The following is a 71058-nucleotide window of genomic DNA, read 5'->3' on the forward strand; positions in this document are numbered from 1 at the left end:
TATTTATATATACCGGTAATATCCAAATATACCCAATATTTTTTGTATCTGAACGTGCATTTCTGACTTGTATAACTTAAAGTACCGCTTTTATTATTTATTTTTTACTTTCCGCACGTGTAGTCACAACTATTAAATTCATTCGCCAAATTATATTACTTAACAAGCGTGTGCTTTTATCAGCTTTAAATATTTAACTGTAGGTTTACTCCAAAGTGTTGAAATCTTTTGTTTGGTTTTGATTTTGTTTTTTTTCACTTAAAGTGCGTTAAAGGCTTTGATTTGCAAAATACAAATGTATTCATAGGTTTCTTTGTAGGATAAGCTCGTTGACCTGTCAGTAATATTAAATTGTTGTTAATTTTTAACAAGTAAAGATTTTAAAGTGATACATTTCTGTTTTCATTACATAAAAGGGGCAACGCACTAATAGTTAAGTTGATGGAGCTTATATTTACTAGCTTGCTATGTCACTGCTCAAATTGTACGTTCTTACAGTTTTGAGCCCCTATTAATGTTTTAACTATTAAACAAAACATCGCGTGTAATAGTTGTGCTCATATACCCTTATCAAATAAAACACATGAACATTTTCGTCAACAACAGAATTAAATTCAAATTTGTGACATACTTTTTAAAACTTACTTTTCACGTATTTTTATGCTCCCCCAAATTCTTTTTGGGGGAGCATATAGTCGCCGCTTCATCTGTCCGTCCGTCCGTGCACAATTTTTGTCCGGGCTATTTCTCAGCAATGAATGACCGGAATTTAGTTAAACTTTATGGGAAGCTTCACTACCAAGAGGAGATGTGCATATTATCAGCCGGTTCTGGTCGGATGATTTGTCACAGAGTTATGGCCCTTTGAAATTTTCCATTAACTGTACATATAGTGCAATTCTTGTCCCCCCAACTTCTAGACGTTTCCTTTTATCTGAATATATAGTGCAATATTGTGACAAAAAAACAACCTTTGGGGAGCATCACCCGTCTCCGACGGTGTCTTGTTTTAATTTGTGGTTTCATTTTATTAAGAATAAGCTTTATCTGCGCTTTATTTTCAATTTGTTGATGATGTTGTTTCATTTCCGTAGCATGGATATACTAGTTACAATAGAAATGATACGAATGGTATATAGTATGCTATAGTTATGGGTCCGAGAAGTAACGTTACCAATCTATTTGGTCCGCTTGAGTCTCAACAAGTGTATGCCACATAAAGTTAACGCAGACTGCATTTTTAAAGACAGTCTATCTATGGTTTCTATCCATTTTGATGGATGGTTCTACAGCTGAGCCGAGATATTTGATGACTGACACGTCGTTTATTGATTGAATTAACATTAATTATCGCACATTCTATGTATGCAATACAAAGACAACTAAAAACAAGTTTGTTTATTTAATGTGAACTATAAATCTATATAAAAGGACGCTTGTGAACAGTTCATAATTGTAACAATAATAATAACAACAACACAAAGTGATAATAATATTGCTTCACAAAATATTAACAAATATTTATTAACAACTGAAAATTAATAGTTAAAATAAATAAATATAAACAACTTAAATATAAATCATGTGAGAAAATGAAAAAAACATCATATGTCGTTTACAAAACAAGATGGTCAAGATGGTCAGAAATCGCTCACCTGTGTAATGTTTGTGTGAACATTTTATCAAAATTACGTTTTCTTAAATATTTTATACGCCATGCACCTCCTGGTTTAGATCATTTTTACCCCCCCCCCCCGGAGGCATTATTTAGACAGACGGTATATGCCTAATACATAACCTATGGGCTTTATAGTTTCACAGAACAGATTTGGCACATTTATTCGCAATTTCAATTATGAATTAACAATGCGACCCAAGGGCGTTGCCATTTGTTCCCGAATGACATCAACAGAACCATAGAAACTGATACAACAAAATAATATTATGTAAAGCATGTGATTCCAGTGGCATTACTTAAACAAACTTGGTCGGCATCCACTTTACAATTTTACATATAATACACTATATTGCTGGAACTTGACGTTAACGTTTTTTTTACAGTATTTTGTTGATAAAGTGAATATTACAATCGGGACTTTGGACCGTTTTGGACGTGGCGAGTCTTGGCCTCGTGGTCACGATTTTAACCCATTTATGCCTTTTGGACTCTCCCATCCTTCTTAATTGGATCAATTTATTTCCAAAATTAGAAATGTCTAGTATATTTATTTCGATCGTTAGAATATGTTTTACAGAAATTCATTTAAGCAAACAGCGCAGACCCTGATGAGACGCCGCATCATGCGGCGTCTCATCTGGGTCTACGCTGTTTGACAAGGCCGTTTTTCTAGACGCTAGGCATACATGGGTTAACAAAAGGTGTTTCGATACACTTTACGGTGACACATGCCACACATTAAACTTGTGGTTTAAGAGGAGATTTTAGGAGTGTCAAAATCAAACTCTGAGGACCAAATAGAGAGGAAAGAGGACCATTTAAGATGACCACCCAATACTCATTCCTATCCAGTGTCGTTACAATATGCACAGTTGTAAAAGAGGTGAGGTTGTTCGAAGCAAATTGTTTACGAAGGACTTCGCACGACACAGAAGACAGTAAAGCCACATACCACAGTTACTCATCTTGAATCTTGATCTCTTTGTGCTCTTATGGGCTCAAACATAAAAACGGACTTTTTGAAATATTACAACAAACAATAAAACACAAGGGAAATAAACATAATTTCCAAACAACTTGTTCAGTATTGCATAGACTAAGACGCATGTTTTGCATATACATGTACATCTTAGGTTTGGCAAACATATATTTACACAGTAAAAAACACAATTTTCATAGAGGTGTTATGTTCAATGAAAGTCACGGAAATGGTCAGGCCAGTACGGACGTTACTGACCATGGGACAGTCTAGAAAACAAAACAATTCACATACCAAATACATAGCTTCTTGGCCTTTGCAGTTTCATCGAACAACAAAAAACATATTATTTTACTTGTATAAGACATTATTATTAATGTGACCACAAGGCATTTAAAGTTTAAGCCGAGTGATATCATATGAACAAACTTAAACATGACCATATACGATGTTTCATACCAACTACCAAAGATTGTGAACTTTCGCTTTAAGAGACACAGTGGTTTGGAGTTATTTTGCAACATATTATATATATATTCATCATTTGACCCCATGGGACATGATTTGAACCAACTTTATATAGAGCAATTATACAACGTTTCATCTCATAAATTACTCTGCTGGTATGTGTTGTTTTACATATGTTTTTAATTTAATTTATTAATGAAGTTTTCACGAAAATGATATCTTTGACACGTTTTGAAACCAGACATATTATTTGAACCAACTTTGTACAGGACCAAGATATGATACAAATTAGATACATACCTTACATAAAAACTCTTGAACAATGGTTTCAAAAAAGATTTTTCAAGTTTTTTGCTGTTTAGTGCATGTAAATCAAGGGACCCCTAAGCGTGGTCAATTTTGAACTCATGATCATGATATGAACAAACGATGTTGAGGACCAGTATATGACGAAACACGCCAAATATAAAACTTCCAAACCTTGCTGTTTCAGAGAAGATTTTTCAAGCTTCATTATTAACCTCGAATGACCTTCATACTGAGCGGAACGGATTGATTAGAACAAGTTATTCAGAGGGTCACCCACGAACAATGCCTGTTAAATTTCATTAAAAGATGCACAGTTGTAATGGAGGCGAGGTCGTTCGAAGCACATTGTTAACGACGGACACCGCAAGACACAGGACTCCGGAAAGGCACATAACATTATAAATCACGTTGAGTATTTTGCGCTCAAATTAGCTCAAACATTGAAATAATGTTCATGTTTATATATATATATATGATTTTTCAAAAAAAGTTTCTAGTATTGCATAACATACAGGCTTTGTTTTCCTTAAGGATATGCATAGAACTTATAGTTTTGGCATACATTCAGATATATGAAGGTACAAAGATAAAAAAGCAACAAATAGGAGCGTTTATGTTCAATGGAAGCCGCGGAAACGGTCAGGTCAGTACGGTCCTCATTGAACATGGAACGGTCTAGAAAACAAAACAAAAGACATTAACGTCGTTTGTAAAAACATATCCGCGCATATTATAATAATATACATTTAGTCTGAAACGATTATATAAGCAAAACGTGCATAAAACACACAGGGTGTCGAAATGAGCGACATTTGATCATTATTGTATATTTTTGAAGAATGCAGTTGTTTCTTCTTCATATGGGTAGTCATTGTATAAATACAGACAGCCATAAAAAGTCTTTAATACAGAAATGGTTACGTATATAAAACGTGGCTCAGAAAAACCGAAGTTTTAGTTCAGAAAAAAATAATCGCATTTGTATTCCTCACTTACCTAGGATTCTATTTACCACACCACTCAATCGGTGTCTCTGGTCTAATTTTAAAGACAAACACCAGAAATTGACAGTAAACTTATAAACTCGATAGTTTCAGTTTCGTATTGAAGTGAAATTATGTTGACTCGGAGGTTTATTCCGACGCCGCATGCTTGATAAGGGGATAATTTGCGCCTAAGATTATGCATACTTACTCGAGGTCAATGTGACAAGACGCTCTGACCACAAGAGAGAACGCTTTCTCTTCACCGGCGCCGTCTGTATGTAGTAAGGCATTGTATCTTCCAGGGGGAAGAAGGAAAGTCATCTCGGCACTAGAGCCTGGTGTGTCGAAGGGTTATGGTGTACAAAACAGTCTTATTGAAACAAGGAATACACATCTTATGTTTAAATGCTAATTTATAACACTCCAATGTTTGTGCATATATGTTTGAAAGATATAAAACGGAACTTGATTTTATAAGTTTTTTTAATTTAAACTATAGAATCTATACCATAATTATGTACTTGTACTCTGTGAACTAGGCTTATATAAAATTGATACAAAATGCCTGATAACGTTGACCAGACCGATTGCCAATACAGAGACGTAGCTGTCAATATTGCGGTGAATGAAGGCGCAGTTCAAATATAAGCCAATGTAGAAAATAAAAGATACAACATTAAGCAAAACAAACACTTATAACCAAATTGTTCGTACCCATGACAAAAACACCATCCTCCCCATTCATTGACGTCATGCAGTTTTCGTATTTGGAGTAAAGGTATTCCAAGTGTGATTCGTCCTCAGATAGTATGTAACCAGTCTCAATCTAAAAGAAAATGGACTCGGATGTAATTGAGTATGTCTAAACGAAACAAATATACAATAATACCCGGTGTTGTTTTATACACAAGAAGCCACTTCATACGCATGGAGCAAAGCGATTGTATAAGCAGTTTACGTCGAATAACCAATATGCTATCACTTAAGTAGGATTATCTATGAGATATATAGCCCCGGCGTTCTTTACAAACGTGTAATTAATGAAAGTGCGCGTAGAGCCTGATGAATATCAGATTATTTTGATTTTGATATTCAAATTTTAAAAATATTATAAAGTTAAATTTCTGTCAATGAAGAAAGTTTATACGACATGCTGCAATTATTTCATTAGCAATTATTCAGCTAAATATAGGTGAAATGTGAAGATGAGGTTTAATGCATTTGTGTAAAGCGTCGTCTCATATTAGCATGTGCAGTCTGCACAGGCTAATCAGGGACAACACTTTCCGCCTAAACTGAATTTTTTCTTAGAATATACTTTCTTTAAACAATTTTTTTATAAACGCGGAAAGCGCGTCCCTGTATTTACTGGTATGTATGTAAAGCTATTTATAACACTTAACAAATTCGAACCCAAATGTTTACTGGGGAGCATTATCTGACACAACCCACATTTTGAATGCTAACTAACAAATACATGATAACGAGCTATGGCTCCTGTTTAACTCTCTATGGTAACGGTGTCGCTAGCCTACCGGAAACACTCTCATCCCTATAGCCAGCTGTTCTCCTCCGTGTTCCTGCATCAGAGTCAGGTCCACAAGCATCTCTGGAAAAACAGCAACAACAACAACAAGAGGGGATTAATAGAATGTAATCGCAACAGTTTGTATTACCATATATAACGATAACCCGTTTTAATGACTGTGGTTAATTCAACACAGGTTTAAGCTTAACATTTTACATGTAGATTGTATATAAACATAACATGACATTTAACCTGAACAATCACGATGAACAATAATACAATGCAAATTAAGATGAAGTTGTATAAGTATATAAAGATACATACGTATGTATTACACGCCACTGAAAAGCTTGTTATTGCTGTCGAGTGAGTGGTTATGTCGTTAATGACAAATTGCTGTTTTTGTTCTCTTTAAAAAGAGATTTGAATGACACATTTCACTTTTTTTCATCAAAGCTGCTTTATTATTGTTAAAAATATTAAGTTTAAGACTCTACATACAATACATCACTATAGAGCGGAATATTGTAAATACATGCAAGTTTAAGACGGCAGAACGGAATATTGTGATTGAAAGCAACAGACTCGGACTCAAAAATACAGATAATCGCTGCAGCATAAGTCGGTTGGATATTCAACAAACACTACGTACTTTTACCCCCTCTGTTAGGAACAGTGAAGACGACCTGGGGATTGGAGGCAAAAGTATCCCTGTTGGACACCTGGCCACCGGCGTTGTAGCCCGTCCGCCAGGAACCGAATATCGTCTCCGTAAAGGCTGTAATATACGAACAAGCACGTAACATGAGCATACTTCCGATGTAAAAAGTACACAACGTGGCGAATGTATAAAGAAAAGTTCACAGTGGTGTAAATGAAACGAGCCGTGTCGTGCAAAAATAGGTTTTATGCAATCTGCAACCAGTGTACCTTCACACCAGCATGCGCATGCGCTTTAAAATCATGCATTTTTTCTTTGACTCGAGAGCGGACGTGGTAGTGTAATGTTGTTATTATATAACAAAAATTTGCTAATTGTGTTGTGGAACTGCCAACAATTTTGCAAATATTCACTTTTTATCGCTTAATTGGTGTGTGTTAGTCTATACGAATATAAATTACATGAATTATATTAAAAACTATTACACACTTATAGTGTATTCTGATCAAAATGATATTTGAACAGATTGTTAGATAAGATACAAACAAATCAGGATTACTAATTGCGCGACTTTCTAGAATTGGCCTGTTACCAAGGAAATATATGATGAAATGTATTATATAGTTATGCTTACTTATTTTATGGTCTACTCCGTTGGGTACTTCAAACTGTTTGGATTCCATCATTGCGTATTCTCGACCAAGTTCTCTAATAATAATAATAATAATAATAATAATAATAATAATAATAATAATAAATAATAATAATAATAATAATAATAATAATAATAATAATAATAATAATAATAGCAAGTAAAGAAGAACAATAAGAAGAGGGAGAGGAATATGAATTTTATAAAAATGCCAATAATAGTAATATATGTATTACAGAGTATCCTCTTGATAATCATCGTCATCCTTAACAAATTCTGCAATATACATGTAATTTGTTTCTGTTATTTGACGGGTGTCTTCGGTGGAATGGGAGATAAATTGTAGGCTGAGTATACTTGCCATCTGCAACTGTTACCGTTTATGACATAAACGTTTCAGAGCTTCTGAGAATACCTGATTTCTCGCAGTGGACTGGGGGTGTACACCCGAACTATGAATTCTTTTTCTTTCCCCGCGTCTATAGTGGAAGGCACGATAGCGTAGTAGCCGGGTTCGATCCTATTAGTCGAGAGACAATATAGTTAGCCTGACTTTCTACTAAATGACGCGAATAAGGGGTACATAGTTAGCCTCATTTTCTACAAGAGGACGCGAATCAGGAGTCATACCTGGTAAGCCTAACTTTTCACTATAGGACAACACCGTTAGCCTGACTTTTCACTATAGGACAACACCGTTTGCATGATGTTCTACTATAGAACAACATAACTAGTCTGACTTTTTACTATAAGACAGCTGAGTTAGCCTGACTTTTCACTATAGGACAACACCGTTAGCATGATGTTCTACTATAGGACAACACCATTAGCATGACTTTCTTCTATAGAACAACATAGTTAGCCTGACTTTTCACTATAGGACAACATAGTTAGCCTGACTTTTCACTATAAGACAACACCGTATAAAATTACTTTCTACAATAGGACAACATAGTTAGCCTGACTTAAATTTGATTTAAATATTTTGAACATACTGTGTTATATGCAAAATATATTATGTTTATGATGGAAATAAAAAAATTGGAATAACAAAAAAGTAAATGTCTACCTACTTGTGTCTTACGCTCATCTGCTTCTCCATCTTGTAGACGTTTGTCACGTCCCCGAGTAACTCCATGACGGCTTGAGGCTTGCCGTCGTGGGTCTCTCCCAACACCTAGGAAACATACACAGGAAATTGTACGATGTATAGTTTTATTGTTACTAGATTAACCATTTCTCGCTTTAACAGTTTAAGCTATACAACGAAAGTGAAATTATTGACAACTCCGATAAGTGATTATTAAGTAAAACATTTATGATACGCGTTACTAATTAGAAACATGTTCTTTAGATGTCGATACGTTAAAATTGTAGATCTGAACCAGTTCGGAGTAAAACTGCGAAAAAAGATGTAACACCAATGGAACAATTGAGTGTGCATTATTTATATGCTATAACTATAGATATATGTGGCAAAATTTCTCTACACCGGAATGTGTGGAAGGCAGCAAGAAAGCATACGCAACCGAGAACTACATACCGAATAATGCGGGTCTTACTTTGTAAAGATCTACTCTGATAGACGCTTTATTTTTCTTTCTGTGTTTAAGTTTCTGCGCGATTTGAAGAACAATAGGAACGTGGCCGTCAGAATCCATGCCTGGAATAAGTTAACGCCATTAAAAGCCCATATACAAGTTTATAAGCCGCGCTCTTTGAACACCGGACGTAATGTACCGGTATGCACGTGTACAGGCTTATCAGGGGCGACACTTTGCGCGTTTATGGAAATTACGTTCAATGGAAAACTCTTCTAACAATAACACCAAGTCTAGGCGGAAGGTGTCGTCAGAGAATAGCCTGTGCGTACTGCACAGACTTATATTGGACAACACTTAACGCACATGCATTAAGCCCGGATTTCACAGAGCGCGACTCATCTGTAGACAACGCAAAAGGTAAGCGTTTGATTATTAATCGGAAGAAATTCGCCAAGAAACTTTTTGGTTCCACCATAATCTATGCCTCTACGAACATTTGAAACACTTAAGTGCCATTTAACTGGTTATATCAACACATCTAATGTGTTCAGCAATTTGATTATATAAGTCGTGTTCTGAGAAGACATACATTTAGCCCCGTTTTCTCAGAACGCGTCTCATATTTATCTGTGTTCACTTCCCGAGTTCCAGTGCTTCGTGTGCATTGGACTGTTATTCGCACTTATAGCACGTTTAGTGCTTTTATTATTACCTTCGTCCGAAACATGGAAGAGGTAACGTGGATTACCGATCCTGTTCTCAAACCCAGCTGCCGTCTCCCCAAACCAGTCGCCAAACAATGTGGTGCAGAAATCTGGAAATTTTAGGAGATCGGTTATTTCATTTAGCAAGAGACTTAAAACCGGTTTGAAGGCTGGCTAAACCTCACACTTAATTCAGAATTTATCACAAACCAAGTCTTTAAGGATCTCATTCAAGTGTACCTTTTCAGACCGATGATGAAAACATAAATGTCACAAATTTGTTATGTATTAAATCATTTCTTGTTTTTAACTACATATTTAACGTTTTAATCAATATGAAACTGTCATATACAACGATATGTATCGATATGTATAGGCATTGTTCGGTGTACAGAACGCTAACAAGATCTGCAAAGAGAAAAGACAGAGAGGTAAAAATAGAAAGAAAAATAAACGGAAGAAACTTTAATAGGAATGGCATTTTAACAACAATGGACTATTCTATCAATAGCTATTTGCCTCTAGTAATGTAATACTGATTAAAAGCTTTTAATATTTAGAAAACTACTAAAGTTATTTCTACGAGTACATGCGAGAACGAGAACAGGCTTTTTTAAGAAGAAGCGGTTCTATTAAAAGCAAGTCTTGTCTGAACCGTATAATACTGATATTTTGTTCGTTATATTTTGTATAGACAGGTTAGTTTAACTACTAATTAAATTTGCTAAGCATAATTGCACGTTTGATTTATGCTACATTTGCTTATAACACAAAACAATATAGACACAAAGCTTAAAAGTTTGTAAAGTAAGTCAGGATCCACACACATAATTTCATTCAATAAAAATTGAGTAACAATTTAAGATTTTTTAACATCGCAACCAATCAAAATTCCGTTGTCGAATTATTCACTATTATTCTAAAAGAAATTTTTTTGTACACTGCTTCAAGAATTGTAAGCATAAAGTTTTGCACAAATGACATATCGGTTTACTCTCAATAGATATATATAAGTGACAATTAACACATGTGGATATTGAATGAATACCATATTTTCAGAACGCCGTTTCCTCATTTTTATTACGATTATCTTTATATGAATCGCACCATAACCACATTTTTTTTACGATATCTCAATCCGTTTCCTAGTTATGGAATTTGATGGCAACCATACACATCGCATGCAATTCAAAACGACGAGTTGATATACGGTATCTTTATATGAAGATTAATTGAAATACATGTATTGATTCGTTTTCTATTGCCCAGAAACCTATGTTTTACATCGCTCGCCTGCCAGATCAATACCGTTCCAGAAACACAAAATATAATTATAAAAAGAAATAGTGAACTCATAAAGTAAAGTATATAGTCACCTTGGTGGAACATACTAATGCAAGTAAACAACGAAAATTTACAAGCAATACAAGACTATGCAAACAGTCATTTATGATTGTATTATACAGTTGAACATTTCTGGTAGTTTTAATGTCTAAATAGTTCATCTATACCTAAATCACTAGCAGAAAGGGTTCCTTTTTGGTTGCTATGCTACTAGTTAAAGCGAGTTGACACGATTTTAATAAACGAGATAACACTAACTTAATTTCTAACAATACTTCATAACAGTTAATCATATATGGTATATATTTGTTTCTAAATACATGTGGTACATGTATATGTAATTCTATAACAGAAAGATGTTCCTTTTGGGTGGCTGATGCTACTAGTTAAAGCGAGTTGACACGATAAATATTTCAAAATGTTTCAAGCTTACGCCGATACAAACGTATTAACTCCTTTTTGTTAATGAACCTAACGTTGCGTCCAAGTTTCGATCTGAAATTCAGATAAGTGGGGATTTCTCAACAGCGGACACGCTTTTAAAACGAGCTTATTTGATTGTTTTAATAAACAGATCAGACTTTGTTTAAAAAACACACACACACAAACAAACGTTTATATTGTAAAAAGTAGTAGTGGTGACAAATCAAACAAATTAAAATCAAAATTAAAAACAATTACAAATATGTTTCTGTTGTACAATAAAAAATTCATTCATGTACCAAAGACGTGTACACTGTTGGTTAGTCCGCACCTATCTTTTCAGAATCGTTCATAACACTACGTTAATTATATTTCCCAATAGCTAGATACTCATGTTTTGTGTACCCCTTGTTCATATTCATTTCATGAGTATGGAAATAAAACATTAAAAACTTATGAACTCATTCAAATCGTTTAAACTCGCTTTAACACTAGCGCGTAGGGAATACGAAACGCGCTTATTATACTTACTGAGTGCTAATAATAAACACGAATAAAACACAAACAATTTGAAAACAAAGCCTTTAAAGTATATAGTAAATATTTGATTCAAACATGGTTCCACGTGCTCTTTAATGTGTATGTTTTCCTTAAGTTTCATCGTCAGGAATGGCAAAATAAAATATGCGGTTCTTTGATAAGAACATATAATCATCCGCAACATGACCATCGCAAACAATCCATACATTCAATACAAAAACACCCACTTTTATTTTTCAATTTTATTCAGAAGCAACTTCCCTGAAGTAAGGTCATTGCATATTAACATTTAATGCTGTAAAGGGATTTAATAGCATATTTTGTGAATCGTAAAAATTCCAACCCTTTTGCAAAATATTTAAGAAAATAAGGATAAAATAAAATATCCGGACCGACATATACAAATCCTGAAAAAAACGAGTTTTTGTATGAGTTACCTATTAGAAATTTAATCAGCACCTTCATTGCACTACGTATCGGCTGTATATGATAAAAGAAAAATATGCAAAAAAATGCACATACATGTATATCCTGATCATTTTAATACAAATTGCGCATTTGCAAAATCTCAGCGTTATCTGCAATAAACTTCAAAACTTGCACATTTATGAAACACCGTTGTATGTTGTATACATGTTTAAAAAAACGGCTCCAATATTGATTTAAATAAAAAAAAAAAATAAAAACCCACCATATATATAATGTTCAGCAAAATCTAAAATCGTTAATATATGCTTCACGCCTTGAGACATTTATCATGTTCCTGGGCTAATGAGCTACCTGAATACCATTGCGATATACCATGATGCATATCTTATGAGCCTCGCTCTGGGAAAACTTGAGTTAAGGCATGCGCTAAAAGTGTCATCCCAGATTAGCCTGTGCAGTCCACACAGGCTTATCATGGTTGGCATTTTCCGCCTACACTGGATTTTTGTTAAGACCTCATTTTAACCAAAATCCAATATCAGCGGAAAGTGTTAGCCTGTGCGGACTGCACTGACCAATCTGGGACGACTCTTTCTGTACATGGAGTAAACCCCTTTTCACAAAGCGACCTTTATATATGAACACTCACTTAGACTGTCTGGACGACCGTCCATATCAAAATCGGGAATCAGCGAGCATACGGTGATCCCGGAGAAGTAAGTGATAAAGTCTTTCAATGACATCCAGAATTCCCCGTCGTCGATGCTTGCCATCTGGACCGCGCCCTCAGGGATCGTGCTCCATTCCCGGGAACTGTGTGTACACATCGGTATTCATAACAGTTGATATAACGTTTGATATCCAAGGGCGGCTTATTCATGTAGTTGACAATTTGGTTAAATGTGTCGTAGTGAACAGTAATGTTTTAAACCATACCTAGGCGATAGTGTACGATTGAGAAACGCTTATACCAACAAAAGAGTGTTTGAGGTTTAAAATGATGAAACAGATCAAACGTGATTAACAGTTTCAGTTCGATATGCCGCGACGAATCAGAACGTTTAGATCTTAGATCTAAAGGAAATATTTTGTTTTAGTTACATCATAAAAACACTGTTTGTTTCAGGATTATTTCACCCACCTCATATGAAATGTAGTCAATTATACATATTGAAATTTGGATACGATTCCTCTAGCCATCCCTGATAAACTACTGAAAAACTTGACCCTGCCTTTATAGCACATATGTAAATTTCTAAGTGTAAAATTAGCCAATATTTGGACAAATTTCATACTAAAGTCATCACACTTGGCATATCGGGTATTTTTAATAGTGGGAATACATGTTGCTAATATATATTAAATTCCACAAACTATTTCTAAGAAACTAGTTTAAACTGCCTAATATAGAACATGTATACAATTCTAAGTGTGAATAAGCACATAAAATTGACAATCTAAATTTACAAAACTGTACCTATGGGGTATGTTCATATACATACATTTTATGCGAATAGTTCAACTGAAATATTGAATGACATTACCTAAAATTGAAGTTCAAAGTAAATTTGAAAATAAATAAACACAAAAATCTTGTTCAGTTTCTAACCCGTCACACCAAGGCCCCGTCCATTCCGTATTGCCCCATGGATTGCGTATTCGTACCAGATACACGTCTTGTCCAGAGCGGTTCTGCACCGTGCGAGCGTCTGTGAGTGAGTAAGCGTGACCGCCGACCAACCCGCGCTGCTTGTCATGCTTTTGCTAAACGGAATATCAGGAACGTAAACATTGCCTCTTTTGTGTAAAACGACCTTAACGATTCTTGTCAGTAATTTTGTTTAACAGTTTGCTCGTTTTAAGTGGCTAGATTTTAATTTATTGACCAAAGATGAGCAGCGCAAATAAGTGGACATTTATCATCGGGCATTTCGAAGGTCAGTATACTGCATACTGTTGGATCGGAACGTTTTTAAACACAGACCAAGAGATCACCGTGCGTACGTACAGGTACTTCCGTTGTAAGCATGCACTCGCCATGCAGACATGCGTTCCTCAGTCGCTCGTGCACTGCACGCGCCTTCGCCATGGCGGAACTAGCAGCGTCTGCCTCCAACGCCTCGTCAAAGTCGATGTACTCTGAGCAACCGCCGGTTAGGGCGAGAAACGCGTCGCCGGATTGGCCGCCATACACCGCGTTGTAGTTGCCGTGGAACCTGGTAATTAAAATTTCCTTTTGAAAGCGAAAATGCTAAAGAACTACATATTAAACAAACTGATTGACTTCTTTAGCTTGAACCAATTTTAAACGTTTAGGTGAACATATTGTTTTAAACGAAAGCGCTACAAAACGACATAATACAAATTTGACGATTTGGCGTGGCACTAACACGCCATGATTTTAATATTGAGCTTTAAGAACACGAAAATATAGTTTCAAAAGATTTAATGCTTATATGTCAAGACATTTTAACCATAAAACACTTCATCGGTACTTTAATTTGAATCAATTAACAGAACGTCTCGTCGATAGCGTACCTCGCGAACGCCTTCTCTAGCAGGGCGGGCCAGATCTCGTTCTCGTCCAACGACTTGGCGCCCCAGAACTGGTCCCCGTGAACGGTGGGTAGGACGTCGTCAATGTACACCTCTTCCCACTCGCCAAACCTACGGGCGATTAAACATATGAGTGTTGTCCAGGATTAGCCTTGCAGTCCACACACGCCAATAAGGGTCGACACGTTCCGCTTTCATGGTATTTTCTGTTTAAAGGTTTACTTTTTTGACGATAATATAGTAAAGGATGAAAGTGCTGTCCCTGATTAGACTGTGCGGACTGCAAGTGTCGTCCCTGATTAGACTGTGCGGACTGCGAAGTGTCGTTCCTGATTAGACAGTGCGGACTGCGAAGTGTCGTCCCTGATTAGACAGTGCGGACTGCGAGGTGTCGTCCCTGATAAGACTGTGCGGACTGCGAGTGTCGTCCCTGATTTGACAGTGCGGACTGCGAGTGTCGTCCCTGATTAGACTGTGCGGACTGCGAAGTGTCGTTCCTGATTAGACTGTGCGGACTGCAAAGTGTCTTCCCTGATTAGACTGTGCGGACTGCGAGTATCGTCCCTGATTAGACTGTGCGGACTGCGAGTGTCGTCCCTGATTAGACTATGAAAGTGTCGTCCCTGATTAGACTGTGAAAGCGTCGTCCCTGATTAGACTGTGCGGACTGCGAAGTGTCGTCCCTGTTAAGACTGTGCGGACTGCGAAGTGTCTTCCCTGATTAGACTGTGCGGACTGCGAGTGTCGTCCCTGATTAGACTGTGCGGACTGCGAGTGTCGTCCCTGTTTAGACTGTGCGGACTGCGGGTGTCGTCCCTGATTAGACTGTGAGGACTGCGACGTGTCGTCCCTGATTAGACTGCGGACTACGAAGTGTCTTCCCTGATTAGACTGTGCGGACTGCGAAGTGTCTTCCCTGATTAGACTGTGCGGACTGCGAAGTGTCTTCCCTGATTAGACTGTGCGGACTGCGAAGTGTTGTCCCTGATTAGACTGTGCGGACTGCGAAGTGTTGTCCCTGATTAGACTGTGCGGACTGCGAAGTGTCGGCCCTGATTAGACTGTGAAAGTGTCGTCCCTGATTAGACTGTGCGGACTGCGAGTGTCGTCCCTGATTAGACTGTGCGGACTGCGAAGTGTCGTCCCTGATTAGACTGTGCGGACTGCGAGTGTCGTCCCTGATTAGACTGTGCGGACTGCGAGTGTCGTCCCTGATTAGACTGTGCAGACTGCTAATCAGGAACGACACTTAACGCACATTTTCTCTGTGCGCGATTCATATAAAGCGCATGAAACTGACTGGGACCAAACTAACGGTTGATCTAGAATGACACACAAAAACACATGTTTTCCCTTTTCTTACCAATATAACAGCATTTTGGTTAGTTATGGTCAGCCCAGAGTTTTAATATACTCATTGTAAAATAAAAATGACAAGGGTAATATGTAAAATTATCCTTATCCTAAATTATGCACCGCTCTTTGATTTACTAGAATTATTGAATGGCACGTTAAGGCTAAATGATACCTGTAGAAATAACACCGGAAAAAGCCGCCTTCCTGATCCCATGCGTCCAAAGGTACAACCTGCCGAACAAAAAACAAAGTTGTACGTTTATTTTCTAGAATGGTTGTATGCGAACAAATATCAATTATCTACATTATATAAATATGTCTTGCTAATGATTAACTGTAGTAAATGGCATTAATATATATATATATATATATATATATATATATATATATATATATATATATATATATATATATATATATATATATATATATTTATTTATTTATACATATGTTTCTAGGTTCTTGAGGTAAATCTAGAGAAATTCTTGCAAGTTTAAATAAATGTTTCCTATTTTATGTCGAAAACTCAAAATAGGAAAATAACAGCCATTTTTTTAAACAATGCACTTGTACACCGCATCATATACTAGTACGTTGGTGTAAAAATGTCCACTTAATTCCACTTAATTCAAGCCAAAAAACGTACTGGGATTTAAGAGGGGCACATCAACGATATTACCCACTAAATACAAACTAAAACGCGTATAATTAATGCATATGCCCTCTTTTAAAGCATAAATTTATTGAGTAGCAATTATCAGTGTAATCCATTCTTACATTTATTGATAGTTTGAAAACGATAGAAACTGTTATGAGGAATATACTTGTAAGTAAAAGTGTTTTAAGAAAACATGGTTTGAATTACTTGATGATATAATTCGTGCGAAAGGCGAATATGACAAATTGTCTCTAATAAAAAAATGAAGACGGACACAATTACATACACGGTGGAACAGTTCCTTCCTCTCCGCCAACATGGCGATGATGGAGAGGAACCAGCAGGTGCCCGCTGACCCTTGACCTATGTCGTAGCGTGTCGTGCCTTCAGAAAACAGCACAGGGTGCGCGCGCACTTCCTGTACACGGAAAAAAGAAAAGACGACCATTCATTTTCAGATTATGTATGCCTCTTTCGTGAAAATGTAAACAAGCATTTTTATACAAAATGTTGTACGTGTATTCTTGAACATCATTTATCTTTTCAATCGTCTGGAGGTTGGGAGTATGTATATACTTAAATGTTCAGAAACGATAACAGTATATATGGTAAACATTTTTGATTATGCCCATATACCACATGTGCATGTCATATTAAGAATTAAGTGTTCGACTTACCCCCGGTCGCTTCCACTCAACACTTTCACCTTGAATAGCGACAGACGGCCCGAAGTCGTAGTCTGTGAACGGAAGCTCGCGGGGCGGGTCTGAGAATATCCGGTCCAGTTCATCAACGTGCTGCCGGAATTCGTACGGTTCGCATTCAAATATACCAAACTCAGTTTTTCTGTAATTCTCAACATTCTTCGCGGAGGCGGAGCCTTGTCGTTCTTTCTGTTCCACCGCTTTAGTGGGCGGAATCGGAACACTCGGAATGGGCGGTGTTGGATCACTCGGGGGAGGCGGTGTTGGATCGCTCGGAGGAGGCGGTGTCCACTCACTCTGGGGCGGAGTTGGATTTCTCGGGGGTGGAGTCGGCTCTCTATGTTCCCGAGGAGGAGGTGACGGTTTACGAGGGGGTGGTGTTGGATCCCGTGGTGGCGGAGGCGTTGGGTCCCGTGGTGGGGGAGGGGTAGGTACACGTGGGGGTAGTACGGGATTTATAATACGCGGTGGTGAAGTGTCGCGCACCGGCTGTGTTTTCTTTCCGGTGTAATCTGCGTTATTCGTGCGGCGATCATCGTTAGGCGGCGGACCGGTTTCAGTGGAAGCTCCGCATCCCATTTCGAGTATTTACTGTATTTGCCCTGTACACACAGAAGACCATTGGCAAGTTTGGTAGTTGTGTTTTGTTTCTCTCTGGCTAAAACTTCAGTGTCTACAAAACCCAAATCCGCATAAACGTTACTTAAAGAGTACAAGCAAGAGTGCGCTCTATATGTGCGATTATCATAATCAATCTATTTTTACTGCAACGACTGTGTTTTCATGAGTCTATTTTCACATTAAATCGCAAAATTACTCCGAAACAAATAATTATATATTAACTATACACACTACATTCACGAAGAGAACACTATCGTAACAAATAATACAAACACAATAATAATCATTGTAGGTATACAGGTCTGGCATAATTTATTTACTTTGGTATTTAATATTTTGCAATGCAGGTGTAGCAACGGATAACTTAATCAAAACAAAGCATTTTTGTACTGAATAAATGTTTGAACGTATACCAGAAAATAGAAAACTCGTTTTTATTATTGTGAGATATTGAATTTTGACATTCGTTTCTTTATAAAACAAACAGAAACATTTCAAAGTAAGTATTTGCAGTTCATATCAATTTCATTCATATGTATCAGGTGTAAGTACCTGTGGGATTACTGCATTTATACCACGTCATCAGACAACCCTCTCTTACTTAGTCTACAACTCTTAAGACATGGTAAGTAAGATGGCAAAAATGTGTTTCGATAACCCACTTTTAAATGTACACACGCTGTTTTCAACTGTAAATACAAGGGATGTTCAAGGAAACACATTACTTTTTAATACATATATTTCTTTTAAAGTGTAAGTTAATTTGCGAATATGATCACACGATGCAATACTGATCGGAAACTCGACTTGGAATGTCCAACAACGAAATTGAGTAAGGATAACAATAATGGTCAGTCATGTTTATTAAAACAAGCAACTTTTTAAGGTCTTATAGAAAAACTTGAGAATTAGATTGTATAAAATGAATACTGCAATATGCTTACGAATGACAGTATAACATTTGATAATGAATGTATTAAACTAATACTGTAATATGTAAACGAATTGCAGTACATATATAACATTTTATAATAAAAACGATTTTTGTCTTGCTTAGTATGTATGACTATTTTTCATTATACGATTATTTGGAATCTTACTTATTTAACGTGTAAAAGATTGTTGTCTCAACAAGCACCATGTATAATACAAGTTAACGTGCACCTTTAATGCTTATATGATAGGACATAACCGCAATGTGGTATTTCATTATTGAAACAGACTTTGTATCTAATTACTGAAACAGACACATACCAATTCGTATTCGTTTTCGCATGAACGCGATCGACGTTACTATTGGAGTTATAACAACATATTTCGTACACACACTTTTCGTACACACACTTTTCGTCCACACACTCTTTAAGCTCTTAATGCTCATTTACTTTATACTTGAGTGCTATTCGGATAAATAACAGTTCACAATTGTTAACTGATACATAAAATTCACCAAACACGGGCATAGAAAATAAGCACGTGCATAAACGCTATTATCATATTTCGTTTTAAATAATATAATGTCATTTAAAGGAATTTATAGTGTACACCCCTTAAAGACGGTTTCAAGAATGTAACTTATAACAATTTCTTTTACACTCAACCATGATTTTCTTAACATGTATTCGTCCCATTTACATCGAAACATTCATATCATTATCCGCTAATAAATTGTTTAATATGCGGGTAAAACGAATCGAAGCTTACGCATATAACATAATAACTACATCTACTGTTAAATACTAAATGTAAAAGTACTCTGACTTTTTTATTTCACCACTAAAAACCAATATGCAAATGACATGTACATGTGTTCAGTTTCAATTTTCACTATTAAACTCTTAGGCTTTAGTTATATTTATCTGATTTCTCTTCTCGTTTTCTACTGATGGTCCATAACGTGCGTAACAATTCGCGTCGCGATTTAAATTCATAGCAAACACGCATACTTACGAGGTATTGATATTATCACATACTGTCCCAATTAATAATTCAAATGATGAAACCGCGAGCAAAATATAATCCTTTGGAATGTCTTTGAGCGTCACTATTTTCAGTTCGCCAAGCAACACGTAAACAAATAGTTATCAATAAACCGTAGCCGATCAGAACAAAACACTGGACATGCGATATTGATTTTAGGAAGAACAACTCTATGTTACTTATTATGTACGTTTATGCGTGAATAGTCTCCCATTTAATATTGATATTTCTTTTCCGCTACGGTATAGGTTATATTACACTAATTCCGATTCCCATAGGGTCCCATTATAAAACTGACAACTTTCACAGCATTTTTCTTGCCTTTCCGACGTATCAATTTTTCCGAACCTGGTATCATTTTAAAGATGGATCTGTCATCTTCCAATAATTGCAATCAAAAACATACCGTCTCGCAACTTCTAAGAAAGTAAATCGCTGTCGAATGAACCCACCGTAGAAAAACGCGTTTCGGAATCCTAATTTCGACAAAAGCCCCACACAATAGAAAACACACCCTCAAAAGTTCATCTTTTAAGTTAGCTTCCAATCCAAGGCATCAAAGTACTCCAGACACATACAGGATATTACAAATAACCACAAAAGACATGTCTCACATTGTTAAATGGCTTATATTCAAGAAGAGAAAAGGAACTCTTTAGAAATAGGCACTACTTTCGAATGGACCACGGGGGGATACACAATGGTTTAGTGTAATGTAACCTATAGTTTGGTCGAAATGTAGTACAGGGCATACCTGTATTACTCTTAAGACGAGTGTAATAATATTACAATAAACTTATTGATTGAAACAAACACAAAACATGTATCCACAATTTAATATACCGATAGGTTTGTACGATTTTTAAGTGGCCTTTTCACAGATTTTTGCAAGTTTTGAAATTTGTCGTTAAATGGTTTATATTGATAAGTGTAAACATTGGATTTAAAAAGCTCCAGTAAAAATCAAGAATAAATTAAAAAAAATAAACAAAAGGTAACCCCCAGCAGGACTCGAACCACTGACCTCTGGAGTTCTGGAGTAAAAGTCTACGCATTAGACCACTCGGCCATTCTTCCTTATACAGATGTATTTTATACTTCATATAAGCGATCCTCGTTGTTTCACAAAATATAACGACAACAACAGAACTCTTAAAATTATTCAATCGTTTCGCGTTGCAACGCTTTATAATTTTCAGGTTTTAAAATCTTCAAAAGATGCATTTAAAGGCTATTTTAGAGTATGGTAAATGTTCATTATTACGGTTTCCTCACAAATATCATAACTTACACGAACATTTGCGAATAAGAAACAACTTTTTTTCAATTTTGTCAATTTACCAAAACGTGAAAAGGCCCCTATAATGTAAACATTAATCTCGCGGTTTATTGTACCTTTGTGTTGCGTATTCACTAATAACGAGACTAACGAGACCAGACGAGAAGTGTAAGCTGTTCACAATCCTGAATTCTATTTCATGTATCGATGAACAGAAAAGAGAATGTCATTCAATGTTTTGAGGATGCTTAAGCAATTTATGGTCCTTACATTTTTTATGTTTAAATACAAGTTTATCATTAAATTATACTATTGCAAACAAAGCTAAACATACTCAATCGCATTCGTTATTAAAAGACTATTTATTGGTTTTAACAATTGATAACAATCGAAAATCACCTCGTGCTTAAGCGATGTATTTAATAATGTCTATTAATAATTTAAAGAATAATGGCAAAAAGAATGATTGAAACTTTTAGTCATCTTAAATAGTTTTGTAGATGTAACAAAAAGCGGCCTGGTTTATAATGTTTTCCATATAAAACAGTAACATAATTACTATTTTTAGCCATCAAGTTAATTGTGTCTTCATAATACGTGACAATAATTTACCAGGTAGATCGATATTGATACGTTTACAGAATTAAGTTTATAGATTGAACGGGTACATCGAAGCTTTTTACCTAAAATATCAACACCTGCAAAATAATGAATACACTCTCTTTTAAAGTGTGAACTTATTCAGTACAAATACTGTTTATGGAAAACATGAAGAAATATGAGTTTTTTATATGGAAAACATGAAGAAACCATATTTACTGTAAACTACAAAAAAAGATTGCGTTATCCGCCCTCTGTGAGATTGAATCTCAATTCTACAAAAAAAACTTTAATCACTTAGAATTGTACAACAGGTGTGATCCATGATAATATATACATATATTATATATGTATATGTGTATTCGATTATGTTTGAAATAATAATTTATATAATTCCGCCTGAGCCGTCGATATGCCGCTTCAAACAATTACAAATTATCATGGTTGATCAAGTACTTTGTATTGTCTGTAGATTCACAATAGACATACGAAGAAGCTTTTTTTATAATTTTGAGATCGACTATACGTATTTTTAATGAATATAAATTTAATATTCAATTGCAGCCATAATATTTTACCGTTTAATTATTGGTATTTCACTTATACGCTCTTGCGACAGAATTTGTATACGCGTACGTTTTGGTAGGTCGGTATAAAGTACAACTTAAGTATATTATACTTTACATTTAAGGAAAAATAATAAAATGTAAACGAGCTTATAATTATATTTGATCCAAGAGCATTGGGATATGAATACTACGTCCGATGTTACTAATAAACCTTGTACTAAATACACTGAAACAGATATGGCGGTAGCGGTTCTCTGGAGTATTTGACATTCTGGAAATTTGGCACACTTGTTTGACTTGAAGTGCCAAGCATGTCTAAAGTGCCTCCGACACTCCCAGCGACGTCATTATTGTTAAAAATTACGTCTACGTTGAACCATACGACGTTAACGGCACGGCCATATGACGCCCTATAACGGACAGACTGACGTCATTCGACGGTCCTCGATGAGCTCTATAAACGTGCCACGTCACCGACCCTCTATGCGACGTAATTGACGTATAAATTACGTCAAAATGACACCATATGATGTCACCGGCACGGCCATATGGCATCATAGAACTACCGGACTGATGCCATATAACGACCTGACTGACATCATTCGACGGGTCTAGGTGAGATTTTTCTATTTATTTATTTTTAAGCAGTCACATAAACAACAAAGCTATGTAATATGGATCTTTTACACCCAGTATTGCTGCTTCTTCCTGTATTTGCTCGATGGTGATTTGAAATATTAACTATATGATGCTATATTCTTAAATCTTTTTGTAAAAAAAGAACAGATCTATGTAGTTGACACGTGTTCGTAATTTAATTTCATCGTTCCTCAGAAATTTGTTTATCTGTTGCTCTGGTCTCCTTCCATCCATTGCGTAATTAAATGGAAGTTAAATTGAAAGCGTTTAAATTCCCTTTCATTATTGTTTAATTTGAGTTTCCATGCTATGGGGTTACATTATTTACACTTATATGTATCATGAATATTGCTGGGCCAAGTGTGAGGTTGTCGCCGACCCTTAAAGTGACGTTACTGACATTTGCGTAACTTCAAAGTGGAAACATTATTACGTCAGTGACACGTCTAAATGACGTCATATCACGGCCGGTCTCGGTGAGCTCTACAAACGTGCCACGTCACCAACCATTTAAAGATCGTCATTGACGTTAACAATTACGTCAACGTGGCACCTTGTGACGCCACTGGCACGGTCATACAATGTCCTAACTGACTTAATTCGACGGGTCCCGGTCAGCTATACAAACGTGCCATGTCGCCGACCTTTTCAGTGACGTCATTGTTGTATGACTTATCCAGCACTGTAATCTGACGTCATTTATATAACGGCAAAACTGATGGCTTAAGTTCGTTTCTAGAAAGCTCTACGCACGTGCCATTTCACGACTTTATTCAAAGGCGTTTGCGAATGGCGCCTGTTTAAGGCATACTTGTGAACGTCCAAGCCAATTTCTAATAATGGCAGTGGTTATGTCTTTGCTGGAGGCGAGGTATTTGGTCGAGATTAATGAAACTGCGCACACTTGTTCTGCTATTTTTTTTCGTTTTAAAACAATAAATCAAAAGATGCGCTTATCACCATGACACGTAACACGAAGATAAAAAAATGTTTTTTGAACGTTGTGCCACTTTTCAACGATTAATCTACAAAAGCATGTACAACTTATATTATTTGATTATATAACCTGCCTCATCTAATCTAAATGAAATACGACTATCACGAATTTTCTTGCCATAAACATGTTTGATACAACATTTTGAGTGTTTTCAGTGGCTAACGTTTCTTTCAATGACCAATGGCGGGACCAACTTGTTTATATTTGATGGTGTCAAAGGACAACGCGGTCATGTCAGTATTTTTTTGTTTATTTAGCAGCATGTTTTCGCAGAATTGAGTTTGTGTTGTGTATTTGGAAGTCCTGGAAAGTGTATTTAATTGCCCCACACCTTTTGGAAAATGACTCCTGTCTTAGATAAAGGATTGCTCTAGATAATTCTACTTTTTGAATATTTTCACTTTGTTTATTTGAAGTTTTAACATCTTAAATGGCTCTGCAAACACGTTTAAAAGCTTAGTTTGCTTGATTTTTTTCCCAGAACTCGTATCGTATGAATTGAAAAAAAACAGCTTGTGCCAGAGCTATTCTTTATCTTGTGTAATGAATATAAAGCAAACTTTTCCTGACAAATTGTTATACACATCAACACTGTTATTTCGAAGTCGTCGGGACCGTTAGAAAACTTCGGATTAACGATAATTCGAAATAAACATTTGACAGAAGACTTCTTTGATTCTGTAAAAGTGGAAGTCGCATGGTTCGGTTACACGCTTACTGAAAAGCGTAAACTAGTCAGATAGCAATAGATTTCCACTTGTAACAAACGGAGGAATAAAACGATTATTTTTCTTGTTTTTATTTTTGTCTTATTACAGAACATATAAAATATAATGAATAGCACAAATGATCAGACATACATACATATTCATACATTTTCGGAAATTAATTAACATTTTTGTAACTAATACGCGATGTCTCTCTCAACACCGGCGTTCTCGCAGACGACAAAGGTGTAATTATCGGCTTTTGACTAGCCACGACAAAGGTGTGAAATTATGCTCAGCATTTTGCAGTTTTGACTTCGGATTAAAGATTATTAATAAGGTGCGAATTATAGTTATGGGACCGACTGAATCACTTCGAATTAACGATTTCTTCGGTTTAACGAAGTTCGGATTAACAATGAAATTTTACATTAAACAAAGGAGAACCAATATCGGGACCCGAAAAATACTTCGAAATAACGGTGACTTCGGATTATCGGTGTTCGAAATAACGGTGTTGAAGTGTAGTTATTTCGAAAAAATAAACTTTTTTAAATACATGACATGAATTTTGTTAATTTTATGCTATTAATGTACTGATATTAGTAATATGTTGAATGAAAACGTCATGCGATTCTTTATTTAATAAAGTGTTTTACGATAAAATATAGTTGCAACTTACCAGAATAAGATTTCCTTTCATGCACGTTTTGTGAACAACGTACTTCCCGTATGACTCTTATGTTACGGTGTTTATTTAACCCATTTATGCCTAGCGTCTAGAAAAAATGACTTGGCAAACAGCGTAGACCCAGATGAGACGCCGCATGATGCGGCGTCTCATCAGGGTCTGCGCTGTTTGCTTAAAGGACTGTCTGTAAGAAATAAGTATAGAAATAAATATACTAGACATCCCTAATTTTGGAAATAAATTGATCCAATTTAGAAGGATGGGAGAGTCCACTAGGCATAAATGGGTTAAAATGTCAATCAATGCATGCATATTAAAATATAGTTTTCAAGTTCGACTATGGTCAAAGGCGTTTTGTCGATGTTCCAATAAAAACTTGAATTATTTTTGTTTATCAGTTGTATCCGTTTAAAAATCATTTCAGTCGAGCAAAACGTGCCAATATGCTAACTTGGCACTCCAACGTTTAGAGCTTTTTCACGAGATACTTCAAGATGGATTATTACACAATCAACTCTCGATCATATTCAACACAACAAACACATTAATACCAAGCTGTTATTTATTTTAAACACAAAAAGCAACACAACAGATAACTAAATATTCAAAATAACATATCAATATACATAACACGTTCTCATTACGTTATGATTAACACGTCGAACGTAATAAACCATACTAATTCCCGCTAAAAATACGGCGTCATAGTTAATATATTTCATTATTTCTTTAAAACAAATTCGTATGTATAGGTACGAATCACAGAAAAAAAAACGGATACTGCCCGTCTTTGCGTAATATTTCACGAAATGAATCATCGCCGTTATTTTATTTTAAGACTCTCTAGATATGTTACACAATGATAGGGCATAGAGTTTTATAATATCAGTACATTAATTGCAAAAAGTTAATTGTTTTGTGAAAAGAAAGGGTTTGTTGTGTCGGCGGATATATTTATATATGCGTTATAGGTAGTTGTGTTTTTTTTAATAGACATTTGTTACCCATTGCGACAAAGCTATATTTTTGATAAAAGTAATATGAGGACAGTAATTGAATAATGAACATCAGCAAAAAGAAATGGAAGTAATTTTTCCATAAATTGTTGTCCAGCTTTGAGCGAAAGGGATAAGCATCTCAGCATCTTTGGATGTTATAGGAGATGACTAGTTACAACTTGTTTTTGCAAGAACAGCTTAAGATACTGACTGTATTTCTTCTTCTTCTTCTTCGTTTATTGTACTATATCTCTCTCTGGGGCATTGTCGTACAAGAAAAATGGTTTAAAAGATCGCGGTGTGGCGCAGTTAAAATAATTTTTAAAACTATTTACAGATTTATTATGGCTTATTTTGGTGCCATCAGTTCCTTGAACGCTTCTAGACTGGGAGCCGTCACAAGGTGGTTAGGCAGATGGTTCCACAGTCTTGTTGCTGACAAAGAAGGAGTGTCGGAGGTAGTCAGTTCTGCAGTATGGTACGATGTATCTAATACTGCTGCCTCTTGTGGATGATATAGCAGGGCGGAGGAAGGGGTCGGACGGAATATCAATAAGGTTATTGATTATGCGGTACATCATGGTAACCTTAGATGTTTGGCGTCTCACTTGAAGGGGCTGCCATCCAATGTCTGCTATCATCTGTGAACTACTGCTTGTGGTTTGGTAATCCCCTTTCACAAAGCGAGCAGCGCGTCTCTGGACTTCTTCAAGTTGGTCAATACATGTTTGGGTGTGAGGATCCCATGCGGTAGCAGCATACTCCAGTATTGGACGCACTAAGGTGGAGTATGTACGTTCTTTGACACTGGGTGGGCAGCTGGACAGGTTGCGCCTCCGGAAGCCTAGACCTAGCTACATGTGGTTTCCAGGACAAGTTCTCTGAGAAAGTCACGCCAAGGTATTTGCCTTCCTTTAAAGGTGCGAGCTTCTGACCATGAATATGGTACTCTGACTTTATGGGGTGCCTTTTTTTTTTGAGATGTGTATGACTTCACACTTTGAAGGGTTGAAGGAAATCTGCTAGTCTTTTTCCCATCTCTGTAAGGAATCCAGATCAGACTGGAGTGTTACTGCGTATTGTGCTGTCTTGATCCTTCTGCATAGGAGAGTGTCATCAGCAAAGAGCCCTGTTTTTGAGGTTTCATTGCCTGGGAGGTCATTGATGTATACCAGAAAGAGCAGAGGTCCAAGGACAGAGCCCTGGGAGACGCCTGATGTGACGTTGTCTGTGTTGGAGAACAGTCCTTCAACTAGTACCCGTTGGCTTCGACCAGATAGAAAACTTTCTATCCAGGTCAGGACTGAGCCTCTGATTCCGTAATGAATCAGTTTCACGAGGAGTCGTTGATGCGGAACAACATCGAAGGCTTTCGAGAAGTCGAGTAGAATCGCATCGATCTGTTCGCCAGCGTCGAGGGATGCAGCAAGGTCCTGTAGGGTGAGGATAAGTTGCGATTCGTAAATGCGTCTTCGCCGAAAGCCATGTTGTTGGTCAGCCAAGATGTTGTGTTTGTCTAGGTGAGACATGGCTTGGCTGTGGATGATGTGTTCCATAAGTTTGCAGCATACAGATGTCAGAGAGATTGGGCGATAGTTAGCCGGATTGCTTCTGTACCCTTTCTTGAAAATTGGGATTACATGTGCCGACTTCCATTCAGCTGGGGCGCGTCCTTGGTGTAGGAAAGCAGCAAAGACAACCCTAAGCGCTAGGGCAATTTCAGCTGCAATCTCTCTCAGGAACCGTGTTGGTATCGCGTCAGGTCCAGTGGCTTTGTGGGGGTCAAGTGTCTCTAAGAGCCGTTTAACTCCCTCAAGTCCAATAGAGACGTTGTGGATTGTTGGAGATGGGTCACCAATCAGTGTTGGGCGGTAGCTGTGGTCCTGAGTGGTGAACACACTACTAAACTGCTGGTTTAGTATGGTGGCCTTTATTTTGGGGTCACTGTGCGCTACGCCATCTCTCTTCAGTGAGGAGACACCAGAACTGTCACTGCGCTTGCTATTTATGAATGAGTATAGTTTCTTGCCGTGATCGTCAGTTGTTAAGTTGTTTACATATGAGTTGTAAGCTCGCTTGCACTCGTACTTGGAGCTTTTACGCAGCTGTTTGAAGTACTCTTTGTCTTTGGTTCATTGGATTTACAGGCTCCATATATTGAGTGTTCATTAAATAGTTTTTGCATAATCAAATACAATATGTTAAATTGTTATCATATATCAAAGTCGGTTGTAAAGAAGTAAATGAGTATGTGAATATGTACTAGAAATTAAACATTACTTTTCTTTTTTGATACAAAACATCACTTGATCTTTCTTATAGTTACAAATGTGTGCACATATAGAAGTAAACATACACGAGACATTAGGAAATTTATCGTAGCAAAATAACTTTCAAACTATTTGCAATTTAAATGCACAACAATCTGTAGCATAAACACATGTTTTTTTTGCAAAAACAACTGCCAAAACAACTCTTTTTGTTAACCAAACAGATTGTTGTGCTTCTTAAAAGATGTGATAAATTGTTGATTTTTTACTACCAAATTGTTCAAATTTTTGACATGGTGTGTTGAAACAACTGTAATAATTTTTAGACTCACCTTGCAATGATATTTGCAATTGAATCGATTGAACCTGTTAAAATCACAAATCTTTTATAATCACGCACAAACTAAAATGACTGACTGCAAACTTTAGGCCTAAAACGTTTCATCAAGTTGTAATATATCTTAAAAATGGTGTCCAACTGACATCAAGACAAAGGTCTTTGATGGTAATGTCCAGTTAATTGGGGCCAATTTCCAGGGAGTGTTACACATTAAGAAGGCATCATTCAACACTATTGTACTGAAACAATGCACAGGTAAAAATGAGTTTTATAGAGATGAGGATAAGTGAATGAAAGGTCAAATAATATTAATATGTAACAATTTATGATGTTTTATTTGTTTTAACACTATGTTGAATTTCTGCCTGACGTAATGGCAATAATAAATTTGGGTAATGCAATAATTATAATCATCATCATCATCATCATCATCATCATCATCATCATCATCTATATATATCACTACCATCATCATCATCATCATCATCATCATCATCATCATCATCATCATCATCATCATCATCATCATCATCATCATCATCATCATAATCATCATCATCATCATCATCATCATCATCATCATCATCATCATCATCATCATCATCATCATCATCATCATCATTCTGAACCAACATCCGCATTACAACTAGAGTGTTAACATGTTTTTAATATAGTCATATAAGGAAAACTGCCGCTCCCCTGGCGGCCAGTTCAACGAACTGTAACCATTTTCAAACTCAGCCGAGCTATCATTAGAACGAAACTTCGGACCAAGTTCCATGAAGATTTAACTATTAATGTCACTTCTAGAGTATTAACAAGGTTTTACCATAGCCATATAAGGAAAACTGTCCCGACCAATGGGGTCCATTTTTTGCAATGGACCGGAACTATTTTCAAACTCAGCCTAACTATCAATAAGAACAAATGTTCTGACCAACTTTCATGAAGATTTGACTATAAAAGTGACTTTTAGAGTGTTAACAAGGTTTTACTATAGCCATATAAGGAAAACTGCCCCGCAACCTGACGGCCATGTATTTCAACAGACTGGAACCATTTAACAACTCAGCCGAGATATGATTAGAACTTATGTTCTGACCAAGTTTCATGAAGATTGGACTAAAAATAAGACTTCTAGCGTGTTAACAAGGTTTTTCAGCTACCTGTAGCTATCACAAGAACAAATGTTTTGACCAAGTTCCATGATGATTTGACAATAAATGTGACTCCTAGAGTGTCAACAAGGTTTTACTATAGCCATTTAAGCTAAACTGCCCCGCCCCTTCGCGGCCATGTTTTTCAACGGACTGGAACCATTGTATAACTCAGCCGAGATATAATAACAAATGTTCTGACCAAGTTTCATGAAGATTGGACTTATAATAAGACTTCTAGAGTGTTAACAAGGTTTTACTATAGCCATATAAGAAAAACTGCCCCGCCCCCTGGCGGCCATGTTTTTCAACTGACCGCAACCATTTTCGAACTCAGCTGAGATATTATTGAGACAAATGTTCTGACAAAATTTCCTGAAAATTGGAAATTAAAGGTGACTTCTAGAGTGTTAACAAGCTTTTTCTTTAATTTGACCTAGTTACCTAGTTTTTGACCTCAAATGTTCCAGTTTCGAACTCGACCATAATATCATTGGGACATATCTTCTGACCAAGTTTCATGAAGATCAGACAATAAATGTGGCCTCTATAGTGTTAACAATGCAAAATGTTGACGACGGACGACAGTCGACGCACGACGGACATAAGGCGATCACAAAAGCTCACCATGAGCACGTTGTGCTCAGGTGAGCTCAAATGTGCGTCATCAGGTGTTTTTCTTTATGAGAAACATGTAGCCGATTGCAAAACATTGTGACCCAAACAAATATACTAAACAATATTTACAAATACAAAACACACATTTTATTCTACGAAACCATGCAGCTTAGTTGAAAACACACACACACAAAAACAACAATTTGTTAACTGGCACGATGTCATTCAACGTTGACGACATTAAATATGATCAAAGACAGAAACCTTCGTGCGATTGTCTAAAAAAAAGGAGAAAAGTTAGCCAATTAAAACACGCACAATAGTGCTTTAAACATGTTTAATATAAAACTTATGTGTAGTGGTTATATTTCACTGAGATGAGGTAAATCATATGATGTAATCATATATTAGTTGTATCTGCAGTGATAGATGAATCGCTGACCTAAACGTTGAAAAGTGTGATATCGTTCAACAAATGTTACTTCATCTTTGTGCAACATCCTCTGATTAATTGTTTAAAGCGAAAACAATTGAGATCAAAATAAAGGAGTATTCAGTTATGCAAGTATATTTTTATGTAGTGTTACCTTATAATAAACACGTTGATTATATATATGCTTTACTTTTTAAAGTATCTGTAGATAGTGTGTGATTTAAAGGTTGTTTTACAAGCACTTTCTTTCTGCGTGATAAATTAAACATAAATCACCTGTGGCTTTGCGGATTACGTATATTATTTTGAAGAGAATAATCTATTTGTAGAAATAATTAGAACGAAAGTTACGTGTTCAGCCTACAGGTGACGTCATATTGACGTTACGATATTTAAAATGCCGTCGACTCGGTGGATTCGTTTCATTTCCGTGATTACGTGGGCCGTTGTTGTGGCATGTGTCGTGACAGCAGCCTTTTGTTTGGCTACAAGAAAGTTCGTTTGGGGAATACTTCTCTCAATCAACGTCGGACTGGTGTGTATGGTCATTATTGATGTTGTTGACTTTTTAATAACATTTCCATTTTATTTCTCGACAAATATTTTTCATTCACTTCTACATTCATAAACTTACAATAATTTCTAGATATGGACAAGAACATTGCGTTTCGTTTTTATTGTAAGGGGGAGGGGGGAGTTTGAGCGTATAGAAAGGCAATGGCAATAACGTTTTTACAAAATACAGCCATCGGTGTTTAAATCAAATTATCATATTAAACTTGGTTAATTTTACTTCTCAAATCACATTGTTTTAAACGCATCTATAGTAAATTATCCAATCCCAAATGGACGGTTATTTGTTACTTAGCAAGCACGTTTGACCATATCTTCTTACAGGCTCTGCTGAGTCTACTTTATAGCCATTGTTGGTGTATTGCGAAGAATAGAGATACCTTCAGATGCGAGGTGAGTTATATCACAATGCAGAGGTGCATTTAAAGACAATATAAGTCGACTAAGGATCGGATAGTCAAACCCGTTTATTTAAATCATTAAAGGAAATCGATGTAGTTAAAAGTGTCTATGTATTTAGGTCTATAAATATCTGTATATATAGAGTGAGTAGTTTTTGTTATAGATTTATTAATGGTTTTTGTTCCTGATAAATTAGTATTATGCGAAAGGTTTATCCTGGCCCACATGAAAATTCTCTTGAAATCAGTTGATTACAAATGCATCTATCTGTTTCTAAACTTGGATAATAACTACTGTTCAAGATTGATGCGGATATTTGTATACATCCATAAGTTATCCTTTCGATATTTTTGTGGTAGCACTAGAAAGCTATAAACGTGCCTAGTTCACGACCAAAATAGTTTAATCTGATTTGGAAATTACGAATGATGTCTTCCGCAAAAGTATGCGTCAAATTCGCGATGACTCATTCTTTGCATAATATAACCGTTACTGCTTGCAGAGTATGTACACTGAGACCTGTAATGAATGCAAATGAACTATTGAATTAATTTAATTGCTTGCATACACACTACCTTAATAAAAATTAAATCAAATTATTAAAAACAAATCAAACTTATGACTTATTAATTTCAGGTAATTTATAAAAACAATTACCAAGAGATGCACACACATGTTTTAGAAAATACAGATTATAAAAAAGCTGGGACGAACCAGCTACGTTCGGTGTACGATAAATACGAGGATCCACTGTAACATTACAATCCGAAGTTTCAGACGTTTCCGCAATTTAAATTTATCGCACAGTCGGAAGAAAATGTTTTCGTTCTTATTCTTGAATGTCGTCGTTTTTCCTTAGGGACAATTATGAGCGGAAATTAATTAGGGCCAGTTTTTACCCTATCACATAATACATGCTGTTTACATTATCTGTGTGTTTTAGACAGGAAAGTTCTTCCTCCACATCTTGAACTTCTTTTCCATGCTGGCCTATACGGGGAATATGTACTACGCTGGATACAGGGTTTATGATAACGACTACTTTTCAAAAGACTCGGAAAAAAGCACCCAATTGTTCATGGCTGCGCTTTGTGCGAGTTCAAGCTTCGTGCTCTGCATTGTCAACGCCTACTCGAGCTGCGTTCTATATAAGTACGGTTGTTGCCTTGGATACGGCAATGGCATTGCGCCCAATGATTACCAGCGGTTACCGATTCTTCCTCGAGAAAACACGGGTCCAGAAGTTGTACCACAGGTAAATGTGTATGTTAATCAGGGTAGAAAATGTATAATCCCATTTTATTATGCAGTCCACCCGAAAACTTGCTCTCGATCTTTATAATTGAATAATTGCTGTTAAGTATTGTTAAAAGACCATGTCGGCTGACGTTTACAAATGTCAATCACAGGTGCACGACATAAACAGGTTAGATTAAAACGTTTATATTACAAACACGGTTAAATTATACAGTATCAAGTATATCAAAAGATACTGATAACAACAGTTTATCATATCAACGCATACAATTATATTTACACTTCCTGAACGTTAGTAAAAGCTGCGCGATGTATTATAATTGCATAGACATATTTCAACGGAGGCACATGTGCGACATGTGCATTTTATATAGATTTATTAAATCTAAGGAACGAGATACTACGTCGTGGACATAACATGCAATAAAACAATGGCACCGAATATTTCTTATATGGCACTATGAAATATACATGTGTTATATGTAGCCCCCCTCTTACGATGTACATGATCGCCAAGAGTTACAACACCAACGAGAGCATCAGCGCTTTCATCAGCAGCCGCTGCAGCAACAACAACAACAACAACAACAATTATACCAACAGCAGACTTTCTAGTTGTGGCGGAAGAAACAAGAAATAATTATATTTCTGTTCTAGGTGAATAGTTACTTCATTTTAATGACCAATACATATATAAATGTCTAAAGTCTCTATACTGCATAGAATGACAATTAACATGTTTTGGAGAGTGGCTGGGTTGGTGTCTGGCATCCAATTATTTACAAAATGTGTTATTTCTTCTAGTCATCTTGTTTCATACGTCAATGACACGTTATATTCACTTACCCGACTCACGGGTATATTTATTCTTTTATTTCGGTTTTGTTTGTTAATTATGTAAACTACCATGTAATAAAGCACGACCAATTCATTTGACAAACATCCTATATGCTAATTATGATTTTTGTTCGATTCGCACAATCATGATGTTCTTCCAGCTACATAATCGAAAGTAAGCTCGCGCTCAAATAAACACGTATGAGCCATCCACTGTAAATATATTTATAATAATGTTCATGGAATTGTTATCAATTAAACAACATTCGGATGTTATGGTTGCAAGAATTGCGTTTCTCGGTAGAATGTGCTGGATTCTCGGCCTTTAAAAGTGTGTATAATTCAACTGGGTTTACTCAAGCAAACGCACAAGTTAGTAACATTCAATACTTTTAATGGAAAAATAGTTCATGGAAATAAGTCCAGAAGATACATACATACATGAAGACGTACAGACAGAAAATACATAAACACGTGACTTCGATTACAAATTGGTGATATTGGTCGTTTCCAAATAGTGCTTCTTCAAAATTGTTTATTAGTTAAATAACATAGATAACACTCCAAAAGACAGTCAAAATCTTTACAATGTGTTATTGTAAGGGAACGCCAGTAAGATTTTAAGTATTTAACAATAACCGTATTACGTTAGAAAGCGTCTGCCGATGATTCTGCAAACAATTTATGAACGAAACGAAAATTCTCTCTACAAAAGTATTTTGTCGTCAGCATTTACAATAGCCAGACTGCCAATGCAAATTGCTGCAAAAACGGAAATCAAGGAACCGGAAAAGGAAGTTGCCGCGTTGATGCTTCCTCCACCGCACTGTGTTGCCATGTCTTCTCGCGCAATCTCAGCCTTGCAGATCTCAAATCGCATCACGAACTCAAACGTTAAAGCTTTCGTCTCCGCATCGGGCGACTTCAGTACATCGTTGACCATGTCGTTACGCTTCTTTGCTAGTAGAACAATAACAATAGTAGTACAAGAAATGAAACGCCAGCCACGCGACATCAGTATGAGACACACGTAAAATGATCAGTAATAAGCTATAATTAAATAATACAAAAACTTTTCATTACAGATGCCATTAAATGTGGTAAGCCATTGAGATAAATTAATTAATTGAAATTAAGAACAGCGATATAAAAAAATATGTTTAAAAGGACATGTCAATGTCCTTATATGTAATACGCACAATAATGCTACATTGAAAACATTTCTATTACGTCGAATCTTAAACACAAACTCAATTTACTTATTCTAAATATTTTAAACAAACAAATGCACATATAATTATACAAATATTGCTGAATATCCATTTTATATAAATACAATATACGACACTTTCCTTTTGCTGCAATATAACGTGTGTATAGTGTACACACATTTTGAACCATAGTCACAATCTAGACTTATGATGTAAAAAAACTAACAATTTTGTTTGCAAAAATGATTGGCTCCATTTTCATCATTAATTGTCCTCATTTACACATGTTATCATTTGAGTAAGGATTCATATATATATATTTGAATGTCCAGCACTTTTAGAAAAACAAACACAACAGTTTCAATACCATGATATACTTTACTGAAAGGTTACAACAATATTCTATATGAGCCTTGTTCTGAGAAAACTGGGCTTTATGCATGTGCTTAAAGTGTCGTCCCAGATTAGCCTGTGCAGTCCGCAGAGGCTAATCAGGGACGACATTTTCCGCTTTGATGATATTTTTTGTTTCAATGAAGTCCCTTCTTACCGAAAATCAAGTTCAGGTGGAAAGTTTCGTCCCTAATTAGCCTGTGCGGACTGCACAGGCTAATCTGGAATGACACTTTACGCACATGCATTAAGCCAAGTTTTCTCAGAACAAGGCTCATATGTTGATGTTAAGTCCAAGATTGCTTGGTGAAACGAGGCCCTGACTGACCTGTTAGACAAGGGTGTTGCTGGAACTCGCGCGTGAGCTTCTTGCAGTCTTCGGTGCACTCAGTCAGCGGGCATGATTTCCACAGCCTTTCGCCAAGCTGTTGGTAGACTTCGTCGGTGCTGCAAAAATAGTGAGTAAATCTTCAGAGTTCGCCATTTTATGAGATCAGTTTTGGGCTGAAAGCCTTGTAGAGTTAAGTTCGGTCCAGGTGATTTAAACCATATTTACCAGCAACATACAGACGTTCTGCTATGCCGATACCACTTGGTACTAGTTTGTCAAAGCTGTTGACGCCTCGCTCGCTTGGTTTGCGTTGTCAGAAGCATGTTACTAATCGTTGCAGTCGCTCATGGCAAATACATTTACTAAATTTCTGTAGTAAGTTCATAGCAAGCTTTAATTTTAGACACCGCGCAGAGTTAATTAAAATTATGTCAGTGCAATATTGAATGCCACACAACAATAATACGCCTCAGACCTCACATAAAGGGGCGTATGTGAATCCTGGTACTTAACACCTAGCTTTTGTCACGGACTTACGATGTTTCAACTATTGAAAGTTGAAATGGTAGAAGTTATTCGTGTAAAAATAAACAAGTTAAAATAAACACTTAAGTGAAATTCGGAATAGACTTGCTCTTTGAGAGTGACGAAATGCAAATTTTTAAAAAATAAAAATAATCATACCGTACTTAAGAAAAGGATACTGAACATAAGCAAAACAGTACTGAGGTCTAAGAGACATATATAAGAAAACAAATTGTTCATTTAAAATTGATACAATTTACAAACGCCAACAATGAATTCATATGAAACTATCGAAGAATTTGTAAAAAGATGTCAGGTAATGACTTTTTTACGAATTTCACGTTAAACCTACCATTGTCTCAATTGACACGTATCCTCGCCGTCGTATGAAAAACATGTTCCTGAAAATAGCAACAAAGTATTCATCATGGTCATAATCATCATAATCTTCAACAACACGGGCAACAACAACATGATAATTATTGACTAATTGACAACACTATTATCATTTAAAAACGATTTCTATTTTCTTACGCCTGTTTCATAAATATCATAACAATGCTAACCCGTATAACTGTTAATATGAACCATTCTATAATCCACCAACACGAGATACGACAGTGTTACTAGCAGACTTAAGCACACGCCTTTCATGCAAGCAAATAATGCCTAGACTAGTATGTATAAGTGTGAATGTAGTTACACTGCTATGCCTACTTACTCAGATAATTATATAAGCAAAACAAGACGTACTGCTAAACTCACGCGAAATCTATGTCAATACTTTTTGGAATCGATATAGAGGGCCGTTTCATAAACGACAATTTTAACTTACGAGAGAATTTTGTGATCTTAATAAGTAGACAAACTAGCTCGCCATGCTCGGCAAATATTTACGGCGCTTGAGATGCCAATGTAATTTATTAAGTACTGAAAATTTATAATAAAATGATATGGACTTTAGCAATTATGTATCTTCGAAAAAATGTATCGTATCGTAAATGTGTATTACGATGTTTATTGAAACGGTCCCCCATGGACATTAATATTAAGCTCTGCCCCAGGTCAGCCCGGTCGACTTTTAATGCGCTTTGTTGTATTATGTACGTTTCCTGTTAGTCACGTACCAAAATATATGGAACTTGGTCAGTGACGTAAAAAAATTAATCCGAATACATGTGTGAAGTTTTCATTGATTACTTTTATAGGAAACAGTGACGTGGATTCTGGAGCCGACATTTGAGTATCATGGCGTATGTGGTGTATTTTTGACTATTCGGTGAAGCATAAAAAGACGATATCATTACTAAATTCTCTAAATGTCTAAATGAGCTTACACAAGAACGTCAAACAAGCCGCATCATCATCTAGTACAAAACAATATACATGCCATTTAAACTTACCAAACCTAGCGGCGCTCTTTGGATAGTATATTAGGAAGGTGAAGCACATTTCATCGAGTGTCCCCTCTCCGTATTTGGTTGCAGTCGTCCTTGACATCGAGTTGAACACGCAGTTGACGGTTAACGTATCGCCGGGGCGGAAGGTTTTGAACTGCTTATACCTAAAGAAATCAAAGCACTGACTGTACTCATTAAACATATGCTGATAATAGATATATTATACGGGTAAAATGTGGCATTTACAGCTAGTGTTAAACTTACTTTTACTGTTTTATTGTTGTTGATAATTAATTCGCTGTTAGGGTTCGTGGAAAATTTAAAAGTGGATATATATAGATAATATATACTAGTATATAAAGAATGTAAAGTATAAATGGTTACAATGTTCAGAGCCTACTTCCCAAGCTGGATATCCTTTATATTGAATTGAATGATTTCGACATTCTTGCCTTCACTGAAACGTGGATTAATGATGATATTCCGAGTACAGAACTTCTGATGAACTCCTTCAAAGTTCCCGAACGCAAAGACCGTCAGGATAGACATGGGGGTGTAGCGGTTTATATCAAAGAAAGCCTTTTTCATAGGCGGCGAGATGACTTAGAAATAATTGGTGTTGATTTTATATTGATTGAAATTACTGTCTCGAATCAGCCTCTGCTGTTTGGAGCCTTTTACAGACCCCCAAATACCACACCACAACAACATTCCGCTCTCACAGACTCAATACATCTAGCTTTCGATACTGGTATCCAAGACATTATTATAACTGGCGATTTTAACCTGAATGCCGATGTCACGGCATCAGCATCTAAGCTTAAGTCCATATGTGATCAGTTCTCACTTACACAAGTAATTTCTGAGAACACGCACTTTACAGAATCTTCGGCAAGCTTAATTGATCTAATATAAACATCAAACCCAAACATCATTCTTTTTAGTGGTGTTGCTGACTCATTTCTAAGTCAAACCACAAGATATCATTGTCCTATTTATGCTCTATTAAAACTTCAAAAAAATCGACAACGCACTTACTCAAGACAAGTCTGGCTCTTTGACAAGGGCGATTTTTCTAAACTGCGTCATGATATTTCCAATTTTGATTGGGACTCATTACAAAACGAAAATATTGACATCTATGCAAAAAACATAAGTGACAACATAATTAAATTATCCAGTTAATGTATACCTAACAGAGATGTCCTCATTCGTAATAATGACCCACCCTGGCTAGACAATAATATACGGCGTTATATTCGGAAAAGAAAACGCGCTTATCGTTAAGCAAAAAATATTAATACACCATTTTTTGTGGCAAAAATTTAGAACAATTAGAAACAAAACGATAGAATTTATAAAATTCTCGAAAGAAAATTATTTTAACAAACTTACCGAAACATTAAAATCAAGCAGCAAAAGTTCCAAAAATTGGTGGGCCACATTGAAATTTTTTATTAAATCCTCGGGAAACTCCGAAATACCACCAATCCAATATGGCAACAAAATAATAGATGATGCATTCGACAAAGCAAATATTTTAAACATTTTTTTTACATCCCAGTCAAATATTGACCACTGCCAAATACCAACATTACCGACAGTCACAAACAGAAACCAATCAAGCCTCAGTCAACTTATTCTTGAACCATATGAAGTAGAACTAGTTCTTAAGGGATTGCCTCTTGGAAAAGCTTCTGGTCCTGATGGACTAAATAATCGATTGCTCCTTGAATTGTCCTTAGAACTGTCTGGTCCTTTAAGTACGCTCTTCAACTATTCCCTTCGCACGGGATCCTTCCCGTAAATTTGGAAAGACGCAAATGTTTGTCCAATTTTTAAATCCGGCGACCCGAGTCTTGTAAATAACTACCGTCAAATATCATTACTAAATACAATTGGAAAAGCCTTCGAAAAAATAGTTTTCAAGCATACGTTCAATTACTTGCATGACTACAATATCCTAACGCCGTACCAATCGGGTTTTTTACCTGGCGATTCCACAACAGACCAATAAACGTATCTTTATAATATGTTTGCCAAAGCTGTTGATTCGGGGAAAGAGGTCAGAGTTTTCTTTTGCGACATATCAAAAGCTTTTGATAGAGTGAGGCATGACGGCCTAATTTTTAAATTAAACGAAATTGGAATATCTTACATTATGCTTACTTGGTTAAAATAATTGTGCAAACATTCGATTATTTGCTGATGATACCTCACTCTCAATCATTATCGAAAATCCAACTCTTGCCGCAAACACTCTGAACGATGATCTACAAAAAATATCCGTCTGGGCGTCTAAATGGCTTGTAAATTTCAATCCGAACAAAACAGAATCTTTGCTTATATCTAGAAGCACACATAACCATGCTCACCCTACACTCATTATGAATAACACTCCAATTAAAGAAGTTTCTTCTCACAAACACTTAGGTGTAATTCTGACAGAAAATTTAAATTGGTCAACCCATATAAATTATATAAAAGAAAAGTGTTGGAAACGAATTAACGTAATGAGAAAACTTAAATTCAAACTTGATAGACAATCCCTGAAAACTATATACATCTCGTTTATTCGTCCAATTCTCGAATACGGTGACATCCTATTCGACAATTGCACACAGGCCGAAAAATATGAGCTCGAACAAATTCAACAAGAAGCAGCAAGAATTGCTACGGGCACAACAAAACTAGTATCTATTGAAAAAATTCAATCAGAAATCGGTTGGGAATCTAGAATCTAGGCGAAATAAACACAAACTCATTATGTTTTACAAAATGAAAAATTCGCATGTTCCTGATTACCTTGCTAACCTTGTCCCGCTTACAGTAGGTCAGTCTGTCCCGTACTCTTTAAGAAATAGAAGTGACATTTAAAACGTCAACTTCCGAACATCATTCTATAAGAACACATTTCTACCCTCAACCATCGCCAGTTTCAATTCCTTGCTTAGTCATATTCAAAATGCACCATCTATTGCCGCATTAAAAAATATGTTGAATACTAACACTGAACCTTCCAGTAGTCCAAAACATTTTTACCATGGGCCGCGAAATCTTCAAATTTTACATACACGTCTTCTCACCAACTGTAGTTCTCTGGCTGCCCATCTTTTTAGAAAAAACATTAATGACTCGCCTAACTGCAATTCTTGTGACGAAATTGAAGACTGCAACCACTTTTTCTTTCATTGTGCTAAGTTCAGTGTAGAACAAGCTCAGCTTTTAAATAGTGAATCGCAGATATGTTTTCCATCACTATATGTTTTTCTGTTTGGTGATCCTTCGCTTTCTGTCGATGAAAATTGTATCATATTTGACCATGTTCAGCGCTTCATAAAATCAACCAAGAGATTCTAGCCGCCATCCATTTTCTTCTCTCTGCTACTCTTCTTCTCCATAAATTTCTACATGACCGTTTACAACCTCGAAATCAATACTATTTTTCTGTTTATGTTTCCTCCCCCCCCCCCCCCCCCCCCCTCAATTTCTATTTCTTTTCCCCTGTAAAATTGCTTGTGTTTCTTTCCATCAATGTTAGTGGACTTGTATATACTTTGCATTCTGTATTATGTTTTTTGGACTTGTAAGTTGCATTTTGCATCTTGTATTGTCAATTTACTACGACGTCATGACATAATGTCATGCGTAAATATATTATTTATCGGGAGAGGGCTCCAATAAGATTCGCCTTTCAGCCCAATCCTATGTCAATGTCATGTAACTTGTGAATATGTTACTATGTCGTAATAAATAAGTTTAAACCAATGTAAATTATATATAAAGAAAAAATACTATGCATTTTGCGATCAACACAGACGGTAGGGGTACAACTGCAATTTAGGCATTTGTTAAAATAATCATATACCGCTAATTAGCAGCAAAATGCTGTAAGTCGCTGAAGCTTGAGTGTCAGTGCTTAAAGAACTAATACACGAAACACTAAATTTTAGTACAGCATAAAAAAATTTTTCAATCGATGTTAATTGTTTATGTTCAGACAAAGGATGTAAAAGCAATTAAATAAGAATAACAATCTTCGTATTTGAAGTAAGATTATCAAAAAGGATCCTACATGTAGATGGCGGGACTGTTGTAGTCATATGCGTCGTCTCGAGCCAACATGACAGCCTCTCCGGTATCATGACGTATGATCTCAGCTAAAGCGGAGGACCCTGGCAAATAATAAACGAGTCGCGCTCTAAGAAAACGAGGTTAAACGTTTTTGCGTAAAGTGTCGTCCGAGATTAGCATGTGCAGTCCGCGCAGGCTTATAAGACCATTTCCGCATAAACTGAATTTTCGTCAAGAAGAGTCTTCCTTTAATTGTAAAATACAATTAAAGGGGCCTTTTCACAGATTTTGGCATGTTTTGAAGTTTGTCATTAAATGCTTTATATTGATAAATGTAAAGATTAAATTTTATAAGCTCCAGTTAAAAATCAAAAATAAAATTTAAAAAAAATGAAAAAAAATAGCCCGCAGCAGGGCTCGAAGCAGTGACCCCCGGAATCTCGAAGTAAAAACGCATTAACCAACTGAGCTATCCTGCCAAGCATACATTAAATGCGTATTTTATACCTTATATAAGCAATCTTCGTAGTTTCACAAATTTAAACGACAACAACAGAACTCTCCAAATTATTGAATCGTTTCGCGTTGCAACGCTTTATAATTTTTAGGTTTTTAAATCGTCAAAAGATGCATATAATGGCTATATTATACCATGGCAAATGTTCAGTAATACTGTTTCCTCACAAATATCATAACTAAACCGAAAATTTGCGAATCTGAAACAACTTTTTCAATTTTGTCAATTTACCAAACCGTGAAAAGATCCCTTTAAATCGGAAATTGTCCTCCATGATTAGCCTGTGCAAACTTCACAGGCTAATCTGGGACGACACTTTACGTACATGCATTAAACCTCATTTTCACAGAGCGAGGCTAATATGCGATTTAATAATCGTAATCAATATTTCATACGCACTAACAAAGATTGCATATCGGAATAGATCTTCATATTGTAACTCATTTGACTGTAAACGTCTAGTGAAACGAATATCTTGCTGATGAACACGTAAACTGTTGGGCGGTAATAAATATCGGACGTGTATAATGCACTTTACAAAAATAACTGTAAAATAATGATAATTCATGGGGCATTATATTTTGGATTGATATTTCGAGTGATTGTGTTAGATTGATGATTTTTACATTGAACGCAGTCCACTTCATGTTATTGATACCTAGATTGTGCATGTGGTTAAACGCTCCTACTATCTGGACATCTTTATTGAAAAGCCTGGCTGTGCAGTTTCCTGAACAGAAACCGGTTTGACCGTGGGCTGACATCATTGGGGGAATGTGTAGGTCCATAGGGCCGTAGAAAAATACACCAGCGTCATTTGGTCGCTTGTTCGGGGTGAGGTAAAGTCGGATACCGGAATTATCCACGTAGGAGTCCAACAGATAAGGGTTGTGCCAGTGGATCTATACAGAGAAGATGATACAGGTGAATTATGAGCTTTCTTTTATCGAAGTAAAAATGTTCAGAGGTAAGATCCGATTTGTGCACTACTCAACTTTGCAACATGATTGCTATGACATTGTATAATTCTGTGAAACCGATGTATAATACCCATGCAGTCAAAACTATAAGAAAAACTATCAGATAAAAATAAAATATAGCAATCTGGATGCAATTTTCTATATCCAACTTAAATTAACCATCAGATGACAATTTATGTAATATCATAGATACCATTTCCATAACCAACGCTCACGGAAATGGCAGGTTCAGAGCAAAATGCTGTCATATTACTGTCTTAATTAGGCACCAGTTGATATAGATCGATTCAAATATTGATTTAATTGTATCAGAGGTAAAGTCTTTCTACTTTCATTCACCGTGTTTGATCACTGTAGCCCGTAAATAAATAGTTAAATAAATAAGTGATATTTTTTGGATTCGGTGGATTATCGATTTTAATTCACGGGTGATCATATAAAATAATATTATTCTCACGAGTGGCGCGTGAATTTAAATCGATATTCCACCGAATCCAACTAATTTCTTTTTTATTTTATGCTTTTTTCACCGTTTATATACATTGTTTAAGAGTTTAACTAAAGAATTTCTTTGGGATAATGACGTCATTTCGTAAAAAATGACGTCATTTCACAGTAAACAGTGGAAATTATCGATAATTTTCACTGTTAATTTTCACTGTTTCAAATTATCAGTTTTAATTCACTGATATTTTTCTATAAACCACCGGAAAGCATAAAATAAAGTAGAACCACTTGATATTGCATTAAAAAAAAACAGAGATCATGTGTGTGCGTATTTCGAAGTTTATGAGGCTTCATCATTATATGTCAATATTAGGTGTGTGTTCCAGCACTATTATCTTATGTGTTTATTACAAAGTTCATGAGGTCTATCTGCGCCTGAGGCTGCATTATGTGAATAACTGAATACCAGGTGTGTGTTCCAGCATTATAATCTAATGTGTGTATTTCGAAGATTATGACGTCATTCTGGGCCTGAGGTTAACTAATTTGAAGACTCGGTGTGTGTCTCAGCCATCTAATCTCATGTGTGTTTTACAGTTTATGTGGTCCTTCCTCGTCCAAGGCTGCATTACGCGCAGACCCGGTGTGTGCCCCAGAACTCCTATGTAATTAACCATCTATACTCCCGTAAGATGGAATTATTGTTTAATATAACTGCAATTTCGGCTATAGTTTCATTGAAAGATAATTAATAATGGTATTTTGCTTAGGGGGAGGGATGAACTGGGGTACCCGGAGGAAGCCCCACCTGGCAGGTATGATTACTACCAAAAACGGATATCCTTCCATATCTGGATAGATTTTACATTGTGTGCAGTGTATACCATTAAAACCGGCGCGAAAACGGTGTGAAGTGTGAAACACTGCGAGGAGTTTCCATGTCAAACATTCCACTCACCTCAAACACGAGTTGTGTGTATCCTCCAATCCCGACCGGAAACCCGATCTCGTTCGGGTAGCACATTCCGTAGTTTCCCACCGTCCACAGGGCGATTATGTCATTGCAGCCGACATTGTCGCCCATGAAGCACTGATACGTTGCATTTGTGTGCTTCTCGGTCAAAGCACCTTTATAATGCAATGGCATATGCAAAATATCATTTGGTTAAAAGATCTGGCCTTACCGACATGCTATGCCCTAGATTTTGTCTCAAAACCAACAACATCGACCCCGCTCACCACCCCCCCCCCCAAAAAAAAAAGAGAAAACACAACAAAGAAATCAGCCCAAAAAGAAACCCCAACGACAACGATGTCTATAGATATGCCTGTTGTACTTGGGATCTAATTTCCAATGATTGAAGTTAATGCAGTGCGTTGCAGAATGAGTGTGGTGTATTCAAAGTGGTCTTGAATGCTCATACAAACGCGAAATCGGTCTTTTGGTAGCTTTATAAAGTTAACAGATTCTAAGACGGAAACCAACTAGAAAGGAATTATCCGTAATTTCTGGTACCCTGGTTGATACGACAAGAAAGGACTACATACAAGCTGCATTCACATGCAGATTTAAGAACAATTTTTCATCAAACAAATGTCGGTACCTACTAGCCCACACCACATTTAAACAAGAACATGCGTGCTGCACGTAAAATAACGGTCTTTGAAATTAAACATACTTGCATTTAATAACACAAAATGTAAGCGAGAGAACATCGGTACCTATTACGGAGCACCCCCTAACAATTATGTGATGGGCAACTTCCGTATTGACGATAAGCGGCGAAACCGCGATCATGTGGTAACTTCCGTTGGTGACTTTTGGCGAGAGGTTGAAGCCCTGGCACATGTAGGTCGTCTCTTGCGCTGGAACCTTGGTGCCAGCAGCAAGACGTATATCCTCTGTTATAACGTCTGTAATTTGAAAATTGATATTGACGTAATAAATAGTGTGCCCTTACATGGAGTAGAGTTGGTAAAGCTTATACTTTAAGTTCCTATCTCTGACACTTGACAAAATTTTAATTTATATTTTTGTTGTATCTATGATAGCAGCGACGAGGGTTTGTTTTTTATTATGACTTCTGACATCTGCAAGAAAATTATTGAAATCTTATGTGTCATTGTTATTCTAACTAAAGCGCAGTTTGCGAATTTTATTTCCAAAGATACAAGTATTAGCTCTGAAAATTGACTTATTGTACTATTTTTGCCAGCGACGAACACACATCATCTTACATATGTTATGACGTGTGCAAATTGACATAATTAAATGGAAAAAAACAACATTTTTTTTGCGCTTTGTATCAGCATCGAATACAATGCTCTTTGATATAACCCTCTAGAATTGATATGTACCTGTGAACAGTACCATGAATATATCAATAGTTTATCTATAAGGAAACGAAATATTTAAAGAAGATATAATGTTAAAAAATGGTGAGCAATACAAATGTGAGCCTTGTTCTTAGAAAACTGGGCTTCATGCAAGGGCGTAAAGAGTCATCCGAGATTAGCCTGTGCAGTCCGCACAGGCTAATCAGGGACGACAATTTCCGCCTAACTTGATTTTCGGTACGGAGGGACTTCCTTGAAACCAAAATTACCATAAAAGCGGAAGTGTCGTCCCTGAATAGCCTGTGTGGACTGCACAGGCTAATCTGGGATGACACTACGCACATGCATTAAGCCCAGTTTTCTCAGAACGCGGCTCATGGTATGATGTTTTGTTTGATCACCTGGGTGCAGTGTCTGATCGGCAGCAGGGCAATCGAATTTGGTCGGCCCTCCGCAATTCAGAAAGGTGTTCTTCTGCTGGCAAGTCGGGCTGTTGATTGGCTCACATATGCCTGAAAATGAATACATTAAACACGCTTGTCTCATATAAACGTCTATCGGTAAACGTGGGTTATCCGCGATTGAAAAATCGGATTTCCAAACTAAAAAATGTGTCTGTATAAAAGACCATGCTTTAATTTGTTTTTAAATAATATTATACGAGCGTCTTTAATTCTGGATCACAAGATAAGGTTGGATATATAACTATATTTTGTTTCAAGCTTAAATGTTTGTCATGTTGACATTTGCCATTTATCATAAAAACAGACAAATCAAAATGCGCAAGATACATGACAATTTATTTAAAAAGGACAAAACGTTGCTCCATGCGGGATTCAACTGCCAATCCACGGGGTCAAACGTCTTATGACTAATGGCTATGCAGGCATGCCCTTAAATAAAATAAATAAATGGACCGTGCTCTGTGAAAAGAGGTTTTAATGCATGTGTGTAACGTGCGTAAAGTCCGCGCAGGCTAATCAGGGACGACACTTTCCGCCTAAACAAGATTAGCTAAGAAGAGAATTTCTTGAAACGGAAAATATCATAATTATCATGGAAAGTGTCGTCCCTGATAAGCTTGTGCGTACTGCACCGGCTAATCTGGGACAACACTAAATCCACATGCACTAAACCCCTTTTTCACAGAGCACGGTCCAAAATTTATTATCAGTAAACTCTGAACACGAAACAACGGAAATATTCCAATTTATTTTATCATTTCAATATGGAACACTTTATAATATCATCACATTCTCTTACAGATTATTCATTTACACAAGTGTAATTTGCTATGAATATGTATCTGCGATTTCGCCCCATTATAAACAGTGCTACGTACTTTCTGTTTAAAATCCGCACAAAATTATAATGAAAAAAGGCTAACTCTTTAATATTTGAACATCATCTTAAATCGAGTGGTATAGTGACAACATACCTTAGGCTTTTGCAAGATATACGAATAGGTATATACGTTATTATCAAGCAATTATGATAACTTGTTTAACAATACAATAATCGAATAAAAATACATTTTGGAAAACGACGCTTTGCTCATACTATTGAGTATTTATAAGACTTGAAGAAATAAATACTTAAAGAATGGATAACTCACAATTTCTTAAACAATGTCTTCGTATATAACATTTATAATGGACCTACGGATTACCGATTGAAGTACAGAGACATTGAAATCGGAACAATTTAGTAAATGCTCACCAGGATGTCCCGAGGCAGCGAACGACGGGGTTTTTCCGGAACTCCATGTGCAGTTTGGGTCTCCTAGTTCCATGCCGTTTGTCCGCCCGTCTTCATCCGAATCTTGCATACACATCGCGCTATTCCATATCTGCAATAAAAAAAAATTCTTATACCGGTACACCGAAGAACGATTCACCTTTACACAATACCTTTAAAATGATTTAAATACCACCACCAACAACTGTAACACACTCTGTCGTATTACTGACATTTATAACTTAAGTTCGTATAAAGTGGCTTGGATTGCACATTTCATTTCTGATTATGTTTGCCTCAAAGGTATCTTACACTTGATGCATGCACAGAATCGAATACGCAATTCACACGCGATTCTTCGGTTCCAATTGTAAATACTTACATCACACACGCAAATATATATGAAATACCGTATTGTGTTACACAACAACAACGACGCCTTCTTTGTTAATTTTTGGCGATGCTGCTTCAGTTATCATACCATGAAAACATTCTTCACAATGGTGACCTATGTAAAAGACCGAGCCAGTCCGATTGAGTTTGCTAAATTGTCTCAATCGGCATACCTCGCTGATTATCATTGATAAAGGTAAAGGCAGCTTGGTTCCTGTCCTCTTTTACATTTATCGAGTTTTCGGGGCAGGAACCAGAAACGAAACTGCTAGGTGGCACTTCAAAAGCTGTGACGCTGGTAAAACCCCAAATGTAGTTATTTTTAGATTTGATCGAAAATGTAACCCGCCTCCCAGTTTCGCTGAATGGGTCCAGTTCCCCACGGGTACTACTTCCCCTTAACCCCAATTTTTTTCGCACCCAAAATGTTTAGTACCCAATTTTTTTTCGTACCCAATTTTTTTTCGTATCAAATTTTTTTTCGTACCCAAAGTATTTTTCGTTCCCAAATTTTTTTTTCGTACCTAAATTTTTTTTCCGAAACAAATTTTGTTTCGAACCTTAATTGTCGTTCGCAATTTTTTTTGGAGCATAATTTGTTCGACCCAAATATTTTCGATATGCATACCCGTACCTTAATACCCATGTGTACCACTTGAGACCATTCTATAGTTGAACGATCACAAATACGCATTACTGATGTATGTTATTGACCGTTTAACAAGAGGAGGTCGCTCTAAGGTTATTTATCTACATTTTTGTGATTAAGCAGTTTAGTGTTTCATTTATATTTTAAGTTCATTGCGAATGAATACTTATGCTATACATGAATGACATGACTAATACATCGCTCTTTCAACCATTAATCTTACTACAAAAAGAGGTTAAATCTCTCGTATGATACGGTTCGGTTCGGTTAACATATTCGACACTCTTTACAATTTCTACATGCATGTGACCTTACAATACCGGTGTTTTATAACTACGTAAAAATTAATTTATACAGTGTTCTGTTAGGCCTAATTGTTGTTTCACATTGGTCGACTCTGAATTTCAAAGGGGTAAACGCGTGTACACGGCACGCTGAAACGAAATCACGATGCGATCATAGATGACCACTTTGCGCCAACGTATGAAAGCTTATATGGTACCCTGATGCTGTGATGATGTCAACATTATATGACGGCGAAAAACCTACACTACTATGGCGACATACCATGTTATTTCACAGTAAGTCGATATAAACTAATCCGGCATGACCATATTATTGGGGTGTACCATATACGCTTCCATACAAACGCGACATCACGAGGCGATATCGTTATATTAATATCGCAATCACGAATAGTACTCATGTGTCCTCGCATCGAGCTTCGCAATATCGTTCTTTTTTTATATCGCAAATAGGAGAACACCGTATTAGAAACGAAATAAATATCCCAGCTCGCATCACTTTCTCGCAATTTCGCAATGGGATCTTGCAATCTCGCTGAACAATAAAAGGATGCGAAGCAAGTTAATCTAATATATTAAAAGATTTAAATAGTTTATGTTATCGATATGATCATCACATAATAGTACGTATTTTTTTAAATAAATATTTTTATCAGTTATTTGATGATTAAAAGAAACAAGTTTCGTATGCATTTTTAAGTCATAAAACTCAGCATGAATTGATTTCCTTGATTGTCATTTTAAATGTTATAAGAAGGTTATGCATTGTATCTTATCTTAATAACGATATCAACACACGTGCAGACATGTGGTGTCACATACATACCATTTAACACTTTTAAACCACCCTTGGGACATCGTCTCCCACTGAGGGAATGCTTTCGCGCCTCTATCGCAGTTGTGTTTTTTCAATACCATTAGATCTACTTTGATTAAATTCACAATCCGTAATTGAAGAAGAAAAACATCAATTATTTTGTTCGTGTTTTATTTTTTATCGTAAATTAAGACGTAAATACGAAAATTTAATAAAGGCATTTATAAGTTTAGAAAATGTAGAGAACATCAGTGGAGCTATTTAAGTTTATTTAACACTCCATATTTTTCATATTGAACATTTTTATCGTCAATTTAGATACAATTAAGAAAAATTATTTAAATTATGAAATCAGTTTAGTTAACATTATTTAAATAATATCATACAAATAAAATTATAGGCCAAAGCTGATATGTACTTTTCAATAAAAAAAAGTATGCCATGTCCTGACATCTTACGCAGTTTTGCTAATGAATAGCTCCGGTACTTGTTCATTTAAAATTCATATCCGGTAAGAGTTTTTGTGCTAGCTTGAGAGCGATTTTGAATATATTAATTCAAATAAAAACTTCAGTTTTAGACTAAACCAGATACATAGATTTTTAATAAAAAAAGTTTGCCGCTACATAAAATCTTACAGAGTTTTGCTTATAAATATTTCCGGACCAATTTTAGTTTAAATCACAAACTGTATTTCGGCTATATATTTTTACATTTCCTTAAAAAAGATAATTAAATAATAATATTAATAACGAAATAAAACATGTTAAGACAAACAAAGATATGTACTATTCAAAAAAAAAATCTGCCTCTGTCTTGAATTTTATAAGTATCTCCGGAACTATATGATTATTTATAAAGAAATAATAATGGAAATAATAATGTTTTAAACAAATGCAGTTATCTACTTTCCAATAAAATTGTCTACTTCGGCCTTAAATCATTCAAAGTTTCGCTAATTAATATCTCCGGCACCATTTACGCTAACATCACAAAGTTTACTCCAGACTTAAGATATTGAAATAACATTTATAATTATCCTTGACTAATTCCATTCCATAAAGAAAAACATGTGGCTTGTGCTATTTCGCATCACACTCGAGGCTCCGCCTCTCGTGTGATACGTCATCACACAAGCCACTCGAGTGATACAAACTCTTGGAACTAGCGTAATATTCCGTATATACTACTATCGCAATCTCGAATAATGATCTCGCTTTCTCGCATGGTTATCTCGTATTTTCGAATTGTGAATTCGCACTGTTATTTCGTGTTATTGCTATTTTATGGTGTACGAACTGGTGTACGAACTTTACAAACTGTCCGGGACGGTTTAGGAAAGTTTTGGACTGTTCGTGCGCATAAACCGTCCGGGACGGTTTAAACTGTCCTGGACAGTTTAGTAAACTGTCCGGGACGGTTTAAACTGTCCGATACGGTATTAATTATATCAACCAATCAGAACACTCCTTACAATAATGCTTTACTTTAGAAGTCGTAATGTAATATCGTTGTCATCTCGAGGGACGCTATTTTTCTCGGACAAAACATGATTTTAAAAATATTCAATCAATCATTGCTGCCAAAAACGCCAGAGTTAAAAATGAATATTTTAAGTACTCGAAATAAATGTATTTGCCCACAAAGTATTTCTGACATTGGTAACGAATTTCTTCTTTTACAGTCGCTGCCCTGAAACTGTCGAGTAGGTGTAAACTCGGGATATGATGTGGTATTTCTGTTCACATTTCTAGCCAGATCATCCAATCTTGTCAGTGAAGAGTTAATCACCTCAAGGGACCTATTTGTCTCTAAAATTCTTGTAATGGAATTAAACACATCCCGACAAGTCTCTAAAAACCGATCTCTGTCCATATTCGCGTACAAATGATAAATTATCGAACAATCACTCGAGTAAACGTTACTAAAAACGAAATTCTCACTTTCGAAATGGCACACAAATGCATAGTGTTACGAGTGTTCTGATTGGTTGATTGACTCCTCTTAAGAACCTATGCCGTACTAAAATTTATGCCTGTAAACCGTCCGGGACAGTTTAGGAAACCGTCCCGGACAGTTTCCAGGAAACCGTCCCGGACAGTTTCCTAAACTGTCCCGGACGGTGTGTAATCCACAAAATAAATCGCCTGGTACAGTTTACACACGCACGAGCGGTTCAAAAGTAAGAAACTGTCCGGGACAGTTTAGTAAACTGTCCGGGACAGTTTACAAACCGTCCCGGACGGTTTATAAACCGTCCCGGACAGTTTAGAATAGTTTTGGACCAGTTCGTACACCATACTACACCATACTATTTCGCCATTCTAATCCAGAGGTGGACGATGCGAAACAGCGAGTGGCATAACCGAAACACCGTACATTCATAAAGTTCATTTAGTGTGTGTCTGGGGAAGTTCCCGTGTCTATTACAGTACTGCGCTAATTTAGCAATATATGATTACTTATAATGCGACAATTGTCCCGCGTTTTTGTAGATTTTGCAATACGTTTTTAAAAGAATGCGATCATTCGATCGTGAAGTCAGCAGGTATTTTATGTAAGCCCGTTTCTTTGTATAACAGACTGCTTTAAATGTACACTATGGGAATATGAAACAAGGTCATGACGTTTATGCAACTTTTAACATGAAGGCAGTATTGAGAACATTTGTGTCTGAGGATCTTTTGTGTACACAATGTTATTTAAACTTTCATGTTTTATTATACTGATAATAATGTAAATGGTTGAACTCCTAATATAACAATGATTTATTTAACTACTTTGCATTTATACCGTACATACACTAAAATACGCGCCAAAAATATTGACCACTGAGTTATATTTTGTTATCGAAAGTATTCATGCTATGGTATTAACACATAATAATGAGGATGAAATAAAAGCTCAGTATCGATGCAATACAAATGTTTATGTAAGAGCTAGTAAACGCGAAAGAGGCCGCGAACTACCAAGAACACACGGTTAAAAGACAGCTATTTTCGAAATTCGTTTTCTTTACGCGCTCGAACATGTGGGGTTCTGACGTCGCTGAACGCTTAAATCTAACAATATGCCGGTGAATGCAATAGATTAATGTCTACCAATGATGGTGTAGCCGAAATGAGGAGCGATACTACCAGATTTCTGTTTACTGGATAATACATATAGGATCTGGCACGACTTGTCATATCATACCATATTTTTTTAAACGATTTCAGTAATTTTGTTCGTAAGCGAGTCTTGGGCGAGCTTACCAACGAATTTCCTGGACGAGTTTAATATAATATGGTATGGAATGACAACGAGCGTTAGATCTTTTTTATCACATGCTTTTAAATTAACAAATTAAAAAAAATATTCAAGCAAACATAATGATAAATCCCGAATGCTGTTTACAGTTCATGACGTCATTTGACGTTTCAGCGTCTTTTCAGCAAAATAACAAAATGCGATTGGTGAATCGAACGAAAACTAAGCTAATGAAAACACTTAAAAAGTATATTACACATGTGTAAGAAAAAAATATTCACAATGGTTATATTACATGGGAAATAAGGTATGGCATGTGATAAATATAAGATCTGGCACGAGTTGTCACATCATACTATATTTTATTAAACGACTTTAGGAATATTGCTAGTAAGCGAGCCTTTGGCGAGTTTACTAACGAATTTCCTGGACGAGTTTAATAAAATATGGTATGATAATATATGAAAACGAGTGTCAGATCTTTTTTATCACATGCTTTTAATTGAGCAAATTTTATAATTATTTACGCAAACATAATGATAAATCCCGAATGCTGTTTACATTTCGTGACGTCATTTGACGTTGCAACGTCGTTTCATCAAAATAACAAAATGCGATTGGTCAATAAACGAAAACTTAGCTATGAAAACGCTTAAAAATGTTGTATTACACATGTGTAATATAAAAAATTATGTAATGGTTATACAAGATAAGTATTGATGCAAAGCATCAAAGGGCGTCGGGAATTTCAGTGTAAAAGGCACTCAATGAAGTTACATTGAACGATTTGTTTTCTACTGTAAATATTAATATATTGGCCGATTATTTTAAACAAAATAAAAAAGATACTGGTATAACCATTATCTATGATTTTGTGTTATAACTCCCAAATAACCATTATCTATGATGTTGTGGTATTACCCCCAAATAACCATTATCTTTGATTTTGTGTTGTAACCCCCAAATATTTCATAGTTCATTTTATTTACATTGGTTCCCTTTTTTTTTACTGGCATCCGTGTGCAGTTTTCATTAATGGAACAAAACTGTGTAGGTTTTAAAAAATCTGCTTCATCTTGTAAGCGTAATTTCATATTTTTCTCAACTTCAAGGGGAGATGATTCTGAACTTATTCTTAGGTTGCTCATTTACGATAGGGGTTTATAGTACTCATTGATATGAAAACACTGTAAAAGTTTTAATGTGTTTACGACCCCCCCCCCCCCCCTCCACCCTCTCACACAAATATTTCATGGGCATAATAAAAACAGAAAATGGTTACAATAAAACAGCATATTTATTTAAATTAAAATGTCTACATCAAAACAAAAAGTTAACATAGAACACAATTAAAATAATTTGATTCTACTGGGGCTCGAACCTTGGGCCTCTCACATGTGAAGCGGGCGTGTAACCACTACACTACGGAACCGCTTGAAAAATCACCTTCTAACTAAGATATTAATAAGTGACTGTAGTGTAACGGTTATCAATAAAGCAATAAACCGTGTAATCGCTGTCGTCTTGTAAAATTGAAGAAAATACGCTTTAACCAAAACTCGAACAGCAAAAGTCTGCGCTATCGTTAGAAAAAACCACAATATATATATATATATATATATATATATATATATATATATATATATATATATATATATATATATATATATATATATATATATATATATCAACCAATGCGAAAGACATCGGACCTCGGACAAATCCGATAAAATTCGACGAGGTCCGATAATATTTCCCAAATTGTCGGACCTCGTGTCCGACAAGAAAAAAAAACAAAACAATATGTAAAACTTTGATTAAAAGTGAACACGAAACTAGGAATATTAAAAAAAGGTCTAATTCATGTTTATTTTACTTCGATAGATTATTTAACTTTAAAATCAATTTTCCAACCAGTCGAACTGGCTGTCTTTGCTGGTGACGTAACAAACTCCAAGCGCGATTCTTAGAACCAGTTAAATATTGCACATTGTTTCGTGACGTAGGCGACGCATCAATGACATCATGGTTGAATTAAATTTTACTGGTTTCGAGCATTGTGATGATCGTAAATAGAAAGCGGGGAACCACACGACCGTTGCCTGTCCCGTGTCAAGATTTGATGAAGAAGTAGAAGTGGCTGTGTCAACGATCGCGAAAACGTGGATAACTTTTTGATCAGGTGATTCCGTTTTCATATTGTTAAACGTTCTTGTAGTACCTTTATTTTTTTGTAAATTTGTAATCGCTTCATTTTTGATTAAAGTTGTTAAACAAAACACCTCAAGCTGTTAAGTGTGTACTGTTAGGCCTACTGTCACACTCATTCTTAGGATGTCATTTTCACTTCTACGTTATTTTGACGGGGCTAAGCCTGGCGATAAAAGACAGAGTCAGGTTAGTATTGAGCAAAGAGCGGAGGGAAATAAAAAGAGATGGAAGTCTTATGAGGTAGAAAAACGTGACGAAAGAGGATTTCATGAGGTTTGGAAAAAGGACAGGCCATGGCTTCAATTTAATGATGGGGTCATGACTTGTTCATTGTGCCAAGTGTTCTTTAAGAACAACACATGTGTAGGTAAGAACACCTTTATAACGGGCAGCACTAATTTTAAGGTCTCGACAGTAAGTGATCACGAGTCCAGCAAATGCCATCAGAAGGCAGCTGAGGCTGAGCTAGCCAAACAAAGTAAGCATGACATGCAGAAGAGTGAAGCAGTGTTATACCCTTTATTACTTTTTGTAATTTGTGTATGCCGCTCACTTCTCAGCCATATCAGCAAGAAAGTGATTAGCGTTTAATTCGTACTAATATTCGCTCTATTATATCGACTTTACTTGCTACGGAATTTCTTAGCTGGATCACAAAATTACAGCTCCCGCGAATAAAATTCGTAGCGAGTCAAGTCGAGATATGAAACTAATATTAATACAAAATAAACGCTAATCACTTTCTTACTGATATCATGATATGGCTGGAAAGTGAGCGGCATTTAAAATTTAACAACTTTTAATAAAACGGCGAAACATACTTGTCTCGGCACGGACGAAAAACGAGGTCCGATAAAATCTGGCGAGGTCCGACAAATTTTAAAAGTTATCGGACCTCGTGTCCGACAAGATTTTTGCGTCTTTCGCATTGGTTGTATATATTATGTTTTGTTTTTATACAAAAACCAGAAAGTTTCACCGGTTCGCGTATTTGCCCAGTCCCTGTGATCTTTTATTATTGCCCAGTCCCTGTGATCAGTTATTAATTAAAAGAATTAGCTTTGTATTATTGGCAATAAATGTTGTAGTAAATGTAATAGGCACAAATGCAGTACTTATTTACACTAATTTACACAAAAATCCCCAATATGCAAGATATTCTGACAACAAAAATATATACATTGATCCGTAAAATAACTTCTCCTCCCATTAGCGAAAAAAACGTATTACATACGAGTCGCCGCTTTTCACGACGCCAATTACATGGGAAACAGGGTATGGCATGTGATAAAAGTATTTTACTTACAAGTCCATTCGCTTTCCATGCGATTCCGAAAGGGTTTCGGGCTCCTCCGCCTCCTTGATTCTCGTGCCCCACACCAGCCCAGGTCAGAGAGGCGTTGCAAGGGTGCCGCACATTGTTGCCGTTCGGAATGCTGTTTCGGAAACTACTATAGGCCGAGGTCAATGTCACGAACGTCGCTAGGAGGCAGAACATGCGCTGCAACATTATGTCTGGTTGGAAGTAAAAGCAACATTCTTTGTTGATGAAGAAAAATACAACAGCAACTATATCAAACACATGGTACAATTATTATTTTCATTTCATTTCTCAGCAAACCTTATATAATTTATCCATACATTTATGGATTTACCTGCCGAAACGGGTTTATATCATACATGTAGGAGTTCGAAAAACAGACGAGAAAAGTACCATGTTGCCTCTCAAACGATCGAACATTATTTTTGGTATTTAAGGTAAAAATGTTACTCATACAGCTTCACTCGATCGCAGTCGATAAGTTTGTTTTTTAAATATGAAGAATATAAGTTTGAATTACTTCTGTCATTGACATCCTAATTTAAGTGAGAAATCATGTATTGTCAGTGCCGGATTATTATCGTGGAGGCTCATAGGCTATGACACGTTAGGGGCCTACGTCACCGGCCCCTAGCCGACCTTATGCCCACTAGAACACCAGTGATTTCATTTGTTAAATAAGCCTTTCAGCGAAAAGGCTAGCAAGACATAACATAGTACAATATCCTGTTTTAGTTATCAAATGTCATTGTAATACTAATATGCCAATATGACATTATATTTATTAAATTAAGAATTTAAGAAAACAATCAATTGAGTCTATGTATGATACATTTACTTATTTAACTATATGTCAAGTAAGACATCATATGAAACGTTTCAAATTATTAGACAATTCTAAGTAAGTAAAGAAAATTCGTTCGTCACGGTGTCATTGGGCCCCGAAAGGTCGCGGGCCCATAGGCAGTTACCTACTCTACCGAATGGGTGAGCCGGGAATGTGTATTATAAAAAACGTGAACGAAATCAAAACGTTTTGTCGATATATCTGTCCACTTGGCAATAACATTTTACACCCAATAGCCCAACATGCGTTCATAGCTCTTGCTGGCGATCAATAATTGTACATTCAATATTACTCCTCGTACACTGTTAAATAATTCAATAATGTGTTAAACTATAATGATAACTCTAAAGATATTTATTAAAAGATCAGTATTTTCTATTAAATAATTATTAAAGCAACACATACCTTGTTAGTCTTATGTTCTGTCCGAATTCTCAAATAAGTACGCCTTTACTCGGGCGCGTAGTGTGTTAATTGACTTGTTTGGAGAGTTGTCCGATTTTCAAGTTCCGGCTCAATGCCTTCGTAAAATGCTTCAGATAAGTAGTTACAGGTGTGCTTGAGCTAGATTTTGACTGAGAGGAGGTTTCATAATAGACACCCGTGAGAAATCATACAGCTCTGAGAAGCCATCTAGCCACCATCTGACAATGACGGTAAGCAAAAACAAAATGAATAGATTTATTTGCAGAGAGATGCGATCATAATTAAAATATCTGCATTTATGGGCGGAATGACATTAATTAATTTATGTATTAATTCATTAAATAATTATTATTAATTATTAATTATTCAGTAATCAATAAATGTATTTATTCATTCATTAATGAATGAATAAAATCATTTATTCATTCATTCATGTATTCATATTCATTAATTCGTTACATCATTCATCCAACCATAGATCAGTTCATCCCTCAGTCCATCCATCAATCCATTCATCTATTAATTCATTACTTCATGCAATCATGCAATCATATAATATAAAATTAATATATTAATTAATTAATTAGTATGTTGATAAATGTCTTTCTTTCTCTCATTAGATGATTAAATAATTCATTAGTTCATTCATTCATTTATCTCTTTATTCATTCATTTATTCATTCATTCATCCATCCATCCATCCATGCATACATTCATTTATTCACACGTACATTCATTCATTTATGTATTATTTCATGCATTCATTCATTGGTAACGACGTCCCAAATAACCAATCTCAAAATAAACTCGCTTTGTAAGTATGCATGGCTCGATGGCTATAGTTAGGGAAAATATAACGGAAGGTTCTGTTTTCTTCAAAAAGTTTAAATTTGATGTCATCTTATTAAAATATTTACCATGGTTGAAAAATATTGTATATAGATCAAGGACAATTTCAAAATATTTTAAGGCTAACTCATTCATAGTGCAAACGCACTCGCGAAGCCAACTGCTTTGCCGACTTTAAAATAGATCGACTGAAGACAAGATATATACATCGTGCTTTTCAAACTATTCAAACTTAAAGGTAACCGAACACCGTTGATATTTATCTAAGATTGCTGCGATTGAAAAATGATTAGACAAGAAGTTTGAAAAACGAAAACCTATTCATTTTAATTTGGGTATAGCTTTGTGTGCTGAATAGGTGCATGTAAATGTCCGCTTTAGTGTGCATGTATATACCACCCGTTGTCAGTGTTCAAAATATATTTTACATTGTGCATACAAGAATATATAGGTATAAGTCGTGATGCTCGACCGTAATTAAACAATGTCGAAATATTTCATATTGCACTACATGGAAATGATAATGTTTGACATCATGTGAGTATTAAGATAGAATACTACTTCAGCGTTGGGTACTGTAACTTTAATATATATGGGCCTTGCTCTGTGAAAAATTGGTTAAATGCATGTGCGTAAATTGTCGTTACAGATTAGCCTGTGCAGTCCGCATTATGATATTTTTCGTTAAAGAAAGTCTCTTCATAGCCAAAATGAAGTTAAGCCGGAAAGTGTCGCCCCTGAATAGCCTGTATTGACTGCACAGGCTAATCTGGGACGACACTTTACGCACATGCATTAAGCCCCCTTTTCATAGAGCGCGGCTAATGTTAATTCCCCACTTATAAATACACATACTATTATTCCTTGTTCAAATGAAGCTTATAGATGGTCTCATATAAATAACCCCTTGACAAGAGAAAGTTTCGTATTTAGTACCAGTCATTAAAGTTTTCATAAATGCCAATCATTCAGATATTGAAAGGTGGAGCACTTTCTTTTGATATACAGAAATTTCGTTTTAAGCAAGAAAAACACACTAGGTCCTGGAAAAATGTTATGTTAATGCAAAGTCTTATTACTAAGACTATATTTAATTAACATTATAGTATTATCACTGTCAGGTTGCTTATTACACAGGGAGGGGTAAACCCAAATTGATTATGTGCAAGGTTTATTTTTTGAAATAAGAATGTATATGTATTTGCTTGAATTACAAACACAGATACTATATTTACTGTCTTATAAGCATTATGGTCATTACGCATATTTTCGTGTTTTGTTTTCATATATTTGTTGTTTATGTGCCTTTGTGTTATGTTGGCCATGTAACAACAATTTTCATTGTAAAAACTCTTCTTGCTATCCGTGCACGTTTTTTCTGCAGTGATCACGTTTTACCCTACTTGATTTTTTATTAATAAGCTTAGAGAGTATTGTCACGCTGTTCACGTTTCTTATTGAAATGGCATGTATTTGCTAACACCCCTATGGTTATCTTTACGCAATCACTCCTTATGTCATTACAAATAAATATTTAGCGTTCACTTTAATTTATTACACAGGGAGTGATAAAACCAAATTGATTATTTGCAAAGATTTTCATTGTTAAATCTCTTCTTGCTATCTGTGAACGTTTTTTTCGGCAGTGAGCACGTCTTACTATACTTGTTATTGTACTAATAAGCTTTATATAGTATCGTCACGCTGTTTACGTTTCCTATTGAAATGAGATGTATTTGCTAACACCTCTAGGTTTTTTTTACGCAATCACTCATAATGTCAAGATGAATAATTAGTTAGCGTTTACTTTAATTTATGTCAATCCGTTCCTGGCTTTGTGGCCAGCTCACCGGTAAACACTTCGCACTCTAGTCAATAATTATACTATTATAGTCATTCTAGTCAATAATTGTACAAATATGCACGTTATTTTATTTATTCAAATGAACAAAGGATATCGTAGTGCTACATTTAAATGTTTCAAGAATGATTATAACCATTATAGTTGCGCTGTTATTGAAAAGCAATGCATGCCCCGCAAAAGTTTTAGATCTTTCGTTAATATTTCAACAGCTCATATTCAATATTCCGAAAAGTTAAAATACGAAGCCTATGTGTTAAAGATCAATATTACAGCTGTTACATTCACTTATAAAACATAATATTAACGAAAAATCTAAAATTTTGGCGGGACATGCATTGCTTTTCAATAACAGCGCAACTATAATGGTTATAATCATTCTTGAAACATTTAATTGTAGCACTACGATATCCTTTGTTCATTTGAATAAATAAAATGACGTGCATATTTGTACGTACTAATAAACTATAATATATAGAGGACATTTGTTGGATTCGGTGGATTATCGATTTTAAAGTGATAATATGTTGGAAAAGTGATAATGTCTATTAAATTGTTATATTTTGAGACAATACTAACATATTTAACACATATTGTGTATTTTTTTTATTAAACATTGCAGAAAAAGTGTCGATATTTAGTCCAGTCAATCTGTAATTGTACCCACAACTAATTGCAACAGAAATAATTTTTCGATAATATTGTAGATAAATATAACCTCTTCAACATATCAAAAGTCTAGCAAAGTCTAGGCAGGGCAAACTACCGAAAAATGACTTTTAATATGACAGATTTTCATGGCCCTAAATTACCACCGTAGAAGATAAAATGATCAGATGCACGGTATACAAGCGTTCGCGCGATATGATGTGATCGTCTGCTTTTGATGAAAGATCCTAGATTTAAGTCATTTTGGAGGTAAGTTAAGATGTCTTTGTTGAATAATATTCTTTTCATCTTGGAAATTAATGTTTTTCTCCTAACAAATGCGTCAGTCATAGAAGGTTGCCTACGTAATAGACTACGTACCACTTTGTAATTAGTTTTCGTGGATGATGCAGGAACTTATAGTTTTCTTCAAATATGCAATAAAGTCAGCAGCAAACACACATTTTACAAAAATATACATATGTAGGCATCTAAGGAATGCTTTAAACACACAAACAAATATGAAAAATAAAAGAGAAAAGATCGAGATTTTAATATTTTTTTAAACTACGGAAGGCCATTTGTACCATAACGTATTTGTTGTGGCCATTTGTACCATAACGTTTTCGTATTACTTCTTTTTCCCTATAACTTCTATCTATCTATATATACTGCTAGTCGCCAACAATAAGCATTACAAGCAGGTGCGTGTCAGTGCTAGGAAATTAAGGAAGAAGTGTATAGGAGATAAAAGTAATACATAATGTATTTGTGAGACATAGAAACAAAGGTGATAGTGTTAGTTAAAAGAAGGAATATACAGATAAAAGGTTAAAAACAGCCAACCTGCTTAGAAACTGTGGTCTAGTTTGGTCACCCCCAGCCTAAACTGGTCCAGGGTAGGTGCCTGTACAATATTGGCTGGTAGAGAGTTCCATAGGACAATAGTGGCTGGTAGAAGGAGAATTTATAGTAGTTGCTTGGAGTAGGGATTTGTCTGAATGAAAGAGGGTGCAAATGTCTAGTGAGCCGGGTCGGAGGAGTGACATAGGGAGGCATTGGTACAGCAACCAGTCCGTGGACAATTTTATAGAACATCAGTAGCTGGGAGTCGTACCTTCTGTTCTCAAGTGAACGCCACCCTAATTTGTCTAGCATGTGTGTGACACTGTTGTGATATGAGTAATCATTTGTAACCCATCGAGCGGCCCTGCGTTGGACCATCTCGATCTTGTTTATGTTGTGTTGTGTGTGTGGGCTCCACACTGAGCTACTATACTCAAGTTGTGGGCGGACCAGGGTTTTGAAGGCAAATTCTCTAATGCGTGGGTGTTTTATGGGAATGTTTCGTTTGATGAAGTTTAGTGTTTGACTGGCTGTTGCAGTAACCTGGTTTATGTGTTTATTCCAGCTGAGGTCAGATGTGATGCTAACACCCAAGTATTTAGCATCACTAACTGTTTCTAGAATATGACCGTGGAGTGTGTAAGTGGATTTGTAGGGACGTTTTGACCTGGGGATGTTCATAACCGTACACATGGAAGGATTAAATTCCATATCCCAAGTGTGTTCCCATTTTTGTAGCCGATCTAGATCTTCTTGCAGGGTATTTTGTTCAGTGGGATTGTTGACCGTGATGTAGACTTCTTAAGATATTCTACTGATTGAAACTGTTGAGAATGTTCTTACCTAATGTTAAAAAAGCTTTCAATTTTCCACATATTTGAAATATTTTAATGATTTCATGATGAATAATTATCATATATAAAATAGAAATAATAAGTTATGGTCTTAAATTTACAATTCTAAACTATAAACAAATATAATCCGAAATATTGAGTTAAGCTATACCGTAAATCTTTCATTTAGTATTATTACAACAGAAAATCAAAAGCTGTTTATAATAAATAAGTTGTTCTCTTACACACATATCAAACACTTATTTTCTTGAATACATGTGTTTGATTTATTACAGATGTTAGATCAACAATCAACGATGTCAAAGGTGTGGGTTTAGAATTTCAAAAAAAGGTATAAATATATATTCATTTAAAAGTGTTTTTATTAATGATTCATATGCCATGACAAAATGCTACAGGATAATGTAAATTTATATAAACAAAAGATAGTGTGTTAAAAAAAATCTGCCATACCATGTGAAGGTAAATAAGTACAGCTTTGATCAAACTTAAGTTTAATTTTTCCATTTCTGTTTTCTCTATTTTCTCAATATATGTTAAGTAACATTACAACTTAAAATCAACGAAAATTTCGTACAATATTTCGTAAAATAAACTTAACCAATTAAACGTCAGTGCTCCTTATGGCAATTGCCGATATTTCAACGCCAGATTTGGTCTGGTAAAATAGATGTTTGTAGATACAAAATGCTCGTTGTTTTTTCCATTTTAAATTCAAAGATATCTATTCATACGACACATGAACACTAACATGGTGTTCGTGTGTATTATGAATATATATTAAAATGGAGTTTATTGTGTCACAAATAAATAAAAACGAGCATCTTGTATCTACAAAAATCTATGTTATCATACCACATCTAGTGTTGAAATCGTGGCTATTGCTATAAGGAACACAGATTGTTTAGGTGTTAATTTTATTTTAAGAAAGACTTTACGTAATTTTGGTTGATTTTGAGCGTTATAGAGACTTTAATTTGTTTCATCTATTACAGATGCTAATATGGAACTGCCAAACAATCTGATCAGCACCAAACCTGCTGCAGCTGCATCGGAAAAGTAATAGCCATTTATTCTACACGCAATGCTAGTAAATACTCAACATTTACAGCTTGCAGTTGAAGGCAAAATTAAATAATAATTCATTTTTCAAAAGCATCAATGACAAACATATTCATAAATTAACCCCACAGTACAGTCAAACTATTAATGAGTGCAAAACAAAATTTTCTACAGGATTCATACTGGAACTGTGAACATTTGTACATAGTACAAAAATAACATTGCGTGAATATCCACTATTGTTATTTCTGAAAAAAAAACAAACACAATATTGCGTGAATATCGATAATTGTTGTTTCTTAAAAATAGCTTTTTTATAAACATTAAGTTCAACAATGCATTTACTTGCATTCTGAAATACACAATATGTATGAAAACATAAACCCTTCATTCTATTAAACGCTTTTGAATGCATCTGCAGCAGACGGCTTTAAAATCCATTGTGTCAAATGAAGAAATTGCTTGTTATGAGCAAATGCTCCTTTTGTCACAATTGGGAATGTCACAAAAGATTGTTCTGCCTAATGGTTGAAACAGCATGTATTCATATATTCTTTCAGCAATACCTTCCTTATATGATGTCAATCACTTGCAGATGACCAAGACCATGTTAAGTTACGCCAGAAGGAAGTGATAGCATAAATGCTGCCAGCGAAGTTCGCTTGGACAAGATTACTTCCATACCCGGACAGACCGTTCATACGTACATTGTCGGAAAGATTATTGTAACCCAATTCGAATCAAGCTATCCTTAAATAAAAAGCCAACAAAGACTGTATTATCTCCACCATTACGATCTAACACTGAACGATTTAACTTCAGTACAAAATGTCTATTTTGTGCTCAACGTGCCAAATTTGTTGGAAGAAAACGAGGCTATAATGTATACCCTGTTAGAACAGTTGAATTTAAAAAGAACATAGAACAAATATGTATCGATAGGGATGACAAACAGGGTTCAGATATTAAGAGCAGATTGGAAACAATACATGACTTAGCGGCTGCTGTTGCTATATACCATTAGTCATGCAGCGTAAATTTTAGGACAGGTAAAAATATACCACAGTCAGGCAATGAAAAAGGAAAGAAGTGTGGAAGACCAGTGAACATGGCACAGGAATTTGCTTTCCAGGAAATAGCAAAGTTCCTGATTGAAAATGATGACGAACAAATAACACTAAAAGACCTTGTTGACAAAATGGTAGAACTATGTGGAGAACTCTCCTATACATTAACTCATATGAAGAAGAGATTACTAGAGCATTTTGGGTCCTCTATTGTCATCACAGAATTAAATGGAAAGCAGAATGTAATCACATTTAGAAACACTGCATCATCAATTCTTCATTCATTTTACCAAAAGTCTAGTAGCGATTCTGATGCTTATAAAATTGAAATAATAAAAACAGCAGCACAACTATTGCTAACTGATATAAAGGATATTAAAGCAACAATAACAATGATTTAATAGTAACATGTATTTAATGGGTGGGTGGGGTAAGTTTACCCCTATAAATGCACTATTTACATGAGTAAATATGTTAAGAAACTTCATGATACACTTAGGTAATAGAAAAATAATACTGTTTTCATAACTGATGTATTACTGAATACTGTTTTTGTCGGGTGGTTTGCTCGAAATGTGTTGTTTGAATAGAAAATGGAAAATATACTTTATTTAAAAAAACGTCCGCGAGGGGCATAAATAAAATGAAGTTTTAACAGGTTTGCCCTGGAAATATTTCGCTAGACTTTTTTTCTGTCATCTGTTATACGTCATAGATGATTTTACACGTGAAACCGTTTCTGTTGCAATTAGTTGATGGTTAGGTGCTTTTTTTTCATAGGATGACTGGACTAATTGCCTGTATTCGTCCATATCCGCACTTTTCGGTCAATCCGCGGATAAGAGTCATATTCGCATTTTAGACGGACCGCTTTTTACCCGGTGTAGCGTGAATATTGTCAGATCGTGAGATCTGTCAGATAAACCGGAAATCTGACGATTCTCATAGTACCCCCGTGAGATTGCTCAGATCAGTCGCCGTGAAAAATGTCAGATTGATGAAAAATAATATTTAACGCATGGTTGTTTTCAATTTAACTTAAATTCGCGTTTTTAACACATTGCATTTATTTTCGGACATCTTTTTTTTCGGACGTTGAACGAAAACACGTTGTTGACAACAAAGATATCAAAACAGTATGCAAACATTTGATTTTTAAAACGATTTTCGTTTCAAATGATAATATATACTGAGTACATGCATAACGTTGTAAATAAATATGGTGATGCATAATTTACATTGTTGCAGTGTTTTAATACAAAGATATAACATTGATATAAGAAAAAACTTGAAGATTATATATATATTATTTCAGATAGAAAAAGTTAAAAACTGATTATAAACCAAATTCAGTTCCAGAAATGTATAATCCTAATGGCTGTTTTTATTATTAGTTTAGCTACTTAACATGTACACCGGAAAATTATTGTACTATAATATAGGCAGTGGCTAGTCATACGGCCCCGTACGGCTAGACAAGAGGCTAGCCGTATGGCCCCGTACAGCTAGACAATAGGCTAGCTGTACGGCTCTGTAGGTATAGCCTTTCCTATGGAGATTGTCTAGCCGTATGGCTGTTATAACACATAAATATATCTTTAAAAATAATTAAATCTTAAATATTTTTTTTATTGTATAATGTTAGAAACGCTTAATTTTATGTAAGCAATTGTGCAGTTTATTTTATGATAACAATATATCAAATTAAAAGCAGGTTACGCACTTGGGTTACGCCTCGGTTTCCCAAAGCACTACTCATTTTGTAAGCACATTTTCCATTTTGAAGTTCACATCATGCATTTAATGTATAAAGTTTCAGAAATATTTAAAACATAAACAAATAATAATAAAATAGATTCAATAAACAAATGAACAAAAACATGTAAAAGAAAAATAACAGCAAACAAATATTTCTCTATAGGACTTAATAAACCGCATGTTTCAACTCGGAGTTTTACCTTGGTGCACATAATGACCGATTATCGAAGAACGAACAGAATTATTAAAGAATTTAATAATTTGTCATACGACAATTTATGAAGATCCCGTTACATGCAATGTAAAATGGAAAATCCTATTGCACACAAAATTATAGGAAAACAAAGTATGACCGAAACCTGTTGTTATAAAACTACTAAATACTAAAAGCTGGAAAGCTTAAGGAGGAAACAAGCTATAAATTTATATGTCATTTATATCACTTGACACAAATTAAAAAATAATAATTAACACATCAATAACATGTTTCATTAAAATAATAGAATATTTTCATATTCATGAAAATATGTTGATTTGATACTTTTTTAACTTCAAACAGGCAACTATTCAAGGGGAACAACTTCCTAAATAAATCTGCATAACTAATGTCTACACTTTCTCAATGTGGTCGCTTATAGGAAAGGCGAGCCTCTTGTCTAGCTGTACGGGGCTGTAAGACTAGCCACTGCCTATAATATATTTCTCACAATTATAGTTACTACTATCATCATTTATTTAGTCTGTCAATATAAGCTTGATTGGTTTCTCTTTCTTTTTATTTATTAATCACCATGTGTAGTTTTCTTAGTTCCATTTACCGTGCACTCCCTCTGGTCTAGGAGACAAAACTATCAATACTTCTCCATACAAAATTATCTCCCCTACACAAACCCAAGTTGATTTGCCCCTGCTGGAAACCCCCCACCCCACCACCACCTGCCTACACTTCCAAACTCCTTCTATTAACCCCCCCGGGGGGCAACTTGTTTTTTTACCTATCAATAAGTGCATATAATATTGTACATTCTGTACATAATCTGCTTTTATGTATAAACATTGTTTTGTCAAATTTTTAACTGTAAAGTACATTGTTTTACCTTTGATTTTTATGTGGCCCTAAAGAGGTATCTGTTTGGCGACAGGCAAGCTATTACCTGTAAATATATATATTACCATCAAATTTCTTTTAAATATTGTCTTAACGCCACTCTGGGGGGACGTCCTTCTTTCATAGCCCAATCCTTTATAAGTTCCATACAGACAGGGTCTTACGTTGGAGCATTACAGCTTTATTCCCTGTCTGCAAGTGTTAAACATTAAGCCACATAATAAATTTAAACACATTACAATTTTTAATTACTCAATACTCAATTGCAACATTAATATAGATTTGAGAGTTATACTCCCTATGTGTTATTATATATTATCTTTTTTCTTTTCTTTTTTTTCCATATAATTGCATGTTTACATGCAAATTCACTTAACATTTTGAGCTATTAAATCAGGCTCTAGCATTCCTACTAATTAATGTTCGTAGATAAGCATATTTGCCCATCGATTAGATCTTTTTGTATGACATTTCGTTTAAACCTTAAATATACACCTAATTCTGGTACTTTACTATGTATGTAAATATATAGTGGCAATATTAAACCACTTTGTGATATGGAAAATCCTTAAATATTATTATTTTGGTTTTGTTTTTCAAACATATTACACACCTGTGTATTCCTTTATTTTTCTATAGGCATTATACTAAAAATAATCCTATTTGGATTTTAACATTTAAAACACAGATCACAAAGTTTATAACTCCAACAACCCATTGCAGTAAATACTGAACAATGGGTCTAGTAATGATGATACCGCATATAATAGTATGTGTTTTACCATCAATACTTATAAAATTGGGCTTTTCTCCTCCTTCTCTCTCTTTTCAACACAAACAACATACATATGATAATAATAATAATAACAATAGTAACAATAACAATAATATTAATATAACTTCGTCATAATAGCTTAAATAACATATACCAATTATATTAAATTTAAACAGATTCAAGTAGTAATATTCCTTCTTGTTTCATATGCTTTGTTTACATTCCAAAAGTGCAAAAGAGCAGACGCAATCATTATGATTGCTTATCTCTGTCACGTCCGTGCAAGAGCAGACGCCATTTCAAGGTCGTTCTTTGTGCGAAATTTTTATTCCAAAACGGATTGACCTACTTGCTTTTGCGCGGACGTGACAGAGATAACCAATCACAGCCATGCTTTTAAATACAGTCAACCAATAAAAACACTGCTTTTTTACAGCTTTAGGCAAGACATTGATTATTACTTTTATTAAGTACTGCGTTTTTAACGCTTCTTGAATAAGTATAGATATTTTTAAACCAATAGATGTTTATTAAGGCACCGCACCAACACTGCAAAGTTTTCTATTTATATCAATAGTACAGCCCAGTAAAATCGGGCTGTCCATTTTATGGCCGTTTTCGACCTTTTTTTGCAGAGTTTTATGTTAAGCAGTGTGCTCGGGCAATGGTTTATTAACCGAAGTCCCGAGGGTAAACCACCCCAATAGTCAGTCGGCTTGAATGGTCATTGTCGGTTCGGTTTGGTTACTGCTTAAAAGTGCCCCGGGTACTGCATTTTACCCCGGTTACTCTAAAGTATACTGTAATGTACCCCGGGTACGCTTAATATACTAAAATGTACCGTCTGTCTGTCAGTGCAGTCTTTCACTACCTTTTCAGGGCTTTATCTCAGAAACTCAATATAAGTGTTCAACATGAAACTTTATGGGTGTATAAATATCGCTGAGGAGAGGTGCTATGCACAAGAACCATAACCTGTCGCTTTCTCAAATAAGAGTTATTGCTCTTAGTTGTTTTTGTATGATGTAAGTAGGGCTATATCTCAGATACTATACAAGATTTTAACATGAAACTTCATGGGTGTATAATTATCAATGCACAAGAACCATAACCGTCTACTTTCTTGCATAATGATTATTGCACTTTCTTGTTATTGTATGATGTACCTTTTCAGGCCTATATCTAATATATAGATCCATGCATAAGAACCTTAACCCTTCACTTTCTTTAATAAAAGTTATTGCCCTTTGTTCTTTTAAATACAAGATTTCAACATGAAATTTCATGGGTGTATAATTGTCAATGAGAATAAGTGCCATGCACAAGAAACATACCCTTGTATATATGTACATGCCTGATGTTATTTTTTCAGGGTTATATCACAGATACTATACATGATTTGAAGTAAAAATTTAATGGATGTTAAGATATCAATGAGGAGAAGTTCCATGCACAAACCCTACACTTTCTTAAATAAGAGTTATTGCCAATTCTTGTTTTTTTTATGTTGTAACTTTTAATTAAGTGAGAAAGGGTACAACCCTTCAAATAAACTTTTCAGTTAGTTCTGCAT

At 35.5% G+C, this 71058-nt stretch overlaps 3 protein-coding genes, 1 long non-coding RNA gene and 1 pseudogene across 7 annotated transcripts; 2 read left to right on the forward strand and 3 right to left on the reverse strand.

Annotated features, from left to right (window-relative positions):
• Window positions 1-1389: 1389 nt before the first annotated feature.
• LOC127855201 (calpain-5-like) lies at window positions 1390-20242 on the reverse strand. Its single transcript, XM_052390618.1, has 18 exons — window positions 20091-20242; window positions 17493-18192; window positions 17102-17233; window positions 16330-16388; window positions 14784-14912; window positions 14254-14461; window positions 13855-14009; window positions 12895-13058; window positions 9518-9619; window positions 8824-8924; window positions 8335-8438; window positions 7677-7781; window positions 7244-7317; window positions 6601-6726; window positions 5956-6029; window positions 5135-5246; window positions 4629-4755; window positions 1390-4109 (listed from the first exon to the last, which is right to left on the reverse strand). The coding sequence occupies exons 2-18, from the start codon at window positions 18096-18098 to the stop codon at window positions 4091-4093; spliced, it is 2397 nt and encodes a 798-aa protein (XP_052246578.1). The 5' UTR covers window positions 18099-18192; window positions 20091-20242; the 3' UTR covers window positions 1390-4090.
• Window positions 20243-31342: 11100 nt separating this feature from the next.
• Window positions 31343-34581, forward strand: LOC127855524 (uncharacterized). 2 transcript variants are annotated; one of them, XM_052391189.1, is made up of 5 exons: window positions 31343-31550; window positions 31748-31953; window positions 32316-32384; window positions 33337-33648; window positions 34137-34581. In XM_052391189.1, exons 2-5 carry the CDS (start codon window positions 31816-31818, stop codon window positions 34263-34265), a joined length of 648 nt encoding a protein of 215 aa, XP_052247149.1. In that variant the 5' UTR covers window positions 31343-31550; window positions 31748-31815; the 3' UTR covers window positions 34266-34581. The 2 variants fall into 2 exon arrangements, with proteins under 2 accessions (XP_052247149.1, XP_052247148.1); XM_052391188.1 differs by having other exon boundaries at window positions 31346-31546.
• A 283-nt stretch (window positions 34582-34864) lies between these two features.
• Window positions 34865-58802, reverse strand: LOC127855523 (dopamine beta-hydroxylase-like). Of its 2 annotated transcripts, none has more exons than XM_052391187.1 (12): window positions 58637-58802; window positions 57370-57564; window positions 48422-48551; window positions 47104-47214; window positions 46088-46279; window positions 45324-45493; window positions 43597-43840; window positions 42423-42522; window positions 38351-38511; window positions 37300-37348; window positions 36420-36538; window positions 34865-35447 (listed from the first exon to the last, which is right to left on the reverse strand). In XM_052391187.1, the coding sequence occupies exons 2-12, from the start codon at window positions 57559-57561 to the stop codon at window positions 35194-35196; spliced, it is 1722 nt and encodes a 573-aa protein (XP_052247147.1). In that variant the 5' UTR covers window positions 57562-57564; window positions 58637-58802; the 3' UTR covers window positions 34865-35193. The 2 variants fall into 2 exon arrangements, with proteins under 2 accessions (XP_052247147.1, XP_052247146.1); XM_052391186.1 differs by having other exon boundaries at window positions 57370-57578; window positions 58637-58801.
• Window positions 52628-52825, reverse strand: LOC127856693 (small nucleolar RNA snR44; annotated as a pseudogene).
• A 4325-nt stretch (window positions 58803-63127) lies between the features above and the next one.
• On the forward strand, window positions 63128-67077 carry LOC127856389 (uncharacterized). Of its 2 annotated transcripts, none has more exons than XR_008037998.1 (3): window positions 63128-64046; window positions 64711-64774; window positions 65338-67077. It is a non-coding gene; the product is annotated as an uncharacterized LOC127856389 (long non-coding RNA). The 2 variants fall into 2 exon arrangements; XR_008037999.1 differs by having other exon boundaries at window positions 65373-67077.
• Window positions 67078-71058: the final 3981 nt, after the last annotated feature.

This window comes from Dreissena polymorpha, chromosome 13 (assembly GCF_020536995.1).
Source record: "Dreissena polymorpha isolate Duluth1 chromosome 13, UMN_Dpol_1.0, whole genome shotgun sequence".
NCBI lineage: Eukaryota > Metazoa > Mollusca > Bivalvia > Myida > Dreissenidae > Dreissena > Dreissena polymorpha.

What these genes read in the sequence shown, in the direction of transcription:
- LOC127855201 (XM_052390618.1), bottom strand. Translation starts at nt 18,098, where the DNA reads ATGGGATGCGGAGCTTCCACTGAAACCGGTCCGCCGCCTAACGATGAT. An exon ending in CGGTCGTCCAGACAGTCTAA is followed by an intron (nt 9,620 to 12,894) that starts GTGAGTGTTCAT and finishes TAAAATTTCCAG; the next exon opens with ATTTCTGCACCACATTGTTT. An exon ending in CGGAGTAGACCATAAAATAA is followed by an intron (nt 6,727 to 7,243) that starts GTAAGCATAACT and finishes CGTATATTACAG; the next exon opens with CCTTTACGGAGACGATATTC.
- LOC127855524 (XM_052391189.1), top strand. Translation starts at nt 31,816, where the DNA reads ATGCCGTCGACTCGGTGGATTCGTTTCATTTCCGTGATTACGTGGGCC. An exon ending in GAGATACCTTCAGATGCGAG is followed by an intron (nt 32,385 to 33,336) that starts GTGAGTTATATC and finishes TGTGTGTTTTAG; the next exon opens with ACAGGAAAGTTCTTCCTCCA. An exon ending in GTCCAGAAGTTGTACCACAG is followed by an intron (nt 33,649 to 34,136) that starts GTAAATGTGTAT and finishes TGTTATATGTAG; the next exon opens with CCCCCCTCTTACGATGTACA.
- LOC127855523 (XM_052391186.1), bottom strand. Translation starts at nt 57,573, where the DNA reads ATGTTGCAGCGCATGTTCTGCCTCCTAGCGACGTTCGTGACATTGACC. An exon ending in CGCTGCCTCGGGACATCCTG is followed by an intron (nt 47,215 to 48,421) that starts GTGAGCATTTAC and finishes ATTCATTTTCAG; the next exon opens with GCATATGTGAGCCAATCAAC. An exon ending in CGATCAGACACTGCACCCAG is followed by an intron (nt 46,280 to 47,103) that starts GTGATCAAACAA and finishes TTCAAATTACAG; the next exon opens with ACGTTATAACAGAGGATATA.